A 72,089-nucleotide genomic window follows, 5' to 3' on the forward strand; every position below is an offset into this window, starting at 1 on the left:
AGATGACTATGTGTCATCTTATGGACCACTGGATCCAAGGCGCGGGTTTTAATCATAACCGCCCATTGCCATTTTGTCTTGTGGTGACTTAATGAAACTTCCCCAATTGATAAATGTTACATGATTTATTTTAATAAAACGTTATTTTAATAGTGTCACGTTGACTTAAATTTGTTTTGGACTGGGCCTTTGCGCATTTCGCTTTTCACACCCTGCATTTCAAGGCCCATCAGCACAAATGCACCTTCCATTTTCTTCTCTTTTTTTTTAATTCACATTCAATTTCTGTTTTGGATTTTAATTATTTTAAAATATTTTCTTTATTCATAAAAATACCCAAAAATATTTTCCACATTTCTTAATGCCTTATTTAATTTTATTTAAATTTTATATTTGTATTTATTTAATATTGTTATTTTATTTTAATTGTTTATTCCAAGTGATTCATTTTAGCATACTCTTTTTTATTGATATTATTTTCATGACTTAAAATTCTTTTTAGCTTTTGATTTTTGGGATGAAGATTGACCACTGTCCCATGGTCAACCTGACCTTTTCTTGGAATTTTATTTCCCATTTTCAATTTATATTTTTAAAATCTTTTTGGGGGATGATGATGTCCTGACGCCACCTTACTTAGTTTAATTTTTCATAATTTTCTTGATTAATTTACTATTTATTTCATATTTTTTAAGTTGACTTCTTTATGATCGATGTTTGACTTAGGGATTGCTTATGGCAATTGAAGAGATCTTTTGATCCTCCCTTGTTCATCTCATATTCCATGTATTAGAGGCCTTTCATCTTGATTTTATTTGATCCTCACCTCATTTCCTGATTAAATTATTCAGTGGACCCTTTTGTGTATTTCTTTTCATATGTCTGATTCATCTATCGTCTTTTATACTTGTTTCTTTCATCCATGCTTATTATGTCTTGATTGTTTAACATGTTCATACCTCCCATGCATTGTTTAATGCTCCATTATTTCATTCTTTAATTCTTGGGTTTGATTATATACCTGTTTACTTATCCGATTTGTTTAATAATTGTTGCCTACTTGTATGATGATTGAGGCATATATTCTTATTGTTTGGTTGCCATGAACCATCCCCATTCATAACAAATGCACCCCTCTCCCATGAAGTGTATAATATTTATTCTTTCATTCTTTATTCATCTGTTAATACAAGAATTAAAACAAACATCCAATAACCATTTCAAAACAAGATCAAAAGCTCGATCCAACGTCGAGTAATCATTTTCAAAACTTAACAGAACCAGCACGTATTCATCCATCCTTTTGTAAGTCGATTGCTTCATGCATCGCTATTTCTCTTGTAAGTCGATTGCTTCATGCATCACCATCTACCTGTAAGTCGATTGCCTCAGGCATCGCGATCTACCCTTATCCGTGGCTCCTCTCCTTGCTCCATCTGTCTACTCTTGTTTCGTTTAGGTAGCACCCATTAGGTAGAACCCTTTGTATGATAACATAGGCAGAATTCCATTACTCTTTGCATGCTAACATTAGGTAGATGTTCCCCTTTGTAAATCCTAACACATAGGTCCATATTGCATGACAACTCTAGGGCAGAGCTTCCCCACTTTTAGACCTTTCGTGCGTCTCTGATCTTGTGGCATGTCAATCCGTTCTATTGCAAAGGGGTAACTGCCTAAGACTCGATTCAGCGAGCTGTGACACCTACTGCTAGGACGTTGAACATATTGCCCACTTTCCTTTGACACAACTGGTGTCCTCTTTTGTAAGTCCATGTTCAGATGGCAATCCTTAACCCGTAGTTAGGCGAACTACGACAACTCTGATTCTCATGTTCAGATGAGATACGTAGGCACGAGATGCGATGTCTTGCCGAGTTTTGACTGACGACTAACAACTAATCCTTGCTTGCTTTCGCCCTTGTTGCGATTCTCTTCTCTCGCCCTCGTTGCGATCGAGACCTTCCCTTTCTCTTGCCCTAGTTGCAATCGAGACCCCTGTTCCCGTAGTTAGCTGAACTACGTTTTGCTCTGATTCTCATTCCAGATGAGATACGTAGGCATAAGACGCGATGTCTTACTGAGAACACTTCTCTTTAATCCATAGGTAGCCGAGCTACGAAGACTCTGATTCTCATACTCAGGTGAGATACGTAGGTAGTGGATATGACATCCTTGCGAGTCATTTTCTTTTGACCCTTCTTTTAGCAAATAGTACTTTAGATATACCTACACCCTTTAGACTGGAACAACAAGAGTGAATCCCGTAGAGTACTACGGATGCGTAGGGGTGCTAATACCTTCCTTTCGCATAACCGACTCCCGAACCCAAGATTTGGTTGCGAGACCTTGTCTTTTCCTTCTCTTCAGGTTTTCTTCGATCGTTTCCTTTCCCTCCTTTGAGATAAATAACGAACGGTGGCGACTCTTCTGTTTCTCTTTTTTCGTCGGTTGTTTTTTTTCGCACCAGTTGCGACAATTGTGTTACATAAAGGTTGTGCATATGAGTTGTTTTAGGTGTTGTTGAGTAATTGTTGCATTAATTTATGCAATTGAAATGTATGAAATTTAATTTTTTACCTTTAGGCTACCCTTGCATTCTTCTTCACCATTATATATTTTGAGTGTATTCTTACTCTATTTTTATTGCATTCTCCTTCTTAGGGTACAAACAAGCAGGGAAATAAGTAGTTGCTTTAGAGCTGAAGGATGGAGTTGAGGCTATTCTTCTTTTCCAGTTTTAAGCATTTTTAGATTACCGTTTCTATGATTTATAGCACTGGGTGGAAGGACGTTAAGTTTGTTTTATTTAGAGTTATTGTTGTGAGTTTAAATGTTATAGCTACTGATTTTAAGTTACTTTGATGCTGAAGACATGTTTTCCTGATTGAGTTTAATTTTAAATAAAAGTCATATTTGAACTTATTTGATTGAGTAGTTGTTTTTAATGATTTATTTCGTTGCGATGAGCCTATGTAAAGATGAGCATGTGGTGACAGATACTTTAAATTAAATGTTTCATTTTAATAAATGTTACAGAGCAGGTTGCATGTGGAGATTGTGTGACATCCTATGTGAAATAGTTGTTTATAATTGATTTATTTTGCATTATTTTGAGTTGGGGTTTTAGGGTGTTACACGCAATATTTCATCACAGTTATTGATTCCACCTATGGTGATATATACATTTGATTTATCATAACCTATGTGGAGTTCTTGTTTCACCAACCGTTCACTAAACATATAACCTTTTAATTTAATTTAGAAATTAATAATATTAATAATTAAGTTATCTTTGAAGAACAACTTACACTAATTAATATTTTTTCGAGCTTTCTACAACTTATTATCCATATCTCGCTCTTTAAAAGATAGAATTTAGTTTGATATTTCTAATTATTCAATCAACACTTCCTTCTCTACTAGTTCATTTTTCAAACTATCAAATTTATTGAGAAATTCATAATCATCATCATCATCATAAGTATCATGATGACAATGAATAAGAATTTCTACATAAATTTGATGCTTTACTAAACGAACTAGTAGAGAAAGAAGTGTTGATTGAATAAATAGAAGTGTTGAAACAAATTCTAACAGTTAAATAATGAGTTGTGGATAATGGACTACAAAAAGCTCAAAAATTATTGAATAGTGTAAGTTATTCTTAAAATATAACTTAAGTTTTTATATTATTATTTGCTAATTAGATTTGTCAGGTTATATGTTTACTGAAGAGTTTATAAAACATTATACCCATATACGATATAATAAAATCAATTGTATCTTCTATTATATGCTATATACATGTTGGGCCGAACAAAATGAAAGATGCAGAAGGAATAACATTATTAACAATAATATAGGACAACCAAAACAACAACAATAACACAATATTTTTTACCTATATCAACAAAAAACACAACAATAACATAACCTTTTTACTTATCTCAACAAAAAAAAACATATATAACTCAACTAAAACTCCAGCATTAGCAAAAACCTTTTAATTATATCAGCAAAAATAATAAGATAACTAATAAACAACAACAACATAACTAACATAAATTGCAAACAATAACATAACTTTTTTTACTAATCTCAACAAAATAAACAACATATATAACTTAGCTAAAACATCAACTTTAACAAAAGTTTTTTAGTTGTATCAACAAAAACAACAACATAACTCAATAAAAACAACATAACTAATAAAAACCACAACAATAACATAAACTTTTTACTTATCTAAACTAAAACAACAATATAATTCAACAAAAACATCAAAATTTATTAAAAAAAACTCTTACTTGTATTTACAAAAACAAAAACATAACTAAACAAAAACAACAACAAAACAGACAAAAATCGCAACAGTAACATAAACTTTTTACTTATCTCAACAAAAACAACAACCTAAAACTTTTAATATCATCTTAACAACAAGAAAACACAACAAATCCTAAAGGATAAATAGTTTTAACAACAAAAACATAAATCATCAAATAAATGGTGAAAAATGTTTCACGTGTGTACCGAAAATGTGAGGAGGAAGACAAATGAATGAGTTTTGTGTTTCCGTCTTGCAAAGATTCATGACACCTTTACTTGATCCATACTAGTTGGAGAAGTCATGTTGGAGTATTGTAAATATATTTTGGAGTTTTTAAAAACTGCGTTGGTGTTTTGTGAGGTTGAGATAAGGCGTGAGAAGTTAGGCTTTCACTTATGAAGCACAATCTGTTATGAAGTGAATTAAGTTAGTTTATATAGGTAAAACATTTCACCACGGTTCATAAAAGGAAACATGGTGAGATGTCCGTAAATATTTAACCACGATTGTTATTTTGGATCATGGTGAAAAGTAGTTTAATTTATATTTAAAGATAGAAATTAAGGGAACACACCATTTTTGTAACAAAAAAACATAAAATTATTGGTGCTAGGATTCGAAGAAAGTAAAGAACACCAAGATGTATACTGGTTCCCCTCACAATCCCAGAGTAGTCCAGTCCCCTTACCACATGTAAGAGATTTTATTATAGTTAGATCTTGTGGACAAGACAACCTATTCTTCTTATATAGACTCTAACAAGAATACCAAGAAAAATCCTCTTGGATTTTTCACTAAGTCCACTAAGAGAAAAATCCTCTATTAATGACTTTCTTGTTTCCAACAGTCCTGAACAACAAGGATAATAAGGACAATATGAGTTTTTATAATATTTTGACAGATGGAATAATATATCAATCTATTGATTGATCTTCTCCTTTAAAGTAATCAATCTTCTTTATGACATACAAGTGCTCTAAGGATGATATGGATGAAACTACATGAACGTATATGAAAATTATGTGTAAAAAGTTTCACCAGAAAATTTAATCAAGAACACTTGAGAGAATTTGAAAAGATGAAGAAAAAGATTGTTTGAAAATGTTTGTGTAAAGGAGGTGTGTTTAAATTCTGCAGAAATGTGTTATTTATAACCCTTAAACACCTTTCTAAATGGTCATGGTACATGAAAGGATGCCATGCTTCAAGAACATATTTCAGAAGGAGTTTCCATGAAGGAATGCATTTCTTTCTGCCACTGGTTCAATGGTAATCGATTACCCAATATGGTGTAATCGATTACACCTAAGCCAACGTTAAAAAATTTGAAAATTTTAACTGTGTAAATGATTACCCATATGATGGTAACCGATTACCTGCTGTAAAACTGGTCACAGAAGACAGTACACAAAGCTAGTAATCGATTACCTTAAACCTGGTAACCGATTACCACCAAAACAGAAAGAAAAAATGCATTAAGAGTGAACTGTAAGGCCAAATGGAAAATGTTTAAGAGGCCTAAATAAGCATGATATGTAAGTATGAAAACGTTGAGCACTTGAATTAACATAGAGAAGTTGAGAACTTAATACCTTAATATTTTGATCAAATAAATAGCAATCTTCAAGACTTTAAATTCTTTTAAAAGTGAAACTTGTGCTTGAGCTTGAGTCTTGAGCCATTCTTTTTGCGATGCATATTTGCTTGTAGAGCATGTCTTCATTAAAACACTTTGAGAAGTTTGTCTTCACAGATTACACAAAACTCATCTATTTAGGCAGAAACTCCTTCAAATTCTATCCAACACAACTCTCGAAGATTATTAGTTGGATGAATAACTTTTTATTCTAATCTATCACATGGATTGTTTGCAACTCTTGCTTGTAAACATATATGATATTATTATAATTAGTTTAGTTAAGTTAATCCCATATTTTTAGGAATTAGATATTACATTTATCCCTCCATATCATACTAATATATAACACACACCCCACGATGGGCAAAATCTACAATATTCTATACTTGTCTTGATGGGTGGAAAATATTGAAAAGCTTAAACTTAATAATTGTTTTGAAAGACGTTGCAATAAATTTGATTTCACCGGGTTATTTATCATATGAATCATCTCTAACGCGCATCAACATACACTCATATATATCAACAGATATATGTGGAACCATGTTTGTAGGCAATCAATCAAAGAAACTCTCAATAAGGTGATTTTAATGATGACACCTAAAAGGATCACTTGACAATGTTAAGCGGTTAGAGATGCAAGCAGAAAACTTACGGTTTGATGATCACTGCAAACATCCTCCGATAATGGTACTTAGCTTGATTAAATCTCAAGTCTCATCTTCAAGGAAAATTCAAGCAAGTGTTTATACAATTTGTTTAATTGACAACACTTGAAGTTTCAAAGTGTGAAAGATAGGAAGTGTGAAAGCTTTCCTTTCCGCGTCAAAGTGAACCATAATTTATAAAAAACATAAATGCATTCTTCTTAAGTTATACGACTAAATCACACACAAACACACACACACATACACACACACGCACACGCACACACACACACACACACACACACACCACACACACACACACAAACACACACACATACACACACACACACAAACACATAACACACACACACACACACACACAACACACACACACACACACACATACACACACGCAAACACATAACACACACACACACACACACACTAAAACGAGTTTCAAGCCTTTATTTACTAATAAAACATCCCTAAAAATGTTTTGGTGACGTGTCAGTTGAATTAGAAACTGTCTGAATGATTTTGGAAAACATTTGTATTGTCCAATCGATAGGCCCTCGTACCCAGTCGTTTCAGTTAGTGCAAAAGTTATCCTTAAACCTTTATAACAGTGTCTTAATGAATGGAAACGTCTATGCATATTTTCTTTCCTTTTTAACTTTTCTAATTGATTGTTTTTAGGCCATCCAATCAATTGGAGCAATATGACAATTGATTGGCTCATTAATTTTGCTTCAAGAATTTTTTTCTTTTTATGCTCGCCTATAGCCTATAAATAAAGACTATTCCTTTCACATTTTCTCATCCAGAAACGTGAGCATTTTATCTCACTCCTCACTCTCTCTAAAATATTTTCAAACGTTCTCTCACATATTTTAGTCGTAGTGCTTCCAAAAAAGTCGTTTTGTTTAGTGAGAAATTTTTGTATTCTAGAAGTGTAATATTGTAAATTCATCAAGAAATATTTTTATCTTGGTTGGATAATTTATCCATAAGAGATTGTTTGTTTGGGATTGAAGCTAAACCCTTTAAGAGCTTTGGTTTGGGATTTATATTCTAAGTCTTCGTTTTGGTTCGTATGCTCATCCATTTCAAAAGCTTTCTTCAGTTCAAGATCAACCCTATATAAAATCTCAACTTGATTCGTAGTTATCCTGGTAAAAACATTGGTTCTGTTCATAAGCTCAACTCGGTTAAGAGGTTGCTTTAATTCGAGATAAGCCTGATATAAAATGTCATTGGTTCGTGGTCAACCTATTTAAAACCTATTAGGTTCGTATAATTAGCTTGATTTAAAAACTCACATCGATATAAAATCTTTTTAAAAATATTTTTAAACTTTGAAAATAATAAAAAAAAGTTTTTCAAACTACCGATTTTCTAAAACCCATAATTCACCCCCTCTCTTGTGTGTGGAGTCACATGCCCAATAATATATAATAAAATAATACGATTATGACCCCTAGCACATTGATCCGTCAAGCAAATAAAAGAACCTAAACTAAACTTAAGAACTATCTATACTTCTTCAAGTTAAACTTCCATGGTTGTCCTCCTTGATCCTGTCATCTTCTCTTTATTCATTATATTACATAAAAGAATACTTGTTTTACATACGAGAGAATGAGATAAAAAAAAAGAAATTAAATATAGAAAGTAAAGAGTAAGACACGACACACATGTCGTATTTAAATCTCAAAATAAAATAAAATAAAACTAATGTCATAACCTCTCACTACAAGACAATAATAATAAACACATTATTATTATTATTATTATTATTATTATTAATGTTATTATTAATACTATTATTAGGGTAATGTTAACATGTGTCCTAAGAGCACATGTTAAGAGTTAAGTATATAAGTTTTTTTTGAAAATTGTGCATTGGTTTTATTAAAAGTTGATAATTAATGTTTTTTAATGTGTTTTTCAATATAAACTTTCTATTTGTAGGTTTCTTAACATGTATCCTTAGGACACAAGTTAACATTACCCTTATTATTATTATTATTATTATTATTATTATTATTATTATTATTATTATACTGTTAATTAAATAATTAAATTAAATTTTGATGATTGATTGCACTACGCAGAGTGCCTCGACGCAAAATTTATTGAACATATCACTTTAAATCGACACTCTCTTTCACATCAACACTTGATGCTTTTTGCAACCCTAAAGACATAACTCTTGCATCGTCACAAATCCTACTCGTATAACTCATGAAACCATAATTCTTGCGCTATCATAAACCCATAATGAAAAACGTTCATACCATAAAAAATAATGATCGATTATTCAATATGACTGATTAAAATACTAAGTTTCACCGTAGGAATGTCGGATTTCGAAGCAGAATAAATATTGATCATTTAAGTGAATAACAAACATTACATTATTCAATACATGGTTTCGTAAGTGGCTTTGATACCACTGAAAGGAAATCACGATAAAAAATGCAACAAAGAAATAAAATTTTGCCTTAGTTGATCCTTATAAATTGACATGATAAGTGGTAGAATATTCACCTCTTTTGGTGATTAACCGTTGATGTAGAATCCAAATAACGATCATAGACGCTGAACAACAACGTCTCTACTCAATCTACTCGAACGAGATGCCTTCAGTCTTTGTGCTACCTACTACGAATGAAGACTTTGTGTGTGTGTGTGTGTGTGTGTGTGTGTGTGTGAGAGAGAGAGAGAGAGAGAGAGAGAGAGAGAGAGAGAGAATATGACTAAGAATTCACAAACCGAATTTCATCAAGTGAAAAACTTTCACACAAATTTTTTTAAAAGTTAGGGTGGAACAAATTAAGAGAAACCCAAGCAATTAAAAACTCCAACTAAATAGAAAACAAACTAGATCTCACACCTAGGGGTGACAAACATACATATTTGTCTTGTTTAGTCTCGCCTCCCAAAAGCTTTTAAAAAATGGGACGAGACAGAGCGAGCATAATTGAGGGTGATAGCCTAAATTTTTGGTTTACCTGTGAAAAAATAAGGGCGAGACGGACTCGTGGTTATTGCAAATTTTTACCCTAAAAGTAGCAAAATTTTATGTTAATGCTTGCGCCTGCAAATGCCCGCAAAAAAGGGGGCGAGACTGACATATTAGAGGGTGTGAACTTAAAACTTTGACCTGTCCCGTGAAATGTGCGTGCAAAACGAACATGTTCGACGAGCCGATTTCATTTTGCCACCCCTACTCACACCATCAAAGATAGGGATGTCAAATGGACCCATGCCTAGTGGATACTCGTAAAAATTAATCATAATTGATAGGGTAAAAACCCACAAAAATGGATACGGACATTGGCATAACCAAATACCACTAAAATAAGCGGGTATGGACACCGATATGAGTATTTAAGTAACCACCCCGTCCCATACCTGCACAATAAATATATATATATATATATATATATATATATATATATATATATATATATATTATATATATATATATATATATATATATATATATATATATGTAATTTTTTTATTTTTTATTATTATATACACATGTTAATTTATCAATTTTATTAAATACATCACTGTTAAATTTCTATGTATTTTACTATAAATATTTGTTTATTTCTTAACTCAACAATAACATCTTCGATTTCTTTTAAATGTTGCTAAAAACCTAAAATAACATAATAAAATATAGTTGATCGATTATTTTTTATTAGACATGTTGGTAAATAAATATGAATATGAGTACTTAGATACCAATAATATATGGATACAAGTACAAACATTAGTGTCCATACGGATATGAGCTTGAATACAATGATTTTTTCAAAATACAGGTATAAGAACGAGTATTATGGTATCATGTCAAAACCTTAACCATTACCATCCTTAACCAAAACCATCATCAACATTACATAGATTTTTTTTAAAAAGATAGCAATGTCACTATCAAAATCCCAGAGCTAAGACAAAACTCTTGATCCATGATTGGTTAGGGCAATTAAAATTTATAATAAAAGTATTCAAATTTATGTGGTTCTGAATCAAAGTATATTACTATTATTATTCGTGAAGCTTCTCAAGATTTCTAACAATAATGTCAAGGTGACATGTAATCTCAGACCAGAGGAATTAATTTGGTCATGTGTCAATCATGCATGCTTGAACCAAAATCCCAAACATTATGAACAAACGTCTCAATTTGCCGACTTCCAATGGAACAAAAACAAGTTGGGTATGACAGGGAAACAACAAACGTTAACAATTGTTAGTCTTGGTGATCACAAGGGTAGTTTTGGTAATAATAATGTGAATAATGCGATGAGCTATACTGACAATAACATTGGGAAAATATAATGTGGAAAGGATTAAGTTATATGCATGATAATAATGTACTATTCATCATAATAATGTGATTATATGTATATATGCATGATAATAATGTACTATTCATCATTATTGAGTTAGTAGGAATTGTGTTGTTGGGTGTAGGTTGTAGGTCCTTAGTAGGGATCTTTGTGACAGAAGTATAAGATTCAAGGAATCTGAATTTGATTCTTCATGTCTAGAATCTTTCACGTTTAATTTTGTAGTGCTGTTTGGCCACCTGATTCTTTAGTGAGCTGATGATGACACACAAACCACATTATAAAATCCCTAGCATATTTAATTTGTATGAAAGAATACTCGAATAATTTGCATATATACCAAAAGAATGACCCCCCTCAAGCATATCGTAGTAGAATCATCGTCATCGATCAATCCTTAAATTCTAAGATATGTTATGTGATCTTCTTATCCACCTAACAACTTGCAAGCAAAGATGGAATTATAAATATACCTCAACAGAATGTGAGATAACGAATATACATAAAGGTGGTGAATAATAGCTATCTTCTTTTATTAAGTTTTAATGGGTTTGTTCTAGTAATACCTAAATACATATCCCGAATGAAATATAAAAATGTTTTGGGTAATTCACTTAGTTGAAATAAAGAGATCAAAGGAGTTAAAAAGTTAAAAAAGATAAGGGTTTGAATTTTTTTTTTATAAGCAATGAGATTTATAAAAAAGACAAGGGTTTGAATCATGATATACAATAAGAGACTTTTACACAATGATATCAATTTGTTGAAGGATAATTTAGTATTTTAGTATTTCATTTACGTGACATTATTATTTATGTATATATAGTAATGTAGTTGCCAACAGTTATATCCACTGAGTATTGTAGTGCAGTGTGTGTATAACTAATTTTTGTGTGTAACCGTTAGTGAAATTGTTAGTGGAAGTTTGTTAGAATATCTCTCTCTCTCTCTCTCTCTCTCTCTCTCTCTCTCTCTCTCTCTCTTCCTCCATCTTCATCTTTTTCATCTTGTACATCAATAATTGCTATCTAGAGCCCCGGTTCAGATTCGTAGAAAAACACACGTGAACGGTGAGGCGTTGTGCGATCGATTTCATTTCTTGAGTTCATGTTGAACTTTTGATCGAAACCGCAACAAAATCAGATTTCTTGATTCTGCAGGATTGGTGTTTGGTGAGATCTGCGTGTATTGCACAAGGTTGAAGATGAACGAAAACGGTAATCTGAGTACTAAGCTTCTAGTGTTCGATGACAAGAATTGGAATTGCTGGATGATTCAGATGCGTGTGTTGTTTGGCGCTCAAGATGTTCTTGATCTCGTCAACGATGGGTACGTTCAGGTTGCACTTCTAGAAAATGCAACGGGTGCACAGAGAAATACTCTGTGTGATCTGAGGAAGAAGGATCAGAAGACATTTTTTTACATCCATCAGTGTGTGGATGTGAACGTGTTGGAGAAAATCGTTGATTCGACGACGGCGAAGGCTGCGGGACACACTAGTACGGTGCTACGACGATGATGCATCATATAAGAAGGTAAAGCTTCAGTCTTTATGTAAGTAGTATAAGAATCTCAACGTGAAGAACAATGAGAAGGTACCTGACTACATCTCCATATTGATTCTGATCAGAAATGAGATGAATTCGTATGGAGAAAATCTCTTTGAAGAAAGTATCATTGAGAAGGTACTTAGATATCTTAATCCTCAATTTGATTACATTATGGTAGTAATTTAACATTATAAGGATCTTAGCACCATGAAAATTGAAGGCATGCAAAGAAGTCTAGAGGCACAAGAGTTCCGTCTGACTGAAAGAACCTCTAAGAGAGAGGTATAGCAAGATCTGAAATCTTCGTTTGTTTAGAAGGACAAGAAGAAGTCTTGGTCGGAGGCCTAAAAAAGACATGGTAGGTCTCAGGAGTCAGAAGCCTCCAATTCTGATGAGATGAAACATCATAAGGGAAGGGAGAACCTGTTGTAATAGGTTTTGCCATTTTGCTAAGGGTTGTTGCTCAAACAAGGAAAGGAAGTCAGAAGAAGCAAACATAGTCAGAGGAAATTATGATGATGAACCTATGCTATTGATGGCTTATGAATATGATGATGATGAACCTGTGCGATTGACGATTTCTGATTCAGAAGATGACTCTGAATCTGAAGTCGAATCTGATTTTGAATATGAGTTAGAATCAGAAGAAGAGTCAGAATCTGAGGGTTCAAAAAATGAGTCAGAGTTAGAAGATGACTCTAAAGCTGAAAATGACTCAGAGTCTGAAGGTGAGTCTGACTCTGAAGGAGAATCTGATTTTGAAGGTGAATCTAATTCTCATCCAGGTTCTGATGATGATCTAGAATTTGGAGTAATCCAATCTCTGGAGATGGAGCTTCTAAAGGAAGAGCTTCTAATGATGGAGCCTTTGAATTCCATCTTTTGAGGATGGTCAAGCATCTGATTCTGAAGGTGGTGATTATATGGCGTTGTTATATATCCATCCGTGTGTGGATATGAAGGTGTTTGAGAAAATTGTTGATTCAACGAGGGAAAAGGCAACGTGGGATATACTAGTGCGTTGTTATGGTGGTGACGCATAAGTAAAGAAGGAAAATTTATAGTCCCTACGAAAGCAATATGAGAACTTTAGCATGAAGAACAATGAAAACATGCTTGATTACATCTCTAGAGTGATTGTGGTCACGAATGAGATGAAGTCTTGTGGAGAAACTATCTCTGTATAAGTAATCATTAAAAATGTACTGAAATCACTTACTCCTCAGTTTAATTACATAGTTGTAGCTATAAAACACTCTAAATACACCATTATTGAAGAGCTTCAGAGTAGTTTAGAGGCACAAGAGTTGGGTCTGACTGAAAGAAACTCTGAAAGGGAGTCAGAACAAGCTCTGAAAGCTTCTTTTGTCAAGAAAAATCACAAGCATGCATGGCTAGAGAAAAAGAAAAAGTATGGTGGTGGTAGTGTTCAGAAATCAGAAGTCTTCAACACTGAAGAGAAGAAACATATGAATGTTCATAAGGGAAAGGAGAAGTTTGATAAGGCAAAGATTAAGTGCTACAATTACAACAAGTTTGGTCATTTTGCTGTTGATTGTTGGTCAAACAAGGTTAGCAAGGGTGAAGAAGCCAACATAGCCATAGAAGATTATGATAATGAACCTGTGCTATTTATGGCATCTGAGAATGCATGCGGAACAATGGTAGACTGGTGGTATATGGACATTGGCTGCTCCAATTATCTAATCGGAAACAAGCAATGGCTGGTTGATTTTGACTCTAGTAAAAGGACCAAGATCATATGTGTTGATGATGAGTATCTAAATGTTGAAGGAATGGGAAATGTTAGAGTGAAATTGAACAATGCAAAAATGATATTGATCAAGGATTATGGTATGTTTCTGGAATGAATAACAATTTGATGAGTGTAGGTCAGCTGATTGAAAAAGGTTTTTTAGTAACCATGAAAGGAAATCTCTTGAAACTGTATGATGTAATCAAAAGATGATTGTGCAGTATGAGCTGTGAAGAAACAAAAAATTCAAAGTGAATGTTGCAACAACATGCAATCAATGCCTTAATGCTAGAAGTGATGAAGGGGGAAGTGAGTTATGGCACAAGAGATTGGGGCACCTGAACTACAACAGCTTAGGGCATATGAGTTTAAAGAATCGAGTACAAGGAATTCCTAAAATTGTGGCACCAGAGAAATCATGTGATATATGCATGAGAGGCAAGTACCAAGATTGTCATTCTCATAAAAAGTGCCTCCAAGAGCAACTCATGTTTTAGGTGTGGTACATTATGATGTATGTGGGCCATTTGAGGTACCTTCACTTGGAGGGTACAAGTAATTTTTGTCATTTGTGGATGAATTCATAAGAATGACATGGGTAGCACTCAACAAGTTCAAACATGAGGTGCTTGCAGAATTCAATAAGTTCAAAGTGGAGGCTGAAAATCAAAGTGGACAAAGGTTGAAGATTCTCAGAACAAATGGTGGAGGTGAGTTAAACTAAACATAGTTCAAGAACTTCTATGATGAACATGATATTGAGCATGAGGTAACTGCTTCCTATACTCCACATCATACCAGATGATAGTAGAAAGAAAATGAATGACATGAGCATATATCATATTCTACTAGAAAGAAAGTGTTAGCTATTTCAAGGTGTTTGGTTATGTTTGTTACAAAGATATGCCAGATGCTACTAGAAGGAAAATGGATGACATAAGCAAAGTCATGTTTCTTATAGGTTACCATAATACAAGTTCTAATAAGCTCGATTGCTTAGTCATCAAAAAGTTTAAGTTAACAGAGATGTCATTGTGAAAGAATCAGAAACATGGCATTGAAGCAATCCAGCTCTAGTGTCGAGTCAACACTAGATTCTGATTTTGCCTCTGCAGGAGATTCTGCCTCTGAAGGAGATTCTACCTCTGAAGGTGATTATGACTCTAAAGGTAAGTCTGAATCTAAAGGTGATTTTTACTCTAAAGGTGAGTCTGAATCTGAAGATGACTTTGACTCTGAAACCATAAGATTGGTTATTTCTATAGCTACAAATAGGAATTGGCCTATGATACATTTAGATGTAAAGTTAACTTTTCTAACTGGTCTACTGCAAGAAGAATTTATGTGTTACAACCTCATGGATTTGTGAAAATAACAAAGAAGTGATAGTGTACAAGCTGCATAAAGCCTTGTACGGGCTGAAACAAGATCCAAGGGATTGAAATCTGAAGATTGATTAATTTTTCAAGAATTTGGGATTCTAAAAATGTGAAATGGTGTATGGTGTGTATGTGCAACATACTTCTAATGGAAATGTGATTCTGGTGTGTCTTTATGTATATGACACACTTTTGACAGGGAGTTGTACCTCTCTGATAAACAAGTTCAAAAAGGTGTTGATGAGTGCATTTGATATGACTGACCTTGTAATATGGTATATTTTCTGAGGATGGAGATTTTACACTATGATAAAGGAATCATTATACACCAACTAAAGTATGAACTTGAGCTGCTGAAGAGATTTGAGATGATAAATTTAGGTCAGCAGTTACACCTGCTGAGACAAATCATAAGATGGATTGTGATGCTGATGGTGAGGATGTAAATGCTACAACCTTCAAACAGTTGGTTAATTGTCTGAGATATATGTGTAACACCAGAACTGACATATGTTATGAAGTTGGAATGGTAAGTAGCTTTATGAGTAAATCAAACTGGTTATAGAGTGATGTTGCTTCTATCTGGAGTGCCAGATGATGTTGAGTTGATATACCATTCAGACTCTAACTGGTGTGGAGACAGAGTGGACAAAAGGAGCACTAAAGAATACATGTTCATGTATCTAAGAGCTCTCATTTCTTGGTGTTCCAAGAAGCAACTAGTGGTTAAATTTTCAATCTGTGAAGCATAATACAAATTTGGTGAGTTGTTAGCTTGTCAGGCTATTTGGCTGATGAATTTGCTGCAGGAGTTGAAGTTCAAGGTAAGCAAACCAGTCAGATTGATGATTGACAACAAATCTGGCACAAGTCTTTCCAAGAATTTAGTGACGCATGGAAGAAGCAAGCATATTGATACTAAGTACCATTTTCTGCACAATAAAGTTCAAAATGGATTACTTGAGATTGTTCAAGTTAACACTCAGAAGCAACTTGCAGATGTTCTAACCAAGGCGATCAAAACTGAACACTTCATCATTTTAAGGGATGAAATTGGTGTTGTTAATTTTTTAACTTGAATATGAATTAAGGAATGATGTTGAATATAATGTAATTCAAATCAAGATAGTTTGCATTTATGTTTCATGTGATTTTACATTTGCATTTGAGTTTCATTTGGGTTATTGTATAAAACCCAAAGTTAGTTGGCGGTTGTAACAAAATTTGTAATATGAGTTTTAGAGAAAGTTTGAAAGTTAGTTACAATCTCTCTCTCTCTCTCTATCTCTCTCTCTCTCTCATTTATTCTCTATATTCTTTCATCATCATCTTCTTCAATTCTTGTGCATCAATGGAGGTTTAGTGAAAACTCAAATAGCTAAATGATAGATTTGTAAAAGGCGTGACACATTAAATATCTTATCATTTTTATGAATATATGATGTTGTGTCTTTTTTGGACGTGTTTATGGTTTTATAGCATTTTTTAAAGTGTTATAAATGTAACATTAGATCTAGCAACGCACGTGTATGAGTAGTGTGTTCTTTCTTATTTCTTAGAGCATTCCCATGTATTATACTCTCCCTCTCTATCTCTCTATCTCTCTATCTCTATCTCTCTCTTTCTCTCTCTCTCTCTCTCTCTCTCTCTCTCTCTCTCTCACACACACACACACACACACACACACACAACATACGCATCTAGTCTCCACCCTGAATCTACACACTTTGGAATCTCATTTTGGTTACTAAGTTGGGTAACATTAACATAGGCCAAGAAACAAAGAATTTTCTTATGCAAGCTCCTTAATAGGAAGAAAAGAGAAAGAACATGGACACTACCCCATATGCTTTTGGGATATGAAACATCGTGCATGACATGGTTTGTAGTTGGCTAGACTTAGAAAATGTGATTAGCATAATGAGTCAGTTCATGGAAAATATGGAAAGCTTTGAAGTGAGTCTTGAGATATTTGAATGTTTCACTAAAATGTGGTTTGAAATACACATGGTATGCTAAGGAGGAATACATTTAATGGGTTATATACATGTAGATTATGCAAGAAATGTGTACACTAGGAAATCTACATCGTATTTTGTGTTTACGTTGTCTTGATAGACTATTAGTTGGAAGGAAAACCATTAAAGTTTTGTACAATCATCTATAACTTGAGAGGGGTATTGTAGTCGTGAAGGAGATAATTTGGTTGAATAATATGGTTATGGAGCCATGAATTACTCAAGGGTGTACAAAGATAGAGTGGGATATACTGATGGCCAAAGTGAAATCCATTTGGAAAATCTCCTAGTGTATCATAAGAGTATAGGGTACATTGACATTCAATTATGTTTCATCGGAGGAATTTAAGAAAATTATGGTCGATAAAGTTGCATCAGAGGAAAATTCGATGAATGTGTTCATCAAGTCAGTACTTAGATAAAAGTTCAAGCATTGCTTGAACTTGATAAATTTTTTGGAAGAGTAATTCGAAGTCGGAGAGTTTAACAAATGGTTATATATTAAACGTTCAGCATCACCGATGATTTGAAGTAAAGGTGAACCAGTCAGGAAAATCCATTCAAATACTAAAATCCATCCCTGCATTGAATACGACCATGAAGGAAATAAATGTGATGAGGTTTCTTCTTCTCTAAAGCAAAACACACATACCATATCATGGCTTCCATTAATTACAGCTCTTTTAGATTGTTCCACTCTAGTTGGTAGCTTGTTGATGATCAATCTCCATCCAAATAGTTGTATTTTGGATGTGACACTCGATTTCCATATTCTACACATCGACCTCAAGATGGTTTCCTCCAAATTTGTACATGCACACACGTTTAAACAATAAGAAATACCAAATCTTTCATAGAAAATCCTTGATGGTTGTGCATCCATAAAATATATATTTTCCTAACTTCTTGATTATGCACCAACCAATATTAATTTCAGTTCCTCCAATTGTTTTCGTGTGACATCTATGAGTACGTTTTCTGCCACTCATGGATCTCAATATCACCTGTTATCGATCAAACTACCCTTTTCTGCAACTTTCTCATCCCGCGGGTTTGAAACAAAAAACATGTATGAAAATAGATTACTAAGAAGTTCATTCCCAATTTATTTACTCCTCCAAAAATCAATGTCTCTTCAATCATCTAGTTAGCATGCAATGTTGTCGAAAGACCATTTGTGTCCCTCCTTAGTTGCTATTCCCAGTGAAATCCAATCTCTCCACCACAAAGAGTCTCTCTTACAGATTATAGGTACAAAGCATACTTGATTTTTATATTACCATACCTATAAGATAATAATCCTGCCCAAAAATCTCCTTGATCATTTAGGATCCTCCATCTCCATTTGCTCAATAGTGCAACGTTGAATAATCCCACATATGTGAGACCTAGCCCTCCTTCCTCCATTGACTTCCATATGTTGTCCCACCTTGCCCAATTGATTTTCTCCCTTTCATAGAATCCCCTCCATATGAATTTCGATTGTATCTTGGTTACCTATTGGATCACTTTCCTTGGTGCTTTATAGAATGATAGGTAGTATAATGGTATGCTACTCAAAATAGAATTCAACGTCATTACTACTTCCCCCATTGACAACTAACTTCCCATCCATTATGATAATTTGACTCGCAACTTCTCTAAGATCGAGTTCCAAGATGTTCCTCTCGATGGGTTTGTCCTTCAAATTTTATCAACAACTTACTTTTATAGAGATTGACACGCAAACCTAAAGCCAATTCAAATCCATGTAAAATTGCTTTAATGCTCCAAATGTTACTCTAAGAGCCCTCACTCACATTGACATTGTCATCTGCGAACTGTAAGATCTGGAAGTTAACTTCATCATTAACTTTACAGCTCTAGTATTCCCCCATTTGGACTTCATGTTGTACCAAACTTGTCAAGCCTTCTGCTGCCGTTAGGAATAGAAATGTTAAAATGGGGTCTCCCTATCATAGACCTTGCCCCACTTGAAAATCCCAAGTTAGATTTCCATTAACAAGGATAGACATTGACCTTGTAAAGATGCATGCTTACATCCAACCTAACCATTTAGTACCAAAGTCCATTCTTCTCATCACATAATGCAATCATATGCCTTTGGGAAGTCGACCTTGAGCAACATACACTCCTTTTTTTGCCATCAAGTATTTTTCTATTCGGTACAAACCCAAATTAACTTGTTGATATCAACTTTCCAACCTCCTTCTTCAATCTTGCAACAAGGATTTTCGAGATGATTATATATAGGTAACCTATCAAGAAAATACGTCTATACTCACTAAGCTCCGGGGAATTATCTCTTTTGGGGACCAAAGTTTAGAAATGATGTCGTGATTTCCTTTGGGAGCTTTGAATTTACATGAAATTCGTTTACGTACTTTGTAATGTCTTCCTTCAATATTTTTCAACACTACTTGATGAACATAAAGTTGTACCCGTCTGACCCGACTTTTTCTCCATCACTTGACCAAATTGCTTCCTTAATTTCATCGTATAAAAGAGTTCCTCCAACCCAACTCTTTCTACCTCTGACAATTGATTGAATGTCACTCCATCAAGAGTAGGCCTACTGATATTTTCTTCTTAGAATTCTGATTTTTGAATAGTTTTTTTATCTCTATTTTATACATCCTCTACTTACTCTATCATTCCTATTGCATTGTTGAGAGATACTATGTTGTTCCTTTTAGTTCTTGTTTTCATAACTAAGTGGAAAAATCTTAGATTTGAGTCTCCTTCCCGAATCCACACACTATGGTAGCATTCCTTTTTTTTAAAATAAAAATTTATAATCCTCTAAAACAGAATATAGAAGTTATAGCTCATGTGTGAATTTTCCTCCTATATCTTTATATACAATGCATGCTCATTGATTTTATTCGTTTTCAATTGAAGATACAAAAAGCACGTGTTAAATCAAGTTCAATTCTACCAACCATATTTTAATGAAAATTCATAAAGCAAAAAAATTAACGTGATAGATTCGTTTGACTTTTATAACTTTTTATTTATTTATTTATTTAAAAAGAATAGATTCCAAAGGTTCAGTGGCACTGTTTATTTTACATACTGAATCTTTGCTTAAAAAGCACGTATCATTAGATAAGTAACTAACATGGCAAATAAAAAATTATTTAAAATCAAAAGTATCGGAAAGGACAAAAACAGAGACAAAACAAACGCATTATATATTGCATTATTGATTCACAACATTATACTTTCCGAACATTAAAAGTTAAGGTAACAAAAACAAAAACAAAAAGTAAACTATTCTTATTAGTTCATAATAGATTTTCACACAGCAGAAAATCCTTGATAACCTCTAACAAATAGGAAAATTTGATACATAAAACTATTCTTATTAGTTCATAATAACAACTTCATGATCATGCTTATGTTGGAACATTTTTTGCTGCACCTTTTTTCAACTTTTCATCTGCACCATTAATCTCAATCCCATCAAAAATGTCTGTCTCTGATTTTGTACCATCCCTAATTGGTAATTCTTGGATTTCTTTTGCGCTTTCACGACGATCTTTGCTTTTCCCCCACACCACAGTGTAAAGTCCAGCAACAATCAGTATAGCTCCAAATACACTACAAAATTAATAACATAAAAAAAATTAACTCACACAATTTTTTATTATATTAATTAGCACTTGAAATTGTAAATTTAGTTAATTTTTTTTTTTAAAAAAATTATTTACCTTCCAAGATGAACTAGTTCTGCTAAGACAAGTGAACCCAATGCAGCAGTGATAATCATGCATAATGGACTGAAAGAAGTAACAAAAACTGGTCCACGTTCTCTGGTTACAACTCCTTGTACATAATATGCCATTCCAGAGCATATCACACCCTGGTTATAAAATTATTATCAAAAAAATTAATTTTGATAAATTAAATTATTAATTAGAAACTAATCACCATTTAAGAAATTAATAAAAATGTATAGACTTACAGAATAAACACATGCAACAAGCCTTGAGTCCCAACCTATGACCCACACACTCATGTCTCTTTCAAATATAAGTGATGCAATTGAACCCTCAATAATTCCCATCACACAAATCCATGCTGTGAGTGATAGCTCTGCTGGGTATTTCTTCAATGTAAATGACTAATTTCACAAAAAAAAAATAGCAACACAAATTAATTATCTGATTATTTCATTAATTAGGTAATTAACACTAATTATATATAATGTTTGAGTTGGCTATGCTTACTTGCAAAATAAAGAATCCAGCCCAACTAGCACAACTTGCTATGAGCATTATTGGACCCATCACCCAATTTTGTTCAATCGGTTCGTCGGCGGCGGTGTCGCTGTGGTGGCTGATTGCTCCTGCTTTTATGATCTGAAAGGCAGGTCCTTTATACAAAGTCATAACCATAGCTCCTGAAACGGTTATAACCGTTCCAATTACTTTGGCTACGCTATGAAATTTTCTCCAGTTTACTGACTCTAACCTGGTTAAATAGTAGATTAACAGTATATTAATTACCATATTATTAGAATCATTGGAATAATTAAGAATATGAATCTTAAAAAGTTAATCATTGATTAGAAAATTAAAGGAATCTGATTAGATATGCATAAATTGATAATTACATGTGTTGCTTATCTCAACTTGACACATTTGAGTTTGGACTATGTTAAATCAAGCTTTAGTTTATTTGATTTAAAGATAAACCATGAAAAGTGTGACAAACTAGTAGTTTGGGACAAAATAATTTCCACTAATTATATGGACCCATGATTCCAAATTGTTGGATTTTAAAAAATAAAAATTCATTAATTGTAGCTAGCTTTTAAACTTTGTGTATATACATTAATTTTTGTTTTTTTTTCATGGTGAAGTGATTGAAGCTTTACCTGAAAATGAGTGCCATTATAAAAGTTAGAGCTGGAAGGACATTAACAGTGGCAGATGAAAACGTTGTCGAAGTCATCTTCATTCCTATGTTGAACAAGTTTTGATCTAGTACTGGCCTGTTTGATTTTATCACCAAAAAGGTTATAATTAATTAAATAACTAATTGACTTCAATTTCAAGATCTGCATTTTGTACTTTTAGCATAAAAATTGTAATCATGACTAGGATAAAATCAAATTACTACTACTAATAAGCATGCATGAAAGATATAAAATATTAGAGTTTTTTAATAAGTAATAAAGACAAAATAAAATATATCAACATTGGTCTTATTAGAAGTAAATTCCATTTTTCTTAGATAAAGTTTTAAGTTTGAGTAAAAAACAAATAAAATGGTTTGGAAAGAAGACTCATCTTAAATGTACATACAGTTTTTTTGTATAAATTAGTAAGAAGCAAAAATAATAAATATATCAACATCAATGATATGATTAGTTATTAAAATAAAGTTATGCATTAATATAAACCGACATTAATGATATGAAAATTGATTATTGTAAACACAACTACTTATGCATTAACTTGTTCATTTGACTTAAAAGTTGAAAGTGTTAAAGGACGTTTTCCAACTCATGTCAATGAAAAGAAATTTAATATAACAATTATTTATTAATATTTGTGTATAAAAAATTAAAAAGTTTGCAAGAAGAGAATAAATAGGAAATTGATATCCAGCTAGTTTTATCATTTATTAAATGAAATAAAAAATACTTTTCTTGCTAGTTATTTTGCCAATGATGAACTATATGTTAAGAGTCCTATGATTATATATTTATAAGATGAGGCCATATTTTTTTTATAAATGAATTTTGTAAAAATAAATTAAGTCAAACTCTAAATTCTAATAAATATATTAATCAACGATAAATTATTATACTTGTGATTATCTAGTAAATCATTGAAAAAGTGCAAGATCAAGAAAAAGATATTGATATAATATAACAAAGAGATGAAATATATTTTAATATTTGAGTGTTATTATTTTCTAGGAATCTCTTTTATTTCCCTCACCCAACAAGAAAGAATCTGGATTTTATATATACTTCAAATAAATAAATATATGTATTAGGATTAGGAAAAGGGTATATTGTAGGCATATATAGTTTATTATTATGCATGCATGCATATATATTTTTAAAAACATTATAAGTGTCCAATATTCCATGAAACATGAATTAACAGAACCCAATGTAAAAGACTCAATTCTGAAATCCTGAGAATATATAATAGGTGGAAAAAAAATCATTAAGAGCCTTACTCAAGGAAACCAAGTGCCACTATCCTCAAGAATATAGGAAGAGTCATCTTTGGCCTTATTTTCCTGTAAAAATAAATACACCACAAATACTAAAATAAGTTGAATTACAAAATAAATTAGACATAAAAAATAATTATTTTTTCATTTAAATATATATTTTTTATTTCAAATCTTCAACATCAATGAAAAGAGAGATATAAAAAGGAAGAAAATGAAAGAGAAAGTACCTATCGAGAACGAGCGCGAAAGGGATGATTATAATTGCGGCCACGATATGACGATACACGGAGAGAATCCAATGACTCATACCATGTTTAAAAGAAACCATAGTAATGATATACATCCCAGAGTAACCAAATTGAAGAGACAATATAGCAAGGTAAGGTTTCATCTTACGAAGTAGTGAACCATTGTTAACCTTATCAACAGCATTTTGATCCTCCATTGATCTCTTTTGATCTATGAAAAAAAAAACACTCACACACACAAAGCACACACACAAAACTATAAGTTATGTGAATTGTGAGTTTGTGGGTGATCATGAAAACGCAAAACGGGCTTTTTATAGACCAAAAAAGCTAAATTATTTAAAAAGGAGAAATCCCAGTTTCACACAACACCGGCACTTAATAATAAATGCCACTAACTCTCTCACCTCAATTTTTCACCTTATAGATTCTCTTATCCGTTTTCTAAAACAAATCAATTACTAGAATCCTATTTTACGTTCATAATAGAATCAATGTAAAAAGTAAGATAAATTAAATTTATTGTTTGCTTAATTTTGGGAAGTGGGAGGTGTTTGATTTCGTTGACCATCAAATGGAATTTAAGTTTAGTGCTTTCTCATGACGCATGCAAATATGTTTCTTTGTGATGTTGATTAAGAGTGAGTGTTGTACATGTGGACACCATTTTTAAAGATATGAATGAGTAAATATGTATTCGTTAAATTGGTGCTTTTGCCTCTATTAACTAATAACTACCTTAAGTCAATTCTTAATAACATGTTATTCGGATTGAACATACAGAAAAAGAATACAATATTCTCATTAAGAAATAAATACTTAGAATAAAATGTCGTTGAAATTACTCTATAACACTTGGAGTCGTGGAAGACACTATAAGACTCAAAGCTAAATTTGGCCCATACATAACAAGGCATGAAATGCATGTCTACACTAAATTGTGTTAGATGTATATACGTAACATTAATATTATTGTCGTTCAATAATTCGTCTGACATTTGTAAAGTTTTTTTTGGATCAATATTTATAATATTATTGTTTTAAATATAAACTACTAGCTTGAGTTAAACAAATATATAATATAATATATATATATATATATATATATATATATATATATATATATATATATATATATATATTATATATATATATATATATATATTATATATATATATATATTATATATATATATATATATATATTATATATATAATATAGAAGAGAGAGAGAGAGAGAGAGAGAGGAGAGAGAGGAGAGAGAGAGAGCGAGAGAGAGAGGAGAGAGAGAGAAGAGAGAGAGAGAGAGAGAGAGAGAGAAGAGAGAGGAGAGAGAGAGAGAGAGAGAGAGAGAGAGAGAGAGGAGAGAAGAGAGAGAGAGAGAGAGAAGAGAGAGAGAGAGAGAGAGCGGGAGAGAGGAGAGAGAGAGCGCGAAGAGCGGAGTAGAGAGAGAGAGAGAGAGAGAGAGAGAGAGAGAGAGAGGAAGAGAGAGAGAGAGAGAGAGAGATTTTCTAACTAACATTCTCAATTTGGAAATATGTAAGATTCTGTTACAAATTCATTTTCATTTGAGTTTTATACAAAGACTCAAATGAAACTCAAATTCAAATGTGACCTCAAATGAAATGCAAAACCAAATTCAAATGCAAATGCAACTAACTTAATATGAAATTAACATTATCCCTTAATTTATATTCAAGTCAACAACACTAATTTGATCCCTCAAATTGATGAAGTGTTCAGTTTTGATTGCCTTGGTCAACACATCTACAAGTTGCTTCTGAGTGCTGACATGAACAACCTCAAGTACTCTATTTTGAACTTGATTACGTAGAAAATGGTACTTGGTATAAATGTGATTGCTTCTTTCATACAACACTGTATTCTTAGCAAGACTTATATCAGATTTGTTGTCAATGATCAACTTGACTAGTTTACTCACCTTGAACTTCAGTTCCTGTAGCAAATTCTTCAACAAAACTGTCTGACAAGCTCACAAAACACCAGCTGTGTATTGAGCTTCACCGGTTGACAATGCAACCAATGGTGTCTTCTTGGAACACCAAGAAATTGGGGCTCCTAGATACATAAACATGTATCATGTAGTGCTTCTTTTGTCCACTCTATCACTACACCAGTCAGAGTATGAATAACATTTCAGCTTAACATCATCTGATACTCCATATGGAAACAAAATTCCATGCCTCAGAGTCCCTTTTACATATCTTAAAATCTTGACTGCAATTTGCTAATGTGACCACTTTGGTTTACTCATAAATCTACTCATCATTCCAACTATATAACATATGTCAAGCATGCTATTACACAAATATCTAAGACAACCAACCAACAGTTTAAAGTTGTAGCATCTACATCCACAACATCATCATTAGAGTTCATCTTATGATTTGTATCAGCGGGTGTGACTGCTGTCTTATAATTCATCAGCTCAAATCTCTCCAGCAACTCAAGTTCATACTTTAGTTAGTGCACAATATATCCCTTCTCAGAATGAAAAATCTGCATTCCTAGAAAATATACCATATTTCCAAGGTCATTCATATCAAATGCGCTCATCAACGCCTTCTTGAACTTGTCTATCTTAGAAGTACAACTTCCTATCATAACTATATCATCCACATAAAGACATGCCAGAATCACATTGCCTTCATAAGTATGTTGCATATATGCACCATATTCCATTTCACTTTTTTTTGAATCCCATGTGCTTGAAAAATGAATCAATCTTCAGATTCCAAGTCCTTGGAGCTTATTGCAACTCGTACAATGGTTTATGACGCTTGTACGCCATCCCTTTATTTGTTCTCTTTCACAAACCCATGAGGTTGTAACACATAAACTTCTTCTTGCAATGGACCATTTAGGAAATCTAACTTTACATATAAATGTATCAGGGGCCAATTCCTATTAGCAGCTATAGAAATAACCAACCTTATGATTTCATATCTTATGAATCCACTAATTACTTTATTTGTCCTAACTGACAACAACTAGCAATGTAAAAAGAACTTAAGAGGATATGTGATATTACATCCTATCCCCCTTAAGTTAAAATTTGTCCCCAAATTTCTTCCAATTAAAGAAAGGAACACTTCTTGCATTACCGACTTAGGTCAACACTTGACTTTGTTAAGTTTAGTCCTCTAACATACTCGACCTTCCAACTTCTCCTTATCGACAATACTCATTCTTTCGTGGCTTCTCAAGACCTTCTTGATCTGGACATATCTTTATTTCCAATCTTTGATTAATTTCTAGCCTTTTTGCACTTAAATCATCGGATGTGTCACTCTGAACTGCTTGGTCATGAACCTTTCTGGAGTCCGCGACTTTCCCTTTCTTGCGCTGAGTTAACAAGTTCTATAATCATTGCACCTTAATATGGTTGGATAGTTAATAATCTCAAATCTTTGTGAAGTGAATTACTAATTCCTTACCTACAAATTATACCAATAACTCTTTTCCTATAAATCCCTTAACAATTTAAGAGACCTTACCCCTCAACTATTGATATTCTTATTAAACTTCACTTGTCTCGATACTGCGTACTAAGCGCACACACATCTGATGCCTCGCTTCCTCCACACTACTCCAATAAGATATCACTCACTTGGTGCATGAGTGCCTTACTTCCAGTCCAAGGAGAAATCACCTCTCTGATTCTCCATGGACCTTACTAAGCTCTTCCATCCATCACTTTACATCGTGCTATTCTGACTGAAATAACGTGGAACACGTGGGTTTCGCAGGTACTACTAATTGGCTTATGGGAATTTATAGAAAATCCTCATTTTCCCTTCTGAGCGCCTAGTGTTCAGAATAGTACTAGAATCTTATTGACATTCACTAGTAGAATAACTTTCTCGTCGACACACAAAGGTTGAGAATAGGGCCGACACCTGCCAAAAGATAGATATGCAGGAGTCACTCTATTGGGACCATAAAAGTGTAGAATATTCAGGATTATTCTGTGCTAGTTGCAATTAATCATGATTAGTTTGACAATACCTGGTCCTTATCGATATATTCCATTTCAAGTCCTCTATATGGTTCTGAACCACTCACGATTTCTACTGACACATGATTTTAACCAACTCATGAAATAATACCATTATGGAACTTCGAGTCATCAACGAGACAAAACTTCCATAAGATTTTTACCCATCAAGTATGCAAATTTGAGTTTCTGGCACTATTCATACAAATGGTTACACATCTTGAGATGACATCGCACTTCCTAACCATAATTATTCACTTCGATCATCCTGCTTCATCTCGTGGAAATTCTAGCTTGTGTTCTTACAAATACACAATATGAGTTACATGCTTAAATTCAAGAATATCTCATTCCCACTTTCTCCTTAAAGGATAACTCACAAATCTTTCTGATAGGGTATGGTAGCATTGCATACACCAGGTACCACTCTCATGGGGGTCTACCCTCGAGGTCGTGTATCTAAGTGAATTCTCTCGATGTCATACTATGACTATCCACTTATACCTTATCGACACGTTAGCAAAATACTGAACTGATCTCTTCGAGATCACCACTTGGTAAGTCTCATCCTGCTTTGCTCCATATGACTCTCATTAGTCATAAGAGTGACACTATTTACCGTAAAAATTGGTAAACAACCGCTGATCTTCCAAATTACTAAATTTGGTAACTTACAGGATTGATCAAATTGATCCTAGGATATGTGCTAATTATTTGTTAAAGTGAATTCTAATAAACATAAACACTTCGACAACGTGTGCAATAATAGTAATTCATAAAAATACTCAAGAAAAGAAAGATGAACAACGTAAAGTGAAGAAAGTCTTGTAAAGACTAAGGTAAATGACAACAAAGATAAATCTTTTAAATAAAGAGATATTTCTAGAAATAAAAGATAAATTTAATTACTTCAAAGTAAATGACAATGGTGTAAATCAAACGTACATTTCTCAATTGACTGTTTCTCTACACACGGATACTTGGTAAATTTTATAGATTTTGTACACACTTTGAACACCCCCTATCCTATCACTAAGACCTTTTATTTATACTAACTGAAATAACTGCTTCTAACGGCCTTTCTACCATATTGAGACAAATGGAGTTTTGCATGGATACAACTATCCACTATGCTCCACGTGTATCTTCAGCAATCCAGGTAAGAACAAAAGTTCCCTCATTTATTTGAATTTGAATCCCTCGTCGAACTCTAGCATGTGATGCTTCTGTCAAAAAACGCCTTAAACTACTTAGAAATATTTCTAAGTCCTTGAAGCATCTTGACCCTCTCATAAAGGCATCTTCGACTAGAACTCCCAATACCTGATTTAGTCGAAACATCCTCACAGGGAATTCCATTTCTTATTTCAAATATGGGCATCGAAATTGGGAGCTAACAAATTGCCCCTCCAAAATGTCATTTTCGACACATAAAAGAAAAAGATTTTTTTTGAGAACATGCTTCGACGCCTTGGACAATTCTTGCATGTCACTAATGTCCCAATGTTACAAAAAAACTTTTCATATTCTCCCAGCTGTCTGGTGACTTCAGAGTCATCATTACCTTTTTCCTAACAACGTATTTTCAGCCCACATCCAAATCTTTTAATCATCATGTTTCCTAGATCCTAGGAGATCATGGGATTAGGGATTAATTACCACCTCTTCAACACATAATCTAGGAAAGACACGTGTCCCACTAACTTGTCAACCATTAAGGTTGATTTGAACCGTTATTTCTTCCAAAAAAATGCTTATAAAAGACACAACTCATACCAATTCCATTTTTTACACTTTCTAAAATCTCAAACACTCTAACTTTTCATCTTCTCAAACAACCTTCAAGCAAACCCATATTTTCTCCTTTCCTTCAAACTTAACAACAATGGAAACCTCAAGCAAAACCTCCAAGGACATAAGTAAAGCTACCAAGATGCCTGTCAAATCAAAATCTCCCAAGAAGATTTCAGACTTACCTCCTTTTGCTACATTATCTGGTCCAATAATGGTGGGGAATCAACAGTATATCCCAGAACAAAAAACTGAAGAACAACGCAGGATTTAAGCCTCTTAGGTACTTATTCCCATTTTTGTTTTTGGTAAAACCCATGCGTTATTTGGACCTATGCCTGATTTAGATACTGATTTTAGCAAGCTTAAGGAATACTTCCCTTATTATCATAAATGTAAACCCATAGGGCAAGCCAAGAAACCTAGGGTTGAACTAACCACTGTTGAAGAACCCAAAATAGACGAAACCATAGATTTGAGATTTATGAACAATGGCTTAGGGTTTTTCGTTCCACTCCCTCATTTAAAGACCCAACGGATTATATAGAATGGCTAAACAAAATAGAAAAAACCAAAGCCCAAAATTGGAAAGATATGGGGATTTATGACCTGATAATGTTGTTGAAATTAGGCTTAGAGTATATCTCATCTATGTTAGTCTCTTCGTTGTACTTTTGGGATAGAATACATTAAAACTTCCACATTCCATGTGGTATGATCAAACCAACACTCTTCGACCTAGCCTCTATCACAGGGCTAAAACCTATTGGACATACATATGACCCCGACATTGATTCTGAAGATACTATAGCCTTTTCCACCTCCAAAGCAGCATATTCGACCCATGTCGCACACTACCATGACAAGGATACCGATAATGTTTTTGATGTGGAACACATAGCCTTCTTATCCTTGTGGTTATCTCACTCTATCTTTTGCTCTAAGTCCCTACAAGTCGCCAAGAAGTACCTTACCCTGGAGAGCCAACTGCATGCTGGACGTGACGTTTGTTTAAGCGAAATGATCCTAGCAAGTCTTTATGAATCACTGAGTGATGGAGTCACTCAACTAAAGAACTTGGGAGGAAAAAGAAACCTCCTTCTCTCTGGTCCCTTCTAGCTGCTACAACTATGGCTCAATGCCACTTTCGAGGCAAATCATCCCAATAAAGGCATCGTCGATAAAGAAGCTGAAGAAGTGAGGAATAGGGGGGTCGAAGGAATTCGATCAGCCTAACTAACCCCCAATGCGAAGGGGAAGCTCTTAGACCAACCTTCATGAGCTATGTCATGATGTTTGCCAAGTGCCATGTATTCACGTCAAGCATAGCCCCCTTCGCAACCAGGAAGTGTGGTCCAGAATGGTTCACCAGGCCCTTTCCATCTCCCTCCAAAAAACAAGAGACAAAATCTCTGCTGATTTGGGAGGAATTTTTTACTCTAAAAATCTTAACCCTTCGATTAAACCCTTCAAGAATACATGTTACTTTGATTGCCTATCAGCCCACTCTTGTGGCTCGACAATTTGGATTAATTCAGGCTCTCCCAAAGTGCATGTATGATAAAAAAAGGCAGCCTTCTTCTCTACAATGCAATTTATAATGAAGCCACCACTCTCAAACAGATGGCTAAATATTTTGGCAGGACACAACTTATTCTTGTCAACTTTGAGACTAGCTTCCTTTGTACTCGAGAATTTGGGAGATGGTGGAACATATATTATACTTAAGAGTTTTTTGACGTCCCCTTCTTTATCTAACACATTGATAAAGCTTTTCTTTCTGTGCAGGAAAAAACCAAGAAAGGTACTTACACACATTTCAAAGAAAATGGAGACTTTAAAAATCCCTTCGTACGTTCCTCCTGAGAAATGCTACGAAATGGCTTTCGAGTTGTTTCCTCCAAAATTTCCTCGACTATCAAACGCTGACTTTGGAGTAGCCCTTGCCCCTCCATTTCCAGACTGGTTTATCTATGGGGACTCCGTTAAAATCCTTCAACATCAGTCACAGAAAAAAATCCTAGTGGGTGGTTGCGACTAAGCATACTCTATACAGTTTCAAAGGGCATCTTCATATAGGGATCGAAGATGTTCGCATCGAATCAGACATATATGAAGGTGTGACATGGGAGGTTTTTTCGAATCATACCCCTCTATTAGGATATTCACCCTTAGATTATAATAATTGTTTTGTGTTTTTTTAGCCACCAGGATTCCACCCAAGAAGCCAATAATCAAAAGGACAATTGAGTTGAAGACTGGGGGAGGCAGCAAGCCCACAAAGGTACACCTTTATCTTACCCATTACTCTTTGTTATATATAATGGTATTAATACTTCAGTATGTTCATTCAGGATGCTCGAAAACCTCCTCTTACTCCACCAAAAATCCAAACCAAAACAACAGAAACTCCTGTTATAGTAGATTCTGACGAAGACGACCTGTCACCTGTTCTCAACCTCACTTCCAGGAAAAAGAAAACAACATCCAAAAATCATTGAAGCTTTGAGCCATCCTCAAGCAAAAATTTCCAAGAAAAGGCTTGTTGCCCTAACTATTCAAGGTCCTACTCCTGAGGCTATGGCGAAGATAACAGCGGCTCAGAGCGAAAGTGACAACTCCAGCACTGGGGTCGAAGGAGACAAGGTAAAAACATACCTTAATTTTCCTTTATTAATTTCTTTATTGTCTTCTTATCCTTCGATTTTTGGTTTCAGGATGGTGCGGGTACTACCCTGCGGACAACAACTGCAACTTCATCCATGCCAATTTCCATAACAGATGTCTTCAACAGTGATGGCGAACCTACCTACCAGCCATCATCGGAGAAAAGCTCCACGAGTGAAATTAATCAACCCATTCTTGGTGAGCTTGATACTTCTTCACCAAAAACCACTACCCAACATTCACATACCAGCGGTTCTAATCACGAAGTTAACTCAGGAAAAGAAGACCAAGCTAGGGCGAACAAGGATACTATAATGATGGATGAAGAGTTTCAGGCTGGAGATGACCCTGAAGATGGTTCGCCTAACGTCGAAGGCATAATCCATGCTAACCAAGAAGGTAACGATGGCGAAGATGCGACAATGGAGGAGGAAGATGAAGGCAACCAGACCCCACTCAATGCTGGACATGATGGAAGTGATGGTGGTGATGATGGAGACTTCGAAGAAGAGGACAACAATGGTGAGGGGAACCAGGCCACAGTCGAAGGACAAACTCATATTCAAACTCCTGCCACTCCAACGGTTGTGGCTATTCCTGAAAACAGAGTTTTGACAAGAAACACTGAGGGATTTTCTTCATAAGAACTAATAACTATGAAACGAAGCCAACCACTCGAATACCTAAAGGCTATGCTAAGCAACATGGAAAGCTCATCCGAGAAAAGCCTTAGCACTACTACGGCATCTGACGACCAGTATTCAAGTACACCTGTGGATGAAGTGCTCTCGAAAATTAAGGAAAAGGTCTTCAAGGGTGATTTGTTCCTGCTCCTACTAGCTGATCCTTTTGTCCCTCTAACGTTGAAGGCTCCACTCAACCAAGTCAATCTATTAGAAACTTCTCCTAAAGTTGCCAACATCATCCTGGAGTTAGGCATTATGATTGACCAAGTTGTCGAAGATCACAAGCTACTACCCCAGATAACCAGGGAGATCGAACAAAAGGCTGGTTCCGAAGTAGCTGCTTAGGATGCTGCCACTGAGTCTACCAATAAGGCCATGAAACTGGAACAGACGAAACAGAAGAACAAAGAGGAAATTGAAGGCCACAACTGCGACATTGCTTCATGGAGAAAGCATATAAGGGAACTGCAAGCCAAAATCTCTAAAACCGAAAAGCGCAAAAATGAACTTTTGAAGTTTGATGATTCTTTGATGGAAAAAGAGCTAGAGTTTGGTATGGAGTTCGTCGAAAAAGCATGCAAACTTGAGTCAGAGCTCATACTTCTCCGGTCGAAACAGTCCTTATGTGAAAAACGCTTGGAACTTCTCAAGACAAAATACCTTCACATAAAGGCTAATCTTCCTTTTTAATTTTAATCTCCTTTTCCATTTGCCTATTGATAAGTTTCAGTTGTAATGAATATTAGCCCTTTGGGCCTTTGAAGTGAATTTAAGCCATATTGGCACCCTTTACCATATTGGCTTTATTTAACTTGCATGCAATTACTCGTTTTTTATTTTTATTTCTTGGAGTGTCGGCTTATATTTTTTCAAATATTTTCCATTTACTCTCAAGATTCTTTTGTCTTCGCTAAGTTCCTCAATCTCATAGGCACCGTTAGAGAATACTTGGAAAATTTGAAAAGGGCCTTCCCACATGGGAGACCATTTCCCTAGGGCCCTATCCTTTCGATCCATTGGAAGGACAACTTTCCAAACCAAGTCTTCAGGAGAAAATGTCTTAATTTTAACCTTCTTATTGTAAGAGTTCTCTACTCTTTTCTTCTGCCTTTTTAATAATTCCAAGGCATTTAGTCTCTCTTCATCTAGATCGACTAGCTCATCCAGCATCATGTTCCAATATGGTTCTGATGGGATTTCATGATGCCTCTGAATTCTTGTGGACTGCAGATAAATTTCTACTGGTAAAACTGATCATGACCAAAGGTCGGCCGAAAAGGGGTCAAATTAGTGGCTTCCTTGGGAGAGGTCTGACATGCCCACAAAATCTGATCTAAAGTTTTATGCCAATTTCTAGGCTTCTTCCCCACATGCTTTTTAATCAAGCCAATAATCACCTTATTAGATGCTACGACTTGACCATTAGCTTAAGCATAATATGGCGTAGACGTTAACAATTTGAAACCCATATCCTCAGCAAATTCTTGCATCTTTGGACCGGTAAATACTGATCATTGATCTGTTGTGACAGTAGTCTCTAGGATTCCAAATCTATAAAGAATGTGTTTCTGGATAAATTCGATCACATATTTTTGGCTTACATTTGGTAAAGGTATAACTTCGATCCATTTTGTAAAATAATCAATGCCAACCAAGATATACCTCTGGTTCTTAGATGATGGTCGTCGAATTTCCCCAATCAAATCCAAAGCCCAACTTCTAAAAGGCCAAGTTTTGACTATATAGTGCAATTCGCTCGCAGGGATATTCGTATGCCTGCATGTACCTGACATTCTTGGAATCCTTTGGAAAATTCGGTGCAGTCTTTCAGCATGGTGGCCTAACACATCTGTTATACGGTGAAGTGACTTTGTGTTTTTGCTTTGAAAAGCTATGTTGCGGATAGCAAGAGTCGCCACCGACTTTTCTTTTATCCAATAAGGAAAGGCGGAAAAGAACAGGAAAGACCTTGATTAGATTTTGAGTTCGGGAGGTACATTATACAAAGGGAAGGTGTTAGCACCCTTTGTATCCATGGTTATCCATGGGCTCTTAATTGCTTAACTCACTTATGTTTTCCTTGTTTGAGAAATGTGGTGTGTTTAGAAAATATTTTGAAAGGAGAGTTTAACTTTGTAATGATTCTTGTACGAATGTATACAAAGTGTTTATCTCGTTTGATTTTGAAAGATGTTTAGAAAAATATAACTCGGCGATGATTCTGGTGCGAATGTATACCAAGTGGTGATTTTCTAAAAGATGTTTTGAAAAGTGTGAGGTGTGAAAAGTATTTTAAGCTGTGAGCAAGCATTTAAGAGTTATACCATACCAAGGTCTTTATAGGTATTTCCTATCCTTAGGAGGGTAAAACTGTCCTTACTATTGAGAAGTAAGTAGTCTTATCCTTTGGATGTAAAGGGACATCGTGGGGTCGTCTATTGGTCATTGAAGGCAACATTTGTAAGGATACCTTAGCATTCGAAGAGACGATCATCATTTAATCGTAGGCTACAACGAAGGGTCATCGAGGGACAAAGTCATATATTCGAAGGCAACGTTCGAGGGACAAGGTCATATATTCGAAGGCAACGTTCGAGGGACTATGATTTATCTTGTAGGGACATTGACCTTTTGATCGAAGGGACTATGACTTATCTGTTTAGGGATGATGATGATTTAATCGAAAGGGTTTTTGCTAAGGGTATCCCCACATTCGCGGGACATGACCGTAATATCGTAAGGTAACAAAGAGAGGGTTACCCTAGAGGTGCAAGTGTGGAAATGATTGGATTCAGATATATTATCTTGAATTAATTTATCTAAGTTCGATTATTTATCTTTCCATGCAATCCTATTATCATACATCTAGACAGTTATATTCACAGTATGGAAAAATGAAAGTGCGAAAAATAAGACTACGCTATTACATGGCTTCGGGATGGGGGTACATAATTTAAAAGAGGATATAAAATATCTAAATCTTAATTAACGAGTACAAAATTAAAAGGGCATAGAAAGTTCATGACAAATGAAATAAATAAACTAAATTTAAGAATGAATTAAGAATATTTTTAGTGTATAATAATAGAAACTTTTTTTTTTATGAATTTATGAAAAAACTTAGACTAAATTGATAGAAATTTTAAAAGAAAAGAGAAAAAAATATATAATTAGATTTTTATTATTCAAAATAGCCCATTTAATTAATTAAGTGATATATGAAAATTTAATTAATAAACATAGTAAAAAAACTGAAAAGCTAAAAAATAGGTCCTATGGGCTCAAACCCAGGACCTCTACGTTGCAATGACAGGGGAGCTACCAACATACCATGTTGGTCCATTCATTATTTATTCGCCTTCATTAAAACATATATTAATTCTACACGCATGTTACAACTTTCTCTCTTACGACAAGCTACTTTATTTTTTCTCATGCTGTTTCTTTCATGTGAATACAACAAACCTGTAACTTCATCTTATATCAAACCACACACATAAAATAAGATCATATGTAATCATCATGCAATAATAAAAATAGCCATGCACAAATCAAGAAGCTTATATTATTTTACTCATGTATTAGTTCTCTTTACTGCAAGTGATAATGATAAAACAAACCTTACACATACATGTTAAAGACAACCAAGGATTTATATTATCACCATTATATCATCATCATTATTATTATGTAATAACAGCATGTGAAATAAACATAATCATGCTAGAAACAACACTCATATAATAATAATAATTAAATGGCAGATATAATTCTTTAATCATGCAAACAGAATTTCTCCAACATGCTATGACATATCAAGAACAGATGCATACTTGAATAAAGCAATATCAACATCCACCAAACCATGAATACATCATCTTAATATATATATTAAACCAATATTATTCGTGCATGAATTAAGGAGTATTGCAAGGTAATCATGTTGGATGCAAATTCCATAATGAACACTTACTGGGGATTTGATTCTTCTAGCTTGCTCACTGTATGTGTGTTGTTCTTATTCAGGCTATGAGTGTTTTATGATTGCTTCTCTTTTCCCTGCCCGTGAATCTTCTTGCTTTTGTCTTGCCTTGTGTATCTTCTTCTCCTGTATCTCTCCTCTTTTTCGTCTTCCCCCTCTCGCTGCAGCCATATGAAGTATTTATAATGGTGTGGATTAGGGTTTAACCTTGCTAAATATTTGGATCCCTTCCTATACTTTAGGGTTTAACCTTGCTAACTATTTGGATCCCTTTCTATACTTTAGGAGAGTTAGAGTTTAACCTTGCTAAATATTTGGATCCCTTCCTATACTTTAGGAGAGTTAGGGTTTAACCTTGGTAAATATTTATTAAATACAAATATTATTATAAATAATGAATAATTATTAATTTAAATTTTAGTTACATAATTGAATTAAAATTTAAACCTATTTCTATTTTTACTTTCATCATTTAAAAAAAAATTAAAATTATTCTTACTTATATCAACCAAAATTATTTTATAATTTATGGGCTTTTAAAAAACTGTTACTCTTATAAATAACTTTTATTAAGTAAAAAACGTGAATTACTAAATAAATACTATTTATAAATAATGAATAAATGGAACATGAGTCACTAAATTATAAAAAATAGTTATTATAATTTAATGAGCTTTAACAAATAAAATTAATTTAAAATTTTAATTATACAATTAAAATTCAAATCTATTTTTATTTATCATTAAATTAAAACTATTTTATTTATATATATATAATTTATTTATATCATACAGATAACCAAAATTATTATTATTTTTTATATCTGTATCACATAATAAATAAATTAAAATTTATAATTTATATGAGAATATATGCTAATGAATGAATGCAAATGTAAAATGAATGTCATGCATGAATCAATTTATCATAAAAATTAACAGGCAAATTTTGGGGTATGACAGCTGCCCCTGTTCAATATTCTTAAACCGAGAGAATTAGAATGGTATGTACGCCATTCGTGATCTGGAGGTGGAAGATTATTGAACCCTTAGAATGCCCCAAAAATTTTCATTTGTTAATTAAAAGGTAGTCTTGATCGAGATGGGCTTAAAGATGCCATCCAGAAAGTTTGATGATGAGAGTTTCAGAGTGCGTCGTACATTAGACCATATCTGAAGATATGGGTGTCACACTGGGTCGTACGCTAGACCGTATAATGAGTCATCTATTAGGTGATATTAGGGTGAGCTGAACCTGATGAGATAAGGATCAGAATGGGTCATACGCTAGACCGTATCTGAGTAGCAGAGTGAGCCGTCCGTTAGGCTGTATCTGGAGAAATAAAGATCAGAATGGATCGTACGCTAGATCGTATCTGAGTAGTAGAATGAGTCGTCCGTTAGGCTGTATCTGGCGATAAAAAGTAGTCGTACGCTAGACTACATTTCAGAATGTACCGTACGCTAGGTAGTATCTGATGAGAAGAGCCAGACTGGGTCGTACACTAGACCGTATCTGAGTTGCAGAATGAGTCGTCTATTAGGCTGTATCTAAGGATAAAAGATCAGAATGGATCATACGCTAGATCGTATCTGAGTAGCATAATGAGCCGTCCATTAGGCTGTATCTGATGATAAAAGGGGTAGTCATACGCTAGACTACATTTCAGAATGTACCGTACGCTAGGTAGTATCTGAGGGGATGAATATCCAAATGGGTCGTACGCTAGACCGTATTGGAACAGTTGAAGGAACCATCCGTTAGGCTGAATCAGAATGAGCCGTACGTTAGGCTATATCTGATAATATTTGTATATGTTGTATTTGCAATCAATGTCTGGGATGGGCTTAAAGATGCCATCATTAGGAGGATATCAGAATGCTTGTCAGAATGAATATTCATATGGATTATATCTGAAAGATGTATCTGAATCTTGAATGTAATCGATAAAAATATCCGTTTGAATGAATCTTTATTTTGACTGTATCAGGAGGATAATTAACCTGGAAAAAAAAGAGTTAGCCTCATGCCATGTCATGATGCATGAGATGTTTTATGCTCTTGAAAATAAATGTGAACATTGCATGCATGTATATGCTGTGAAATGATGCATGAATGAATTATGCGTCTGAATTTTTTTGCCATGGGAAAATAAATCCCGATATTTTGGTTGGAGATATTTGTATTGATGACCCTTTCTTAGCTGGGGATATTTGATTTCCGTCTGATGGTAGAAATATTCAACAGAACCTGACTGGGGATAAAAGAGATGACCAGTCTGTCTAGTAGTGCCAATTTCTTCTGGGAATAACTGGTTTTGTTGGGGAATAGGATTTGCAACCGGATTTGTTAGAACACATGGTTAAACCTTATCCTTGATCCTAAAGTCTTTTAGTAATTGCTATTTCTATTTTATGCATGTATTTTTGGTAAACATCAATCATATTCAAATGCATATATTAATTCGAATTAAATCAATGGACGTTTATGCAAACAAAATGGAGAAAGTAAAACAAAAGTATCTTTTTGGAAATAAAATTGTATTGATTTTGAAAGAGGGCCTATAAACCAGCAATTTTAATACAAGGAGACAGAAATCCTAGTAAGAGGAAATTGTCAAGAAAGCAAAGAAAAAACAGCTATGAAAAAAAGTCCTATTGATTTTAATTCTACTACTGCTATTATGTCTTCAAGCATCTCATCTCTTGCTGTCGGATAGAAGTGATTGGCTTGTTCAGTCTCTTTGACTTTGGTGAAGCTGACCGAGAACGGGACATAGTCATACGCTTTAATCCCTAATTTTTGCCTGGACCGCCTTTTCAGGTTTTCAGTCCACCAGGATACCCTTTTTTGCCCAAGCCGCCTTTTCAGGTTTTCGACTTGCCGGGTGTACATTTTTATATGTTTATCCCTAATTTTTGCCCGAACCCTTTTGGTTCGCCGGGATGCCCTTACTTTTGCCTAGATATGTCGACCTAGCGGGTCTCTTTTATGCGTAGTATTTTTTAACTATGTCCGCGTTCACGGGATGCGGGAAATCTTCGCCATCCATTGTAGCAAGCATCATGGCTCCACCAGAGAATACCTTCTTAACTACAAATGGCCCTTCGTATGTGGGAGTCCATTTGCCTCTAGGATCACCTTGTGGTAGAATGATACGCTTTATCACCAAGTCGCCAATTTGATACACCTGTCTCTTGACTTTTTTATTAAATGCCTGGGTCATGCGCTTCTGATATATCTGCCCATGACAAACAACCGCAAGTCTCTTTTCATCAATCAAATTTATCTGATCGAGTCGAGTCTGAATCCATTCATCTTCATCTAAGCCTGCATCTTTCATAATTCTTAGAGAGGGAATCTGAACTTCCACTGGTAAAACGGCTTCCATTCCGTAGACTAAAGAGAAAGGAGTTGCCCCTGTCGAAGTGCGTACTGAAGTGCGATAACCATGAAGAGAAAATGGTAACATCTCATGCCAGTCTTTGTATGTTATTGTCATCTTTTGTATAATCTTCTTAATATTCTTATTAGCAGCTTCTACGGAGCCATTCATCTTTGGCCGGTACGGAGAAGAGTTATGGTGTTTTATTTTGAACTACGTGCAGAGTTCAGTAATCATCTTGTTGTTCAAATTAGTACCATTATCAGTGGTAACTCTTTTAGGGATGCCATACCGACAAATAAGACTATTCTTGATGAACCGTGCCACCACATTCTTGGTGACAGAAGCAAATGAGGTTGCCTCTACCCACTTCGTAAAGTAATCAATAGCAACAAGAATGAAACGATGTCCATTAGAAGCAGTAGGTTTAATCTCTCCAATCATATCAATGCCCCACATTGCAAGGGGCCAAGGGGCTGTCAACCCGTTCAATGGAGCAGGAGGTACATGTACTTTGTCCGCATAGATCTGGCACTTGTGACAAGTTCTGGAGTGATGGTGGCAATCAGCTTCCATGGTAGACCAATAATACCCTGATCTCAGAATCTTCTTGGCCATCGTATGTCCACTAGAATGAGTCCCAAAAATACCGTCATGCATGTCTTCCATAATCTTTTCTGCTTCCTTTTTATCCACACAGCGAAGCAAAGTCGAATCATGATTACGTTTGTATAATACTCCATTACTCAAAAAGAATTTAGCGGAGAACTTCCTCAGAAATTTTCTGTCATTGATGGATGCCCCTTCAGGGTATTCCTGAGTTTCTAAATATCTTTTTACTTCGTGGAACCAAGGTTTCTCTTCTACTTCATCAGCATTAAGTTCATAACAATATGCTGGTTCATCTAATCGTTCAATGGTGATCATGGGAGCTTCATTGTCCCATCTGACTCTGAACATAGATGACATGGTAGCCAATGCGTCTGCCAACTGATTCTCTTCTCGTGGAATATGTTCGAATGTAATCTCTTCAAAGTATGGGATTAATGTCAACACCCTCTCTCGATAAGGGATGAGATTCGGATGTTTAGTGTCCCATTCTCCTTTGATCTGACTGATTACTAAGGCTGAGTCTCCGTACACACTCAAAAACTTGATTCTCAGGTCTATAGCAGCTCTGAGTCCCAAAATACATGCTTCATACTCAGCCATATTATTGGTACAATCAAAACATAGTCTAGCAGTGAAAGGCGTATGGCAACCCTTGGGAGAAATAATTACAACACCAACACCATTGCCCAATGCATTAGAAGATCCATCAAAAACCATAGTCCATCGGGATCCCAGTTCGGGTCCTTCATCCGGTCCAGGTTCTTCATAATCAGTAACAAGCATAACATCCTCATCAGGGAACTCAAAATTCATAGATTGGTAATCATCAACTGCTTGATGAGCCAAATGATCAGCTAACACGCTTCCTTTGATTGCTTTCTGGGTAGTATACTGGATATCATACTCTGTTAAAATCATCTGCCATCTTGCTATTCTTCCGGAGAGAGCAGGTTTCTCAAATATATATTTGATAGGATCCATCTTAGAAATCAATAAAGTGGTATGATTCAACATATACTGTCTTAGTCGGCGAGCAACCCAAGCCAAAGCACAACAAGTTTTCTCAAGCAGTGAGTATCTTGTTTCACAGTCGGTAAACTTTTTGCTAAGGTAGTATATTGCATGCTCTTTTCGACCAGACTCGTCATGTTGCCCCAGCACACACCCCATTGAATTTTCTAACACGGTCAAATACATGATTAGAGGTCTTCCTTCAACTGGTGGCATCAGAATTGGAGGTTCTTGGAGATACTTCTTGATTTTGTCAAAAGCTTCTTGACATTCATCATTCCATATTATCTCTTGATTTTTCCTCAGTAATTTGAAGATGGGTTTGCAAGTAGCAGTCAAATGGGAGATAAATCGGGCAATGTAATTCAAGCGTCCCAAGAAACCTCTGACTTCTTTATCTGTACGGGGAACTGGCATTTCTTGAATAGCTCTCACCTTAGCCGGGTCAACCTCAATTCCTTTACCACTGACAATAAAGCCCAAGAGTTTACCGGATCTTACTCCAAAGGTGCATTTGTTCGGGTTCAATCTCAACTTGTATTTCTTCAACCTCTCAAACAGTTTGTATAAATGATCGAGATGTTCTTCTTCAGTATGAGATCTGGCTATCATGTCATCCACATATACCTCTATTTCATGATGGATCATATCATGGAACAAAACCACCATAGCACGCTGGTATGTTGCCCCTGCATTCTTTAAACCGAATGGCATTACTTTGTAACAGAAAGTGCCCCATTGCGTCACAAACGTAGTTTTCTCCATGTCTTCAGGTGCCATCTTAATCTGGTTATAACCTGAGAATCCATCCATGAATGAGAATACCTTGTGTTGAGCGGTGTTATCTACCAGAACATCAATGTGCGGAAGTGGAAAGTCATCTTTGGGACTTGCTTTATTCAAATCTCTGTAATCTACACACATTCGCACCTTACCATCCTTCTTTGGCACTGGTACCACATTAGCAACCCATTGAGGATAAGAAGTAACAGCTAGAAAACCTGCATTAAATTGTTTCATAACCTCGGCTTTGATTTTCTCAGACATTTCAGGACGCATGCGACGAACCTTTTGCTTAACAGGATGACAATCTTCCTTCATCGGCAAACGATGTACTACTATATCAGTATCCAGTCCCGGCATGTCTTCATAAGACCAAGAAAAAATCTCTACATAGTCATGTAACATCTGAATCGATCTTTCTTTGACACTGTTTTCCAAGCCTGCTCCTATTTTGACTTCTTTCTTGTCTACTTCAGTAGCCAAATTTACAATTTCAATTGATTCCTCATGCGGCTGTATAGTCTTTTCTTCTTGCAGTAACAGTCTGGCAAGCTCTCCAGGCACTTCGCAATCTTCCTCACTTCCATCCTCGGCTTGGTAGATCAGATTTTTAAAGCCATAATTAACAGTAGCAGAATTATTATCAACAGGATCCAGAGTGGATATGGATTCCTGACTAAAGGAAATCGGGATAGTGTCTTCAGCCTTCCAATTATTGAGTCTGTCACCAATTGTTGGGAAATTCCAGCTATCCAAGTCGCAATCGCTATCAGCATCTTCTACAACATTAATCTGATCTTTGACTATCTTTTCAGAGCTAAACCCCAGGCCAAATTTATCAGACTTGTACGGTACCTCGATCAGTTAACCCCAGCCAGTACGACCACCATCTTCAACCACGGCTTGAGCATCTTTCAGAGAAATCATAGCACGAGGAGCACGAATAACCTTGGGCACACGGGAAGTTGGCTTAAGGACAGGACTGGTCGGAGGAACTACTTCAAATGACTGAGAAGGAGTCTCAAAGAATTCACCATCCATCTCGACGTATCTGAAGGTATGCACACTACTGACAATATACTCTTCTTCTCCACACACAGTGACAATCTTGCCCTCTATTGGATACCTCAGCTTTTGATGGAGAGACGAAGCTACAGCACTTGCCCCATGGATCCAAGGGCGTCCCAGCAAGCAGGAATAGGCAGGACGAATGTTCATTACGTAACAGGTAGTGTTGAAGACTTGAGGTCCTATCTTGATAGGGAGAACCACTTCACCATGGACAACACTCTTCGCACCATCGTAAGCACGCACCACAATGTCACTAGGTTTCAGTTCAATGCTTTTACAGTCAAGCTTATCGAGCACAACTTTCGGTAGCACATTCAAAGAAGAGCCATTGTCGATCAACACATGAGACAAGGTGATCCCCTTACACTCAATGGAGATATGCAGAGCTTTATTGTGATTCTTTCCTGCTGGTGTCAGGTCAGCATCAGAAAAGCCTATGCCATTATCAACAGCCAAGTTAGCAACATAATTTTCTAACTGATCGACAGATGTCTCCTGAGGTACATGAGCGGTCTTCAAGAATTTTATCAACGCATTGGCATGAGATTCAGAAGATAACAACAAGGATAACATCAAAATTTTAGACGGAGTATGCCCCAGCTGTTCTACCACATCAAAATCACTCTTACGGATGATTTTCAGCATTTCTTCCATTTCCTGCTTGGCAACATCTTCGGTAGTAACTTCGACTGGTGTCTTTGACTGAGAAGGATTGATTACTGGTCCCTTTCCTCGAGTTTCAGGGGCGGGAGGTGAGATTTCTGGAGAGAAGATCCTTCCACTTCGAGTAATTTTACTAGTCCCAACAATGTCAACGTCATTAGGATTAGCAGAATTATCATCTTGCTTTATGCCGTGGATGTAAACATCACCTCCATAATTCCACGGAATGGCTTTGCTTGAGGAATACGGTACTGGGCCAGGTGCAGTAATAATTAGGGGAGCTACCTTGGGCTCAGCAGTAATCTTCACAGGCACTCTAGTAGCGGTAATCTTCACTGGAACTTTGGACCTAGCAATCACAGATATTTCTTCAATAGGGTTTTCCACCTTAGGAATCTTTTCAAAGAGAATTGTACGATCATCCATCAGCCGTTGAATACCATTCCTCAACTTCAAGCAATCATTGGGTCGGAGTATACAGAGATCGCAATTTTCAGCACAACCTGGAAATAAACCAGCTTGCAATAAATTCTTCTTGATGATCAGGAGAGGAGATGCTAAGTCAACTACATTAGTAATGTGAGAATTGTCATCCACCGCATTAACAGTCTTGTCATGATTAGGCATAGGAGCAGTGATGACATTAGGAGTCTCCGGAGGATCAAATTCAATTTCTCCAGCGTCGATCATATCCTGAATCTTATTCTTCAACAACCAACAATCGTTTGGATCATGCCCGGGGCTATCGGAGTGATATGCACACTTGGCATTGGGATTATAACGAGGAGAAGTAGTGTTGGGATTTGCAGGAGGATCTCTGAGGGTAATTAAATTTGCTTTTAGCATACCCTGCAGTGCTTGTGCTAAAGTCATATTGATCTTGGTAAACTACCTTCTTGGCCTATCTTGTCTGTGTTGGAAGTTTTGAGATGGCGGTGCTGCAATCATAACTGCTCCAATAGTATGGTCATGATTTTTCTTGTTATGACCCCTTTGACCGTACACAGCATTTGATTCATTCTTCCCCTTATAGGACTTTTTGGTGCTTGCAGAGGTAGCCGCCTGTATCTTTCCACTTCGAATGCCGCTTTCAACACGTTCACCCGTCAATATAAGTTCAGTGAAACCCAATGAGGAACTTCCCAATAGATGGCTGTAGAATGGGCCAGTCAGTGTACCCATGAACATGTCCACTAATTCTCGATCAGTCATAGGGGGTTTGACTCTGCCAGCCAAGTCTCTCCATTTTTGAGCATATTCTTTGAAGCTTTCTTTAGAGCCCATAGTCATATTCTGCAGCTGTAGCCGAGTAGACGCTAATTCAGAATTATACTGGTAGTGCTTGTAGAAAGTTGGGCTAAATCAGTCCAGGTGCGGATGTTAGAGCTCTCGAGTTGATAATACCACTCTAACTGTGTGCTAGACAGGCTCTCTTGGAAAAAATGGATCCATAGCTTCCTATCAGTGGTATACGGCTGAATCTTTCTCACATAAGCTCTCAGATGCATCTGAGGACAAGACGCACCATCATACTTAGTGAAAGCGGGGACCTTGATTGCGAGGAATGACCACATCAGAGACCAGACCTAAGCTTTCGAAATCCAGACCGGGCGCCTTCTGACCCTCCATAGCTAGCATACGTTCTTCCAGCAACTTATACTTATCATCGTTCGGAGAGTACTGTTCATTTTCATAATTTTCATAGTCGTCCTCAGGGTTGAAGGGATCATCATTCTCATCTTCCGAATCATTTTATGTCTCATCTTCTTTATCCTTCGGAATTCCAATCTTGACTCCTGGAGCCTGTCCTTTAAGCCTTCTTTCCGGGTTAATGTAACTCACAGATTTCTCGTCCTTCTTCTTCTCGAGCAATAGAGTCTTCAGTTCCTCATGCCCCTTGGATAAGTTCAAGATCATCTCCTGGAATTGAGCATTCTGAGCCTGGAGATCCTTGACAGTTTGTTCGAGGGCCATTTTTCTGTTTGAGAGGAATACCGTGAGAACATTGATCCTTTAGAGTACCTGTTATGCAATGTTATGTTATGCTATGCGATGTATGAAATGTTTTCAAGGACTTTTGGAATTTAACTTTGCGTAAACCACCAAAAAGGGAAACTTTTATTAATAATTTCTTTAATCAATGTTCATTACAAGAAAAAATGAAAGCTCAAGTCTCCCAGGGACGGCTTCTTTTTGGGCGGAGATATGCATTGAGACTCCGTTCCTCATTAAGTTGGCTGGTGAGCTCTAATACTTTCTTCCTTTCAGCACAAAACTGAGCTTCAAAAGTATCCCTTTCCTCTCTCAATTGGATCCAAGATTTCTTCAATTCTTCAGCATTGGTAGGCATATCTGGATAAGGAATGATCTGAGGGGTACCTCCTTCAACTTTTGGTTCAACAATCAGAGGTCCGATTGCAAGATATGGCATGTTAAGCTCAGGAGCTCTGGCGCGTACCCATATGAGATAAGGTTCCATAGGAATAGAGTTTTTCTGTCCTAAAGTACTTCTTTTCACCATGCCCCAAGCTCGTACAAACCTTTGACTGAGACCTTGAGAATCGTTGTCATAGTCAAACACAGTGCCTTGGATAATTATTTCATGTGGACCATCTCTTCGAGCATAACCAAACTGACGTAGGGCTAAAGCAGGATTATAAGTAATACCTCCTCTTATACCCAGGAGTGGTACGTTAGAGAATTCTCCATAACGGTCAATGATGATAACATTTTCTTTGGGTTGGGGACACCAATGGATGTCTGAATGGGAGAGCGACATTATCCTATGAGACCATTTCAAATTTTGCTCATTCTTCAAGACTGATTGAGGAAGGTGCGAAATAAACCACCTAGATAATAAAGGTACGCAGCACATGAGAGTCCCTTGCCTTTTCATAGTACGAGTGTGAAGGGAATGCAAAATGTCTCCAAGCAAGGTGGGCACAGGGTTATGAGTGAGAAATATCTTAACAGCATTCATGTCTATGAATTGATCTGGATTAGGAAATAGCACCAAACCATAGATTAGTAATGCTAGAACATCTTCGAAAGCGTGGACACTCATAGCTTTTAGGAATTCTCGGGCCTTATTTATCAGAAATTTGGCAAGTAAACCCTTAACTTCACTTCTTGTTACTCAATTAGTTTCATTGTCGGACTTTGTCATGTGTAAAGTCGCGACAACCTCTTCAGACCTCGGAATCTTTTCTAAACCACTGAAAGGTGTTTGATCAAGGATAGGTATCCCAAGCAACCTGGAAAATTCTTCTAATGTGGGTACCAACTGATAATCTGGGAAGGTGAAGCAATGATGTTTAGGATCGAAGAACTGGAATAGAACTCTCATCATATCTTCCTTGAAACCGGTGGTAACTAAATTGAGGAGATAACCATGTTTCTTGATGAACTGAGCATGATCAGGAAGTTTCGACACTAAATCCTTGAGTTGAGGAGAGGTCGCTACAAAACTGATCCGGATGGTCTTACTGGAAGCCATAGCCCTGCAAAACAGAGCAAAGTTAAGTCCCTAAGTCCTCGAAATGGTTAGTACAATGCCATGATGTCATGATGTTATGATGTTATGATGTCAAGTAAGTAACAAGCACAAACAAGTCACACCACAATCATTCCTAGGTTTTAAGGCTTGCCTGAGTTCCATAGGTAAGTACCCTCCCCACTGAAGTTTGGTTGGTTCCACCTGTCCTAGAATAGTAACCGGGTTCTAGAAGGATCTCAAATCATTGACCTTTCCTTAAGTCCACTTCAGTGCAACACCAAGCGGTTGACCAAAATTTCCCTAAAGTCCAATCTCAAAGAGTGTAGTATCGAGTATCAACCAACCCCAGTCGGAACCGAAGTCAGTTATCTCACTACTTTCTAATGGCTAGGATGAGTCAATTAGGGTTCTAAAGGTCTGGTTAATGCTTTGATGACACCACGCAGATGCCAAATTTTTCCTCAAGTAAACATGAGGAACATCAGGACATCCAAAGTGTCACATTAACCGTAGCCATCATTTTAACCATTCCAGTATACGCCGGACAGTCGCGATGATCTCTTGCTACATACCTAAGGTACACTAGATCTGGGTGTAGGATCTTTCACTCAAGCATAGAATACCCTAACAATCCCTTAAAAGTAAATCAGACAAAGAAACAATTCGAAAACATAAGTGATCTTATCTTTAAGGTAACCTTTCTTTTTAAGATTCCCCAGCAGAGTCGCCAGTTCTGTTATACGGTGAACTGACTTTGTGTTTTTGCTTTGAAAAGCTATGTTGCGGATAGCAAGAGTCGCCACCGACTTTTCTTTTATCCAATAAGGAAAGGCGGAAAAGAACAAAAAAGACCTTGATTAGATTTTGAGTTCGGGAGGTACATTATACAAAGGGAAGGTGTTAGCACCCTTTGTATCCATGGTTATCCATGGGCTCTTAATTGCTTAACTCACTTATGTTTTCCTTGTTTGAGAAAGTGTTTGAGAAATGTGGTGTGTTTAGAAAATATTTTGAAAGGAGAGTTTAACTTTGTAGTGATTCTTGTACGAATGTATACAAAGTGTTTATCTCGTTTGATTTTGAAAGATGTTTAGAAAAATATAACTCGACAATGATTCTGGTGCGAATGTATACCAAGTGGTGATTTTCTGAAAGATGTTTTGAAAAGTGTGAGGTGTGAAAAGTATTTTAAGCTGTGAGCAAGCATTTAAGAGTTATACCTAACCAAGGTCTTTATAGGTATTTCCTATCCTTAGGAGGGTAAAACTGTCCTTACTATTGAGAAGTAAGTAGTCTTATCCTTTGGATGTAAAGGGACATCGTGGGGTCGTCGATTGGTCATTGAAGGCAACATTTGTAAGGATACCTTAGCATTCGAAGGGACGATCATCATTTAATCATAGGCTACAACGAAGGGTCATCGAGGGACAAAGTCATATATTCGAAGGCAACGTTCGAGGGACAAGGTCATATATTCGAAGGCAACGTTCGAGGGACTATGATTTATCTTGTAGGGACATTGACCTTTTGATCGAAGGGACTATGACTTATCTGTTTAGGGATGATGATGATTTAATCGAAAGGGTCTTTGCTAAGGGTATCCCCACATTCGCGGGACATGACCGTAATATTGTAAGGCAATAAAGAGAGGGTTACCCTAGAGGTGCAAGTGTGGAAATGATTGGATTCAGATATATTATCTTGAATTAATTTATCTAAGTTTGATTATTTATCTTTCCATGCAATCCTATTAGCATACATCTAGACAGTTATATTCACAGTATGGAAAAATTAAAGTGCGAAAAATAAGACTACGCTGTTACATGGCTTCGGGATGGGGGTACATAATTTAAAAGGGGATATAAAATATCTAAATCTTAATTAACGAGTACAAAATTAAAAGGGCATAGAAAGTTCATGACAAATGAAATAAATAAACTAAATTTAAGAATGAATTAAGAATATTTTTAGTCTATAATAATAGAAACTTCTTTTTATGAATTTATGAAAAAACTTAGACTAAATTGATAGAAATTTTAAAAGAAAAGAGAAAAAAAATATAAATAGATTTTTATTATTAAAAATAGCCCATTTAATTAATTAAGTGATATATGAAAATTTAATTAATAAACTAGATTAAATTATATCCTAGTTTAAATAACCAATAGAAAAATAGTGGTGAATTAATTATAGTGGAAAGGGAGTAAACATAGTAAAAAAACTGGTGAGGGGGGAGCTACCAACGTGCCATGTTGGTCCATTCATTATTTATTCGCCTTAATTAAAACATATATTAATTCTACACGCATGTTACAGCTTTCTCTCTTACGGCAAGCTACTTTATTTTTTCTCATGCTGTTTCTTTCATGTGAATACAACAAACCTGTAACTTCATCTTATATCAAACCACACACATAAAATAAGATCATATGTAATCATCATGCAATAATAAAAATAGCCATGCACAAATCAAGAAGCTTATATTATTTTACTCATGTATTAGTTCTCTTTACTGCAAGTGATAATGATAAAACAAACCTTACACATACATGTTAAAGACAACCAAGGATTTATATTATCACCATTATATCATCATTATTATTATGTAATAACAGCATGTGAAATAAACATAATCATGCTAGAAACAACACTCATATAATAATAATTAAATGACAGATATAATTCTTTAATCATGCAAACAGAATTTCTCCAACATGCTATGACATATCAAGAACAGATGCATACTTGAATAAAGCAATATCAACATCCACCAAACCATGAATACATCATCTCAATATATATATTAAACCGATATTATTCGTGCATGAATTAAGGAGTATTGCAAGGTAATCATGCTGGATGCAAATTCCATGATGAACACTTACTGGGGATTTGATTCTTCTAGCTTGCTCACTGTATGTGTGTTGTTCTTATTCAGGCTATGAGTGCTTTATGATTGCTTCTCTTTTCCCTGCCCGTGAATCTTCTTGCTTCTGCCTTGCCTTGTGTATCTTCTTCTCCTGTATCTCTCCTCTTTTTCGTCTTCCCCCTCTCGCTGCAGCCATATGAAGTATTTATAATGGTGTGGATTAGGGTTTAACCTTGCTAAATATTTGGATCCCTTCCTATACTTTAGGGTTTAACCTTGCTAACTATTTGGATCCTTTCCTATACTTTAGGAGAGTTAGAGTTTAACCTTGCTAAATATTTGGATCTCTTCCTATACTTTAGGAGAGTTAGGGTTTAACCTTGCTAAATATTTATTAAATATAAATATTATTATAAATAATGAATAATTTAAATAAAAATTAATTTAAATTTTAGTTACATAATTGAATTAAAATTTAAACCTATTTCTATTTTTACTTTCATCATTTAAAAAAAAATCAAAATTATTCTTACTTATATCAACCAAAATTATTTTATAATTTATGGGCTTTTAAAAAAATGTTACTCTTATAAATAACTTTTATTAAGTAAAAAATGTGAATTACTAAATAAATACTATTTATAAATAATGAAAATAAATGGAACATGAGTCACTAAATTATAAAAAATAGTTATTATAATTTAATGAGCTTTAACAAATATAATTAATTTAAAATTTTAATTATACAATTAAAATTCAAATCTATTTTATTTATCATTAAGTTAAAACTATTTTATTTATATATATAAAATTTATTTATATCATACAAATAACCAAAATTATTATTATTTTTTATATCTGTATCACATAATAAATAAATTAAAATTTATAATTTATATGAGAATGTATGCTAATGAATGAATGCAAATGTAAAATGAATGCCATTCATGAATCAATTTATCATAAAAATTAACAGGCAAATATTGGGGTATGACAACATCCATTGGTAAAATAGAAGCCATTTCATCTTATGGCCAACTTGGTGCGCCCCACATGCCCCACTATGGACAGTCGAAATGGCTAAATATGCCTCTGACTCACTAAGACATTTAAGCAAAACTCCCTCGGGAGTCTTTTTGAACAACTCCATCCCCAAAAGGAAATAACTTAAAGCTCGATACCTAGTTTTTGGATCGGCAGACGCCATTGGATTCTGTAGATATTCCACTATTGGTTTCCTCCAATCTCCGTCTATCAGATTGTCTATTGCCAATATTTTGAAGTTTTCTTTATCAGCGTATCCCAGCTTTGTCTTTTCTAAGTCTGATGGGGCTAATCTGGTCGGCACAAATTTTTCTCTGACTTCGATGACTTTTTGCAGTTTCTCTTTTGAAATTGTATACCCAGATGCAATCTGAGCCAAGTCATTAGCCACTTGATTTTCCAATCGAGATATGTGTTGAATATTAGCCATCTCGAATCTTTTTAGCAATCGACTGGCTATTATGAAGTACATAATGAGATTCTCTTTAACACATTTGTACTCTTTTATGATCTGTTTTATAACTAACTCTGAGTCACCCATTATTTCAACTCGAGTTTCCCCCAATTCCAACAATATCTCAAGTCCGACTATGAGTGCTTCATATTCAGCCTTATTGTTTGAGAAGAGGCCCTCCACTTTGTATTTGAATTTTGTTGGAATTTTATTAGGAGAAATAATTAGAACTCATATGCTTGTTCCATCTTTATGACTAGACCCATCTGTAGCACCTCAAATTTGCACCCTACCATTTTGTACATTCATTTCATATTAGGTCATAGCATTAACAATGTCCATTGCATAACATTGCATTGTCCATTTGCCCAAGTGCAAGCTCAGTTGATGAATCAGGTCAAACTGATCAGGAGAATCAGGCAATCAAGCAAGCAAGTGCCGTTTTTATTGAGATAAAGCCCTAGGGTTGATTTTTCAAGCTCATATGGTCCAAAGATCATTTTGAAGTGGTTTGGCCAAAGGTTGGATGCTCAGAAGTCACCAATCATTGTTCAGTCAACCAGAAACCCTAGAAAGTCAACTGTGGTCAACTGTGCCTGATTTTATGGATTGGAAGGTGGGAAATGGTTTGAAAGACCTCATTCATGTCCATGTAAGTCTCATTTGACATATCAAAGACCAAGGTTGAAGATTTGGAGGCCAGACAGAAAATTCCCAAAAATAGCAGATGACCTGTAATTTCAGCTGCCCAAAATGGAAACTTTTTCTCCTCAAGATAACTTCATCATACAAGCTTCAAAGGGAATTTTGTCCAACATGAAAGTTGAAGATCTTGTTCTCACCTTTCCAAAAAGTCCAAGAACTTGAAAATCCCATGTGTGGTTTGCAAGATATGGTCAGATGAATTTCCAAAAAGACCCGTAATCAGGAGGCCATAACTACCACATGGTTGGTCCAAATTGCAAGTTCTTTATATGCACAAACTCCATTTGACATGTACTTCAAGGGTGCATCATTGGATTTTTCCAAAAATGGCCAAGGCAAAAAGTCACTTTTCAACTGGACTGTTAAACTGGATCAGGGGCAAAATTGTCCAAATGTCAAAATATTTGGAATTTTGAGATGGGACCTTTTGCAACACCTCAGGAATGGCATTTAGAATGTGTTTGAATCCTCATTTCATGGCTAGGCTTTGCAAATTGAGTTTTGGTTTGAAAAGTGCAATGGTTGAAATTGGACATTATGCCATCAAAGGGTGAAATTGCAAAATACATGACCAATGAAAAAAAGAATTGTTTCTACACATTACATATGGTATTTTGGACTTGTGTGAACCAAAATTGAGCTGGCATAGGGACTGATTTAGAGGAAGGGTGTTTTGGCCATTTTGAAGGAAAATGCATTTAGCTTAACATTCCAATTTGATTAAAGGCTTGATTAATCATGATTAAAGCTAACATATATAAGCTTAATCTCTCCCTAAACATAACAGAATTTCATTCACCAAAAATTCAGATCCAAAATCATCAAAAATCTCCAAGATCCTTCAAGAACATTCAAAGACAAAAATTCATAAAACTTCTTCAATTTTGCATCAATTTGCAAAATTCGTGTTGCTTTGATCTTGTATCATTACACTCTCCATCTGTTTTGCAGTTTCCACATCCGTAGCCGCGCCATTCCTAACTGTACATCCAAGCTTCTTCAATGGTGATTGTTGATTCTGAACAATAGGAGCAAGATCGAAGGGGTCCAAGCTTCACATCATCTTTCCTGTAGCTTGTACTGTTGCTGTTTCACCAAGTCGCGCGCTAACTCGTCCTGGTTCAATACCGCCATAGCAGGTTGGTGTAAAATTCGAATCGCATGCTTCGTTGAATTATTGTGTGCGTGTGGTAAAGCTTGTCATGTAGATCACGAGGATACTCTTAGAATTGCGAATGGTGAACTGTAGTGTAAGAAATCTTAACTCGAAGTTTAGATCTAGAACCCTAACTTGCACGATTCTTGAGATTTAGGAAGTTTTAGGTTAATTGGAATGTATATTCATGTTCTACGTGCTCGTGCGATTCCAACGGATATAAGATTGCTAGTTTTGGTTAGGATTTGCGGTTTTGATGTTCTTGAGCCAATGTTAATTTTCTGGAAATTTCTGTTTGAGAACGAAGGAGATTGTGCTGTTTGATCCGTGAATTGGTTTGAAAATTTGATTTGGGAGTTTCCCGCCCCCGCCACATCATATTACAATTCTGCCATTATAATTTAATTAATTTAATTCAATAATTCTAAAAAATTCTAAAAATACTTTAGCACCTTAGAAAATTCATAGAAAAATGTAGAAAAATCAGAAAATTATGGAAATTATTTTGTTGACTTTGTCATTGAGTGTAGATGATTTTTGACCTATTGGTCAAAGTTGTGCATGGAATATTTTTCATTTGACCTAGGGTTTCTTCCACATGTGTATATTTTGATACCTTAGACTAATTTGATCATGAAATTCTCATATTGTAAAATAAATGTCTGGAAATTTTTGTGATGATTGTTGACTGGATGATGCTTATTTCCATATAAATTTCTTGAGTTTTTGATACCTGGCCATGGAGTTATGAATTTTTGAACCTAGGTGTGACAATTTGTGTCACACCTCATGATGCCAACTTGTTGGAATTTTTTGCATGACCTATACTTGTTAGAATCGATTGAAATTTGGTATAGATGCTCATTAACATGTTAGGATCCTTTGTGAATTTTTGTGGAATTGTTCATTGTGTTTTCTAATTGATCAGGATTTTTCATTTCTGATGATTGAATTTGCAAGCTCATATGATACATGTTGGTAGATTGATTGAGAAATGCTCATATGGTACTGTATAATCATGAAATTTGACATGCATGTAGTAGACACATGTTAGGACCTCCCTGTTTTGGTCTCACTCATTTCTTTACTGTTTTCATTGAGTTATGAATTTTTGAAGTGAGTTCATGCATTGATGTTGTGATTTGGAGCCTATAATTGTGTCTGTTTTTGTTGATTTTCATTGACATGGTTCCATTTGCCCAATTGAGCTCAAATTTGACATGGTAGACCTTGAATATCCCCTGTTTAGGTGTAATTTATTTGAGAATTTTTGGGATTGTGTTGATATGGATTTGAATGCCATAGTTCTGTTTGTAGGCTTGGTGCTTCCTTTGAACTAGTTTGCCTTATTTTGTGTATAGAATGAGCATGATGAATGATATGACCATGAAATTTGGTAGAATAGTTCCTGACATGTGTAGCTTTCATTTGGCTTTGGTCCTACTAATTTCCCATGTAATGTCACTGTTTACCATTGAATTGAAGTTAATGTACATTTTGTAGCTTCATTTGATTGTGTTTTTGCATGCTTAGACATGTTGAATTAATTCCCATTGTTCCATTAGTCCAAATTGCTTGAAAATTGACATGTAGCTTGTTGAAGGTCCTCTGTTTAGGATATAATTTTTATGGAATTTTCCATGCTGTTTTGGTATTTACTTGAGTTTGATCTTGCTGGTTGCTCTTGTATGATCCATGTTTGTTCACTTTGCCTTACATGTTGCATAGAATAAAATGTGTACATAGTTTGGATATGGGACCAATTGGGATCCCTTTGTTATTGAAATAGTTTGACTTTGATCATGAATTGGTTGCTGTTTTAGGATTTTTCCTTCTTTTGGACCCTAGGCTAGTCCTAGTGGTCATGTTACTTACATTTGAATGTGATTGTGGCTTTTCAGGTTAAGGAGTTAAGGCTTAAGGATATTGTTTCACATTTGGGATGTTTTGCTTGATACTTGTAAACTAATGTAGCTGTTTTGTAGGATGCATAGCATTTGAGCTTTGAGCCTTGTGCCTTGCACATTGTTGCTTGGTTGTACATTATTGATTCTTATTGTTGTTGTCTGATTATGAATGGGATGCTGATTCTGTTTGACTTTTGTACAGGTACCCTTTAGTTGCTCAGTTCTCTTAAGAACTTGCATTGCTTTGCTTATAAGCAATTAGCATTGAGGTATTGCACCTTCTTCTTCATGTAGTCTGGAGACCCGGCCCGTTATTTGGCCGGGCAAACTGTCTGAAGTCCTCCTTAAGAGGCAATGCTTGTGTATGTTTATATTTGTCCTAAGCAGGGAAAGTCCTCATTTGAGGCAATTGGTGGAAGGTAGGGATAAGCAATCTATCCCCCACTATTCTGTGAGTCTTCTCCTTGCTCCCATTACATGGTTGTAGCATTGAGATCCAAGCCCAAGATCTTGTACATTGTACAGTCGAGTCTATGTCCTGAGCGTAGAAGGGTCCCCCCATTCTGGACCCACGCTCCCTTGTCTGATGCTCTCTCTGACTTGAGATAGAAGCAATGAGGCACACCCCTCATCACCTTTCATCTAGCTTCACCTTAGCCCCTCAATGGCAAGGTTAAGAGCTAACCTGACCCCGATACAGAGGCTTGTTTGTTGAGGTTGATATGACCCCTCGACTAAAGCCTAGCCTTGATGTTTGAGCCCCTTGTTGGTGTGTTTATTTCATGCTGTATATGTTTGTGTGGTGTGATTGTATCCCCTAGGTTTGCTAGACTCCGCGTAGTCTCGTTTGCATGTCAATTAAGGTAGCACGGTTCCTTCGTATAGGACTTCCTTTCTTGCTTGAGCTTTCCTAAAACACAAACAAACATTATCCCCTCTTAAGGGTACGTCAACTCCTTCTACCACAGGTGAGTAAGTCTCCAAAGGTCGAGCATCCGGTAGATTGCGTAGTGACGTTGTCCACTTAAAAAACACAAACCAACAGGAATAGTTTAGCCGAACTACGGCAACTCTGATTCTCATATCCAGATGAGATACGTAGGCACGAGACGCGATGTCTTGCCGAGTTTGACTAACCACTAACACTAATTCTTTTCTCTCGCCCTCGTTGCGATTGAGACCTCCCCTTTCTCTTGCCCTAGTTGCAATCGAGACCCTTCTTCTTCCTGTGTTGGTGTTAGGAGGTGGATGTAAGCCCAGCGATTGGCATTCCACATCCTGTGTCTTGTTGTGTGCTTGGAAGCTGATGTAAGTCCATCGAGTGGCATTCGGGTTCCAGTGTGCGTGTGTTTTGGTTCGGATGCTGATGTAAGTCCAGTGATTGGCATTCAGGCTCCACGTTTGCCTTCTTGTGTGTGTTTTGGTTCGGATGCTGATGTAAGCCCAGTGATTGGCATTCAGGCTCCACGTTTGCCTTTGCCTGTGTTTGTTTGTGTGCGTGTTAGCCGAGCTACGAATGCTCTGATTCTCCTTCGTCCAAAGGAGATACGTATGCATAGGATGCGACATCCTAGCGAGCATGTGTCGTTTCCCCAGTCCAAACTACTTTGACTCTGATGTCTATGCTTGATAGACTAAGTAGGCCCAGGATACGATATCCTGCCGAGTCAGTCTTGTCTGTTTTCTTGCGTCTCTTTCAGCCAGTGTGTGTGTGTGTTTGAGCAGTGTTTTAGCAACCATTTTCCTTCCTATTGTGCGTGGATCCCGTCGAGTACGACGGATGCGTAGGGGTGCTAATACCTTCCCTTCGCATAACCGACTCCCGATCCCATTCTCTTTGGTCGCGAGACCATGCTTTTTCTAGGTTTACTCTGAGCGTTTCCTTTCCCTCTTTTGGGATAAATAACGCACGGTGGCGGCTCTGTTGTTCTTGTTTTCCCGCCGGTTTTTCGCGTAATGCGACACCATCAAAGTACAACTTCCAGGGTTCTAATTCGAGATAGTCCAATGCATTCTCAGCTATGGAGTGGTCGACTATAAAGTCTGCTACCACTTGTCCCTTAACAACTTTTAATGGCATATACGTTAAGGAATATTCTGTTAAAGATAGTGCCTATTTTCCAATTCGATTGTGTAAAATTGGTTTAGACAACATATGTTTAATGATATCAAGATGAAACATAGACATCAACAAGTTTTATATAATGCTTCAACTTCGTACAAGAAAAATACAAGCATAAACACAATTTTTCAATTATGTTATACCTAGTTTCTGCATCATTTAAGACCCTCATGAGGTAGTAAATGGCTATTTTGACACCATCATCATCCTCTTGAGCCAACATGCTCCCTAAAGTCTTCTCAGATGCAGATATGTACAATCTCATACTCCTATTCCTACAAGCTGGTGTCAGAATTGGTGGATGACTCATGTATTCTTTAATTTTGTCGAACGCTTCTTGTTGAGCCTGCCCCCATTCGAATCTTTCCTTGTTGAGTCTAAGCAAAGACGAAAAGGCTTTTGTTAGGTTTGAGATGAATCTCCTCAGGAAGTTGATTTACCCAGTAGTGACTGCAATTCCTTCTCCGTTGATGGCGCTTTCGCCTCCATTATGGCCTTGGTATTATTCTGGTTTTTTTCAATTCCCTTTTAGTGGACCACAAAGCCTAAGAAATCCCCCGCCTGCACACAAAAAGTTCATTTAAGAGGGTTCATTTTTAGACCATGTCTTCTCATCCTTTCGAAGGACAGTCAAAGATGGTCTATATGGCTCTTCCCTGAAACAGACTTAACAAAAATATTATCTATGTAAATTTGCATAAAAGTCTCTATAAAATCATGGAAGATCGAATTCATTGCTCTTTGGTATATTTCCCCAACATTCTTCAAACCAAAAGTCATCACCACCCATTCATAGGTGCCTAAGGCTCCAGGACATCGAAATGCCGTTTTTGGGACATCTTCTTCCGTAATGAATATCTGATTATATCCAGAATATCCATGGAGCATGCTAAGATACTCATGGCCTGCGGCAGAATCGACTAGCATCTCCGCCACATGCGTTGAATATTCATCCTTTAGGGTTGCAGTATTTAAGTATCTAAAATCCATGCACACCCTCAAAGTACCATTCTTTTTAATGAAAGGTGCAACATTGGCTAACCATTTGACATACCTGGCTGTACAGATGAAGTTACAGCAAAGAAGACTTTCGACCTCCTCTTTGATCTTCGAGAGAATTGCAGGTGCAAATTGCCTTGGGATCTGCTTGATAGGCTTTTTTCTAGGCTTGATTGGCAACTTCAATTCGACCAGATCTCTGCTCAAACTAGGCATCTCATCGTAATCCCACACGAAACAGTCCTTGAACTCCTTCAGCAACTGAATCATTTCAACTTTGAGTTGAGGGTTGACGTTGGCGCTAATGTAAGTTGGACTTTTTGTCAATCCTTATCCCAACTCTATTTCCTCAAGTGGATCTTGAGCCAACATCATAATATTCGTTGCCAACAGATCCTTCTCGATATATTTAATGGAACTCCTTGTTGGCTTCGACATCCATGTTTTTGACTTCAGCCTCCAAGGCCAATTGTTGTTTGTTTTCGACTATGTAAGACGAAATCCTTTTTAGAGCTTCGAACTCAGTCATCAACATTGAATTTGCTTCCCCAACCTGTGGGTTCGACTCCTAACGCTCCTAGATAACCAAAGTCGTCTTTGCCTACCACCTCCGTATCCCAATGGAAGCCATTGTTGGGGTGTAAATACAGGGAACATTAAGCATTGTCTTCTGGAGTGAATGCAAAATTGGTCGGATCACACAGAGAGATATTAGCCAAATGTTTGTCGAATTGGCATCTATCGACATGGTTGATAGGAGTCTTGATGTAACCTTGGTCTGCTTCTATATTCTCCACAATACCATCTGGACGCCATATGATGATTCGTTGGTGCATGGAAGATGGAACAACCCCAACCCCATGTATCCATTCTCTTCCCAGTAACAAATTATAATTGGCCTTCGTCTCCACAATCATAAACATTGTTGATCTGGTGACAATTCCTACAGTTAACTCGACCTGGGTTACACCAAGAGTGGAACCTACCTTTCCCTCATAATTGAGAAGCACCATGTTGTGGGGTTTTGCATCTGTACAATATTTTCCAATTTTTCTCAGCATATGATGCGACATCAAATTCACTCTTGTGTCACAATCCACTAAAATTTAATTAATTAGGACATCTTCGATCTTCCCAGTAATAAAGAGAGGCTTAAGATGACTCTGCATAGCCTCATCGGGTCTCTCGAAGAAGGCATTTTACTCCTCCACGCAACCATTATTCATCACATAATAGCATACTGGCTTGTAAGCAACCATTTCTCTTTCTGTATTGCTGTCAGTGTCTTCGACCTCTGTTATTTGGTCGAAATCCCCGGGCATCACTGATACCACACCAACTAAGATATCTAACGAAGCTTCTGACCTAGAGTCGAAGTTATCCATTAGCATTTTATCTTCTGCAGCCATTCGATCATATTTCTCTTTGTCCGCCTCTGCTGGAGTATTAAACTTACCTTTGTCAAGGCTTAAGTCTTCCTTCTTTCTTGTAGGTACATTGGTACTGAACTCAACTTTTTCCTTTTCCTCGGCATCCCTCTATTCTTTCCTCCTTTTATGTTCCCTTCTCCACTGGGACCTTTATAGCGGTAAATTCATGACCATCAAGCTATGGATAAGCTTAACGTCAATAAAACCAGAGTCGCCACCACGCTTTTATTATTTCTAAAGGAAAAAGGAAAAGTACGAGCAAAACCCAAAGATAAGAATTTTCCAAATCAAAACTAATAAAATTCCAGAGATTACAGGTAAGAGGGTTGGTTACACAGAGGGAAGGTGTTAGCACCCAAAGTGTCCTAGGTACTCCAAGGGAGCCCTTTTTTATGTGTGCATATGTGTTTTTGGTATAAATGATGTTTGGAAAAAATAGAGTGTGTGGATGAGAAGAGAACACATTTATTATATTTTTTTGTTTAACAAGACCTTCGGTCTTGTGCCTACGTACCAACATAAAAATGAGGGATTAAAACCTCGTAGTTCATGGTAAAAGTTTCAAAGTTGGTGAATTACTTTTAATAAAAGTTTAAATGAAAAGGCATAAAGGGCCAAAAGTTTGAATGAAGTTGTTAGTTCTTTTTTTTTTTTGAAATCTTAAGTCAATATGATTAAGTTTATTTACAAATTTGATTAAGAAAAGATTTAAAAATTCAATGGCATAAGGACAAAGTTTATAATCATTAGAACAAAGTCTAAGTTTAAAATCACAAGCAAAGAAGGTTTTTGAAAAGGGGGAGAGATTTTGAAATTTAAGAAGTGGAAGGAGATGAAGAGACTATCCTAAGCACAAATTTAAAAGTTAAGGATTGAAAAGATCTGACCAATGGGATGCAATCCAACAGACAAGAATGTCATATAGAAACCCATTTTCCCTTGGACTTTAGTCAAGAAATAATCAATAAGCAATGAACACTATCCAACTATCATGAAGATCAAGACATCAAATAAAGATAGCCACATCCAAACAAGCAATTCCCATAGCTAGCAGTCTTCTTTGTCTTCCAATGTATCAGATGAAATATTCCTTGATCAACTCAGAGCAAAGCATCAAACACAAGATCAAAATAATAATTAAGTATAGAGACAGAGTAGCAGATGGATTCAAACAAATCCCAAAGCTTGTATCATATGAAGGCTCAGTTTAAGATAGCTTAGTCTCAGAATGTTGGCATTGGCCAAGTCCTTTTGCACAGAGAATGTTTCCTAATCCTAAGTCCAAAAATTCAGATCAAGTTCAACAGTCCAACATATGTTTTTTAATGTTTTTGTTGTTATTAAGTATTTTAAGGTCCTAAGACCACAAACAAAACCAAGATACACAAACAAATATATACAATCACAAGATATGGCTCAAATGAGCAAAGTGAAAATGACATAAACATTAACAAGTTAAATGAAATGTAAATGGCTATGAATGATAAATGACTGAAATTTAAATTACATAAAGTAAATGACTTGAAAATAAAGAAATATTAACAAGAGTTAGTCAAATGTTAGTTAAAAGTTAGTCAAGTGTTAGTGGTGATTTTTAATTGATTAAGTCATTCTTTGGAGAATATTCAACCATTCATTCACAACTATGAATCCTTAAACCAAGACATCTTCCATGAGAAGGGTTCCAACTTGGATAATTCAACAAGTATGCCACTAGCTCTCATGAAAGGAAAAAAGGTCAAGTCTCTACCAATGCCATGAAGAATGGGAGACTTACAATCTCACTTACTAGAATGGTATGCCTTAAGGGTCAAATTTAACTCTATGTTAAGCAATCGTAATTGGACTTATGTAGAAGTCACAATATCTGAGGTCGGGCAATAAAAATTTAGGTGTTAATGCATGTTAGAGATTTGGTATAAAGAACCAAACTTCTAAAACATACCACACACTAAAAGATAATTCAAAAGAGAGGGACCTATCTCTGTCATACTTATATTGATTCATCTAACACAAGGTCATTGATGAACCAATTAACCTTTAGACATTAGAGATTTCATTGGTCAAATAAGGGATTGGGAAAGAATAGGGATGAAGATGAAGAGGGAAGGGAATATAGAAACACAAATTGATCATGCGAGGAATTTCATCAAATCAAAACCATCCATTTATTTTGGGAGATGAAATGTACATTTCATCAATCCCCTAAATTCAATAGTTTTGATCCAACAAAATTCAAATCAACCTTGACCAAGGCCCAAACAGAAAGTCAAACATCACAAGACCATAAAAATGACTCAACACTGTTTTTAAACAATTAATCAATTAAAAATCAATTTAAAAATGAATTAAAAAACATTTTAATTTGGTTAAAACCTAAAATCCCTTCAAAACACCAAATAAATGGTCAAGGTATTTATCCTAGGTCAAGAAAGGTCAAAGGACCTTAGACAACAAAACTCACTATTTTTGAAAAGTCAGAAGTATTTTGAAACAATTAAAAATATGCACAAAAATATTTAATTCATGAAAAATATCAAAATTAATCCAAAAAATAATTTTAATTCAGAATATGGAAGATAAAAATATTTAAAGATTTATGGTGAAAGTCCCATATTTTTTGGATTAAAAATGAAATTTCTATGAATTAAACAAAATAAATGGATTAAATGAAAAATCAGAAATAAAAAAGAAAATAGAAAAAACAAGGGTCATCATATCTCTCTCATTAATTGAGGTGGAAGATTTGATGGCCACACGTGTGTCATCCATGGTGGACTCAAGTCAATGCAATACACGCGTGGTAACACATCACCGGATGGTCAGGAGGCGTGTCAACATATCACTGGAGCTAGGGCTCCGGTCTTCTTCTCCGGTGGACCTCACCGGACTGGTCCACCATCAACCACCACAAAAATAAAAAACAAGGACATGGATCCACAGGAAAAATGCTCAGGAGCTCGAATCTGGCCTCAAATTTCTCTAAGTCCAAATATATTGAAAGATATAGGGATTTGGATTTTGAGGATAATGAACTGAGTTGCTTCGATTTATCCTCAAAGCAACTCAATCTTGTTGCCTACATTGGTAGGACTTCATCCAACCAAAAATCAAAGAGAATGGTGAAGAATTGAGAGAGAATCGAAGAGATGAAGTTTCTGAAAAATCACCTTTGAGGAGCTTGAATCTTGCTTGATCTTGCTTCTAATTGGCCTTGGCTTGACTTTAGAAGCTTGCAGGAGTAGAATTGGATCAAGGAATGGCTTGGATTCTTGGAGTTTCAACTTCAAAACAGAAGTGAAATTAAAACTCGATTTTCAATTGAAAACCTTCAAGTTTATCCTCTAATGGTGAAGGGTAGGGTTGCAGGATCAAAGCTTGGGCAAGTGTCCCCAATTCTGAGCAGAAGGGGTTGTATTTATAGGCTATGCAATCAATTTCCACACACTTCCATCAAAATGCCAAAAATAGTAATTCTCACTTGCATGGATGCATAGGTGTTGATAAGCCCATGAAATGATGTCAAAAGGTCCAAAATTGATCATGAGCAATGCTGAAAGTATGTCATGAAGTCATGTAATTGGAAATGGGAAATGGTAATGAGATTCATCCAAATGGGACCTTGAAGAAAAGCCATGCGCAAGTTATTCAATCCTTGGCCAAATGAAGTGATCTTGAACTTTTTGGAAATGTGAGATCAAGGGGAACAACTTTCATGTTGAACACTTTTCCATTTGAATCTTGGATCATAAAGAATTTTAAGGTGGAAGTTTGGGAAATCAAACATGATTGAAATTTTTCTAAGTACCAAGTCAAATATTCACTTCTTCCACCTTGAATAACCTTTGTTATGTGCTTCAAATGGAAAACATTCCTTCATAAAAGTTGTAGATCTTTCAAACCTCTTCAATTTGGTCAAAAATTTGACCTAATTTGGATTTGGCATGAAGGAGTTATGTATTTTAGAAGTTGAGGAAAATCTCTTGTTCAATGGTAATGGCCCAAAATGACCTATAATCTTTCCTCTTGGAACATGCCTTTGCAAGTTGAATTTGAAGTTTTTCAAAGAATAAAAGTTGGATAATACATGTTGAAATTGATTGTGAAACTTGGATGGCCTTCATATCATAAAAATAGAGCAAGTTATGGTCCTTGGAAGTTGACGTCCTAACTAGGGTTCAGACAAAATGACCTATAATCTTTCACCATAAAAATGACTTTCCAAGCAAAACTAGCTCTTGACCTAAAAATGAAAGTTTTTTGGAATGTCATAAGGAGTAACTTTTCTATTGGAATCATTTTCATATGACAAAAATTGTAGGATATAGGGTCTAGTGAATCCGAGTTTTGACCAATTGACTTTCTCTAGTCAACCGCCTTGAACCAACTTGCAAACTTGAAGTTGTCTTGATCTTTGGGACTCATGGAGAATCATATATGTATAAGATGATGTAAAATTAAGTATACCTTTATATCTTTGACCAATTATTGAAGAAACTTGTTGAGGAAGTCACACAAGATACCCTGATGAATTAGGGCTTCGGCAAACAAGCTTCAAACTCTTGATGAATTATTGATCAAAATGATAAATGAAGAACATGGGGACCCGTATATGATATCTAGAATCAATTTGAAATATATCTTGATTTATCTCCTTGCATTGAGGGTCTCAAACCCTAGATATGAGCTTGATGAGGCATTAGCGGATGCACACACTACCTACAAAAGAAACAAAACTATACATAGACATATTTTTGGTATTTTGGTTAGTAATCAATGAAAAACAAAGTATGATACAATCAAATATGCTTGGTGATCTCTCCCAATGCAAACCCAATGAATAAGGTTTAAGGAGGATGCCAAGGTGTGATTCTAAAGCCAATGCATATGATGAGATAACATGAGAGATCTTAGGGTCAAAATTGGGGTCTTACAACATTGTCATGGGATTTTTTCCTTTGTAGTTTTCAGAGATGTGGGAGTTTTTTCTGTGAGCCTGGAACTTCTTACGGTATGTTAATGACAAACCTCTATCCACCTCGAAGTTCTGCCATTTTCCCTGACCGGGTTTCCTGCCATCGACTAGATTTACCCATTTTCCATTTGAAGCCTCAACGTTGGGTTTGAAGGAGATGGGTTTGGCAGAAGAACCCCTTCGTTTTGTTTCACCAAGCTTCACCATAGGCCTTCTTGGATCATAATACCTTCTTGGGTCGAAAGCCCTTATCGCTTGGACAACCTGTTGATCTTGAGGGACTTTCTGGCACCCTTGGGGTTTTACCCTCCTTACTCCCTCGAGGTTTTTGGCCGTTTTCTTGTCAAACACGACGCTAAATCGGGGGCATATCATAACCTCTGATTATTTCTTCTGGCACCTTTGTAGGAAATCAGTTAGAGTTTCATTTTCTTTGGGGAAGGCTATTTTATTATACTCTTCTTGTTGACACTCATTGTCAACTTCCATGGAGGTGTCTGTTGGTGTAAGCCCTAAAGGCCAATACTTTTGGTACATGTATCGAATTATTTATTAACAATAAAAGGCTTTTATTTTATTATGTTTGCCTAATAAAGTCCCTAGAATAGATAGTATGTTTAATGTATCAAGTGTGACTTAATCATGAGATCACACTAAACATAAGGATACTATTCTTAAATTATCCATAGTCGAGCTTTATTGTGAAATGGGATAACACTAAAGCATTAAGACTATTATGTATATAGACTGATGATCACATCTCATGGATCATGGATAAGGAGTTATGAAGTCTTAAATATAGGTATGAATATTAAGAGTAATATTTATACCGGATTGACCCACTATGAGAACACTATATAGAATGTTATGCAAAGTGTCATAAGTTATTCTCATGGTGATAATGGTGTATACCACCCTTCGACCTGAAACCACTATGGACCCTAGATGTAGAGTCGAGTGCCTTATTGCTGATCAAACATTGTCCGTAACTGGATGACCATAAAGACAGTTGATGGGTACTCCACGAAGCATGCTAAGGGACATGAGTGACCTAGATGGAATTTGCCCATCCTGCGTAACAGGATAAATGTCTATGGGCCCAATATTGAAGTAGACAAGGATGACACGGTTTATGCTTTGTGTTGACTATAGACATAAGGGTAAAAGGGTAATTATACACATAAGTATTATCACAAAAGGATTTGTCAGATCACATGACATTTTCGTGTCTTGGGTAACAGTGATGTGTTGCTAGATACCGCTCACTGTTTATTATGTTAAATACGTGATTTAATATAATTGCCAATGCCGCGAAAACCTACAGGGTCACACACAAAAGGACGGATTGATGAGAGATAGAGTAACTAAGGAATATCGTAATGTACGGTGCACTTAAGTGAATTGTAGAACATCGTAAGGTACGTTTTACTTAAGTAGAATACGAAATATGGTAAGGTACCACGCGCTTAAGTGATTTTAGCATATTATAAGATATGGGCCACATACGCTTGAGTGGGCTTTTTAGATTGCAGCCAACACAAGTGGTTCTATAAATAGAACCCTTGTGTAGAAACATTTGTGCAGTTGCAATTTCGTTTTTCTCTCTCTCTCTCTCTCTCTCACTCACTCAAAGCCTTCATTCGTAGCAGCTAGCACTGAGATTGAAGGAATCTGTTCGTGTGGACTGAGTAGAGGCGTTGTCATCGTTCAACGTTCATGACCGCTCCGTAAGATCTGCATCAAAGGTTACAATTTCCACAAGAGGTAACGATTCTATCACTGATCATGCCCATTCGTAAGGATCATTAGAGGAGATATTTTAAATTCCGCTTCATTTTGGATCGCTCTTCTCCTTCAGTTTCTTGGGATATATCGACCATATTAACCTCCATGTCGATATCTTCAGTGATGTCCAAATTCTGGTATTTCAATTGAAGACCCTCAGTAGTCTTATCTATTTGCACGAAACCGTCAGCAGTTTCTTTGGTACTATCATCAGGTTGGAATCTCCAGTGATTTTGGTGTTGAAAACATCAGTGTTTCCACTGGTGGCATTTCCCACAGCTTCCTGAACGAAGTTCTTGAAGATTTCCTGATCAAGGTGCTCAGAGACCCTAATCATGATGGGTTCGTAGACGAAATCATCGTTGACTTTGACCATGTTTACTTCCTCTGGTTCCGTGTAGTGCGCATCAGCCATTTGCAGAGGATTAGAGTTGATATTCATCTGGCTCCTAGGTTTGTCGCCAAAGTTGAGTCTCCCTTCTTGGATAGCACTCTGAACAAGATCCCTGAAAAGAAAACATTGAGATGTTTTATGACCCAGAAAACTATGGTACTTGTAAAACCCTATTTTCTTTCTTTGTTCTAAAGGAGGCACTTTAGCTCCCGGAGACACTATCATTTGATCATCCTTAACTAACAAATCAAAGATTTTCATCACATTTTGTAACGTCGAAAGTGTATGTTTTCTTAGGGAATTTATCATTCTTTTCTGGTTCAATAGGGAATTTTCCATTCGACGGGGCCAAGACCTTACAAGCGTAAGGCAACCCTTGCTTCAACTCAGCAAGGTCGATTTCATTTTCGTCGAAGTCTAAAGGCCCATTATAGGATCCTTCTTCATCATTACTGAAATTGATGTAGGCTACTATCTTATTCTTATATCCTCTATCCTTTTCTTCCTTCAAGCGTTCTAACTGTCGAACCCTATCATCCAGTTGGGCCATATCTCTCAAATGATGGGGGTCTAACTTTTTCATGATAGAATAGTCAAGGCCCCCAACGGCGATTTCGACCAATTCATGCTCTGGTACCTGTGTAAAACACCTATCTTTGAGTAATATAAATCTATTCATATAGTCATCAATAGGCTCAGTGAACTTTCATTTAATACTGGATAATTCCTTCAGACTTACCTTTGGTTGCTCCATATAGAACTGCTCATGGAACATTCTCTCTAGCTGATTCCAAGTATGAATTGAATTTTATGGCAAGGTGGTGAACCACGTGAAGGAATTCTTTGTGAGAGAACTTGGGAAATATTTTATCCTAAGGTTTTCGTTGTTCGAAATGTCTCTTGCCTCTATTAAATATCTAGCCACATCTTCGACAGTGGATTCAGTAGTATCCCCAGAAAACTTAGTGAATTTAGGGAGTTTTGTTCTAGGGGTGTTTGTGTCTATAGGATATATTCCGACAAAGGTGATGTATAATTTGGCCTTCGAAGGCCAAAGTTTACCCCATTTTGAACCATAATCCTTTCGACCATGGCTACTAGATTGTTATCTGCTGCCATATCATTATGTCGAATCTGCCGTGTGACATTATCAACATTTTGGTTTCTATTTGCAATTACCATCCTTGGCTCTCTCTCCCTAGGGATTTGCAGGTCAGATCTAGGGGGTTCGACTCCTACTCCCTGATTTACCATCTCTGGTTGCGGTTGATTTTGTGGAATTTGGTTAATATTAGGGTCTTCTTCGAGGGTCACCCTCTAGTTTTCCCTCATCCAATCCCTCGGAGGATGTCAATGAGGTTGTGGTACACCCAAGTGTAGTACCTCAAATTTGCACCTCCCATTTGTATATACATTTCATTCTTAGGTCATTAGGATTGCATTAGCATTGCATAGTCCATTACATGTCATCAAGCAAGACTGGTCAGGAGATTCAACTGTGCAAGGCAACAAGAGCATTTTCCATGATATCAAAGCCCTAGGGTGGTTACATTGAGCTCACATGACTCAAGGATCATGTTGAAGTAGCTTGGCCAAGTGTTGAAGGCTCAGAACTCATCAGTGCATGTGCAAATCATCTGAGACCCATAAAAGTCAACTGCAAGTCAACTGCAAAGTCAACTGTGGATTTGGAGGTGGGAAGTGGTTATATATGCTTCATTCATGTTCAAACAAGTCTCATTATACATTTCAAACATCAACATTGAAGAATTTGAAGTCAGGTCAAGACTTTCCCAAAATAGTAAGTGACTTGTAATTTGGAATTTCCAAAAATGGAAAGGTTTTGGACCAACTTCAACTCAATATTACATCATCAAGAAAGCTTCAAATGAAATTTTGTCCAACATGAAAGTTGAAGATCTTTCTCTCCCATTTCCAAAAAGTCCAAGATCATGAATTTCTCATGTGTGGTTGAGGAGATATGATCCAATCATGGAAAAGTGTGTTTGAAGATTCAAATGGGCATAACTTTTGAACCAAAGCTCCAAAATGAGTGGTTCTTTTTGCATTTTGATCCTCATAACATGTACTTTCCAAGCATACCATTACATGACATGAATTTCCTTTGCATGGGCATGTGCTTATTCATGAAGGTTTTTGAAGAAAATTCCATAAAATCAGTTTGGTTGATCATGAGCATACAAAACCAATTCAAAAGCTTGCATGGGCATTAATTAAGTGATTTTGGGCCAGATTCGTGTACTGTTCACGTGGCTTTCCTTGCATGGGGGTGAAAATACCAATTAGTGCATACACTTCATAACTTGCTAATCTCATTTGCATTAGGCTTAAACATGACTTCAACATGATTAGTATGGCATATATAAGGATAATCCCAACTGTTTTCAGCATTAACACTCATTTCAGATCTGAATTTCAAAAATCATCAAAACTTTTCTCTCAAAATATTTTTCAATTTCTTCACACAAGAGCATTTCCTATTGATTGATTCATCCTCCTGAAGCATTTTTGAGAAGATTTGGACGTGGAATTGGATCAAACCATGCCATATTTGCTCATATTCAAAGCTTGAAGCATCCATGGAGATTTCAAAATTAACTGGATTCGTGCTTGTTTGAGCTTCATTCCTTCCATCAATCACCTCCACAAGCATCATAGAAGAATTCTGGAACATTACAAGCCTTGTATCACGCGATTCCAGGTTCTGTTCATCAAGAAGGCCAGTTTTCGAGTTCAATTATTTTGCAATTCATTAGGATATTCATGTAGATCGTTGATTGGTGAGCATGCTGGTATGAAATTCGAGTGAATTGGTGCACTATACGCAAAGTTATGCATGATTGAAAGTTAGATGCAAATTTTTATTTCCTTCGATTTGGATGATATATGATGATTCACGTTAATTTGTGGTTTGATCTTGAATGTATATGAGAGGATGAATCGATTGGTATAGGTTTTAATGATTTCTGGACTGTTTTGTGATTTGCTGGGAATTTGTTCTTGAAGTTCATCCTGGAGATGATGAACTTCATGCATTTCCAGAATAGCTACGAATGCGCTAGGAATTTGCTACGGTTTCTTCATCCATTAGCTATCGTTTCTGGAAACGCGTTGGGTTTAGGGTTTAGGACCAAAACGTGGTCGTTTTAGCTGGCGCGCCAAATTCAAAATTGGCTGAGGTTCGAGTCCGAGCGAAGGAGTTTTTTTCAAATGCCTTGCCATTTTCCACATTCCCTCCTATTTTCCAATGCTTGCTCATTTACATTTTCAAATTTTTTCCTCAACTTCCAAAAATCATATAAAATAGAAAAATGCATCAATTTCACTCCAATTTTTTGCACAATGCTCCTTGGTTTGTCTACTTTTTTATGAGCATAAATTTGCAGGTTGTGCTTGGCTGAAAAAATAATTTGTCCTAGGGTGATTGAACATGTATCCATTTATGATATTGCCTTTCTCCTTTCATCATAAAATGCTCAAAAATTATCCAATGACTCTGAAATTTTGTGTGTAGTTTCTAGACATGTTGATGGATATTTTGGCCTTGGTTTGATATTTTTCCCATGATCCATTTCTGTTTTATGATTGAGTTAACTTGGTGTGACAATTTGTGTCACACCTTTGATTGCATGAATTGTGCTATGTGATTGCCATGCCTAATGATGTCCAATGCTTCTGATTTTTTGTATGTTGATCATGTTACATGTCTTGATTGCTCATGATTTTTTCCAGATTTATTTGAATCATTTCTGTTTTGATTGAGATTTTTCCTTCATGTTGACCATTTGGATGCCTTGAATTGGTCTTTGACTTCACATGCTTGGTAAATGGACTTGCCTATGGATTATGATTTGGTTCTTTTTAAGACTTATTCTTGAGTGATTAAACATGCTTCATGTCAAGTTTGAAGTTCTGTTTTGACT

At 35.8% G+C, this 72,089-nt stretch overlaps 1 protein-coding gene across 1 annotated transcript; it reads right to left on the reverse strand.

Annotated features, from left to right (window-relative positions):
* Window positions 1–20,867: 20,867 nt before the first annotated feature.
* Window positions 20,868–24,436, reverse strand: LOC127084082 (WAT1-related protein At4g08300). Its single transcript, XM_051024472.1, has 7 exons — window positions 24,121–24,436; window positions 23,894–23,956; window positions 22,575–22,691; window positions 21,925–22,168; window positions 21,660–21,818; window positions 21,406–21,557; window positions 20,868–21,295 (listed from the first exon to the last, which is right to left on the reverse strand). Exons 1-7 carry the CDS (start codon window positions 24,336–24,338, stop codon window positions 21,091–21,093), a joined length of 1,158 nt encoding a protein of 385 aa, XP_050880429.1. The 5' UTR covers window positions 24,339–24,436; the 3' UTR covers window positions 20,868–21,090.
* Between the last annotated feature and the right edge of the window lie 47,653 nt (window positions 24,437–72,089).

Source organism: Lathyrus oleraceus, chromosome 5, assembly GCF_024323335.1.
Source record: "Lathyrus oleraceus cultivar Zhongwan6 chromosome 5, CAAS_Psat_ZW6_1.0, whole genome shotgun sequence".
Lineage (NCBI taxonomy): Eukaryota > Viridiplantae > Streptophyta > Magnoliopsida > Fabales > Fabaceae > Lathyrus > Lathyrus oleraceus.

What these genes read in the sequence shown, in the direction of transcription:
- LOC127084082 (XM_051024472.1), bottom strand. Translation starts at nt 24,338, where the DNA reads ATGGAGGATCAAAATGCTGTTGATAAGGTTAACAATGGTTCACTACTT. An exon ending in ATAATGGCACTCATTTTCAG is followed by an intron (nt 22,169 to 22,574) that starts GTAAAGCTTCAA and finishes CTATTTAACCAG; the next exon opens with GTTAGAGTCAGTAAACTGGA. An exon ending in GAACTAGTTCATCTTGGAAG is followed by an intron (nt 21,296 to 21,405) that starts GTAAATAATTTT and finishes TTAATTTTGTAG; the next exon opens with TGTATTTGGAGCTATACTGA.